Source organism: Amphibalanus amphitrite, unplaced genomic scaffold, assembly GCF_019059575.1.
Source record: "Amphibalanus amphitrite isolate SeventyFive unplaced genomic scaffold, NRLGWU_Aamphi_draft 000989F_arrow, whole genome shotgun sequence".
In the NCBI taxonomy this organism is placed as follows: domain Eukaryota; kingdom Metazoa; phylum Arthropoda; class Thecostraca; order Balanomorpha; family Balanidae; genus Amphibalanus; species Amphibalanus amphitrite.
Genome location: NW_024882483.1, coordinates 96726 through 167828, shown reverse-complemented (window position 1 = coordinate 167828; position 71103 = coordinate 96726). Strand labels below are relative to the sequence as shown.

Genomic DNA, 71103 nt, shown 5'->3' with positions numbered 1-71103 from the left:
CACCCCTGGTCGGATTGCGCCCAAATTTTCTACATACGATCGTTCGATTTGACCAGGCTTGGTGCCTGCCAAATTTCACGCCCTTACACATGGCGCCGTTCCGGCGCAAGACACCCAGATGTGGATGACACTTTGCGTTTGTTACAGACAGACGTACAGACCGACAACTTCTCTTTTATAATATTTACTTATTTCTTTATAATATTTACTTATTATTTACTTAATATTTAATTATAATATTTACTTGCCATTCGTCTGCTTCTCTGCAGTACCAATTGAAACATAAAGTTTCGTGTCTTGCTGGAAGAAACACTCCGGCTCCAGCCCAGTCCTCTTTCCAGAATTGATCTGTTGGAGCAGAGGCTACAACACACCATATTCCTCCCGGCTGAATTTGAGGCAACCCACCCTCGTAACAAAAAAAAAACTCCAGTTAGTGATGTGCTCGTTGTTGCAGCTCTTACCGAAACCATCGGACCTCGTCCAGCCAACTATTCACTCGGTAAACAGTTCAGCACAACACCCGGCGCCAACAGCCAGCGTGCTTCACTGGACCTTCACCCTATTAGGGACATCTGGTGGCCGGGAGCTGAACCGTGTGCTTCTCCTAGCGCCGGAACAGAGGGCGCACATGATGCACCTGAAGCACGTACGATGAGTATAACGGATTGGAAGACCAATTTTCCACCGGATTCAATATACTTCAGAGCTCAGACTATCCTGATGTTTGGGAGGGTCTGAGCCACTGAGGTTTGAGGCCCCATATCCCACAAGAAAATACCGCACAGGTGAAAGAGCCTACACCGATCTTGTCTTAGAAAAGAGAACCCAGAGCTGGCTTCATACATCCAAACTGCTCTGAGAGGACCTCATGAGAGAATCAGTAGCGGCCCCCTTGAGACCTGCAACAGAGTGCTGAGACTTTGATAGCTTTTGGCTTCTTGAGACTGCAGTCTCAAGAAGCCAAATCCGATCCGTCAGGGTGCCACCCGATCGTCGCATGCGACGATCGGGTGGCACCCTGACGGCTGACAGGTTCCAGAGGGCACCCTCCTTGCGTAGGTGTGGGGCTGTGAGGCAGTCTCAGGAAGGAGATGAAGACAGTATCATCGAGACTGAACGGTAGTGATGGACGATGTTTAAATAAAAGACGCTTCGGCTTTCAGCCAGTGCATTGGATCATGATTCTGACCCATCACGCGTCATCTGTTCCGGTGATGGTATCAGCTGAGGTTCAGGGTCCAGCCGCCAGATGCCACTAATAGCCCGGTCCACTGGAGAGGCGCCGCTGCTGCCGGCTCGGTGGCGTCATCAGAGCTTACCACTTTGAGCTCTGTCAACTTGGTGAGCTGAGAGCTTCGATGGTGACATCACGCCCTTCAGCGGGGCGGATAGGCATCTTTGCTCCGTCCCGGGTGAAGCGTCCTGATATACCATCAACAACTTATTTTGTTTGTGAGACTTATTACGTCGGCGGTCGATTGACCGACTTGACCCGCGCCCCAGTGGCGGTCTCAGCCACAGTTGGTGATGTAATGGTCAATGGACAAAGATCGACAATGCTATTCCCGCTCAATTTTATCCTAAAGCGGAAAAGAGTCTTTGAGCGGAATCCAGCTTGGTGCTATCCTAGCTGCTATGCATACGTCGATGGTTCTTTCTTATTTCCAATAATCCTTCCTGAAGCACGTTTATTCAGAAGCACGGGAGCCTTGCCATTCAGAGTATAGGTATCGAGTGCCGATTGTAACCTGCTGCGTCAGCGTTCAACACAGTCCCAGCATGACGCCAGCCTCAGTAAGACAGCAGTTTCTCTGTCACAGTCACTGTCAGCTAACAGTCAGGTCACGCGCTGTCACCGCCGTGCGTGTGAGGGTGTCAAAGCTGTGTCCCTCAGTTGACCCCCGTCCCAGGATATCTGACTCTGATGACCTGGGTGCCGGAATGTTCAGGGTCACGGCCACCCCTGGGCCCTGGCGGCCGGCCGAGCTCGTCCGGCAAAAAGAGGTAACATTCCACATGCTGCCGCTGCATCCCGAGCTCGAACAGCGGTCAAACCAGCGCGCTGAATGCCAAGTGGTGGTGCCCGGTCAGCGAAAAACACCTCAGCTCATCTCTAGCTCAGCCCAGGTCTGAAGCTAAGCTGAAGCTCAGCTCTGTCTCAGCTTATCTCTAGTTAGAGTTCCATTGTGGAACAGTGTCAGACCTCGTCATTCTCGAGCCTACTACGGCCCTGTGCCGTGCCTACGCCCCCTCGACCGTGCTCCGCCGCGCTGACAGCACCTGGGTCTCATCGAGAGCGCTGGAAGTGCTCGCATTATTCTGTTTTTACGGCCGAGTGTATTTAATTTCTCTGCTGGAGTGATGCGCTGAAGGCTGTTGATGCTCGCCGCTAACTAATTACCTGCACACAAAAAGCAGATTTGCATACAGATTACATCCTAATGCGTGTTGTCGACACATTTGAATTCGCCAGGTGATGTGTGGCCTCTCGACGCTGCGATACGGCGGCGGGATGCGCCGTTAGGACCTCTTCCCGAGCTGGCCAAAGATGTTTTCGTGAGGCGGCCGAGTCAGTCAGCGCATAACATTGCGGTTTTCTTTTGACGTTAGTCGGCACCGCTCCTGTGATCTCACGGCACGCAACGACCGAGAGTGTGGAGAATAGAGAGTACTTCTCATGCATACTCGACTGGTGTATTATATATTTATGTAACATAATGCCTGTGAGGATTTCATCTATCGCTCGACTCATAATAGTCATGTGACTCTAACGCATTTACCATCTCATATGTCATTCTCAGCTTGCCGCAGAGGAAGGAGGAGACGATCCTTATGATTTGAATGGATACAAATATGATCCTTTCGTTGGCATTTATATGTGCTGATCAAATACATCACACCGACTACGACACACCGAAGAAAACATCGTCTCCCCCGGCCATCACACATCGAGCTCCGGCTTATGCCGGGTTCCAGAGCAGCTCCGGCGCTGGCCGGGCAGAGGTTTGTGCTGGCCGCTGGGCGCGGACTGCGGACGCTGCTGATTGCTGGCCGCTGGCTGCTGGGCGTGCCTTCAGCTGCACGCCGGCCAGCTGGTCAGACCGGTCGTGGAATGTCAAGTTCAAGAGCGTCGGTGCCGTGCACGAGCGGTGGGTGCCCCATTCGCCGGCTTCTGGCGGTAGAGCAGCAGTGGAAACTGCGGACGGCTATTTTTATGTATAGGTGCCGTCCTAAGATGGGAAGCGACACATAGGTTTCGTTTGAATTAATTGCTGAATTGTCATTGGTTCATGTATTTGCTCCCATCTGCCAACTTTTACTTCTTCAATGAGGGTGGGATGCTAGCGTTTCCATCACGACTAAAATGCATTGATATAAGTTAAATGGGATAGCTATATTTCACCACCTTCTCGTAGTCCCATGTTTTTCTTTGCACCTATACTCTATAGCATCTGCGTGATGCATATATGTATAGGTATCGGCGGCGCCTGAAATTGTGACCAATGCACACATGCGTTTCAACAAAAAATTTTGCTCGGAACAACATTCAACTACCAGCACGAGCAACTGTAATGTGTTGTGAAACTTCATTTGTGAGTTTCAGCACGTAGGAATTTTAAAAGCCTGTGGTACAGTTTACGATCCAAATCACTCCCGGGGAGGGCCACGCCGGAACACGCCGAATGGAGCGCCGTCAAGGCCAATCCTTCTATAATCGGCCTCGTTTATACGCCTAAATGACAGGGTTTCTGTGCCCTTCATTGTCAATCGCATCAATTTCAAGTGTTTACTGGACGGCTAAATGCAGTTTATAAGATAAGCCGGGACCACCACGACTTACAATTAAAGAAACCCTTCTTTATCTCAGCGACAATCACAAACAGCCGACCAACAAACAATTAGTCGGACCTTGGCCTCTCTAATCACAGCGATTCCGGCTAAGTGTCCATAATCATACATGGAACGAGAGATAAAAGCACTATTTCTGTCCCTCTTTTTGATCGCTTGTATATAATGAAATACACCCGTCTAGGGTTTCCGTAGCTATAGTTCGTTTTTCTTAAAGGAAATAGTTCACTTTCACGAAATTATTTTTTTGCAATGGATTTGTGATTTTTTATGTTCAAAATGATCAGCAAAGAAAATAAAACCTTTTTACAACAAAAGATTATTTTCTATATTTTTGATATAGGAAGAACTTTTCAGTTTCTGTAAGGCACACGCGATCCAGTATGAAAAGAGCATGGGTCCCGAAAATTCTTCAGAAACTAGAGAAATTATCGCGGCCACCGGCATTTGGGCGATCTGCTCGTGCTTTTGTTACTGGAGCGCCTCACTGGAGCGAATTTCTCTAGAGTTCTCGTAGATAATTTCTCTAGTTTCTGAAGAATTTTCGGGACCTATGCTCGTTTCATACTGGATGCGAATATATGCAAGGCACACATCCTCAACGCAAGACACATTTTTCGGGACGAGAAATAGAATATCTTTGCCTAGGGTGATCGTTGGGCTGTAAAAGCTCCTGATTTATGCTCGTCTCAGCCCAAGCTACGGAACTGCTATTCCAGTTCAAAACCCATGTTAAAAAGTGAACTATTTCCTTTAAGTTTGCCCCTCACTGTAAACGTCTTTTTGAACACAGCACGAGAATTGCTAGCTTAATTACTGAGAAAACTGGTTGGCGCACATTGATTTCACCAGATTTCACAGACGATCAATTTTATCAAATTTGTTTACTATTTCACAGACTCATAGCTCGTATTTACCCATACCTACAGCGCCACAGTGATAGACAACTTCTCAGGAATTATGTCAGAACTAATTAATAAATTGCACGGCGTTTAACATTAACGTTACATCGTCTGTGTTCAAAACTTATTTTGAAAATATTATTCATATCTCCAATACAATGTGCGCCAACCAGTTTTCTCAGTAATTCAGCTAGCAATTCTCGTGCTGTGTTCAAAAAGGCGTTTACAGTGAGGGGCAAACTTAAGAAAAACGAACTATAGTAAAGCTTTTCAGATGAATGGATCCATCGAAGATGAATGGTCTGTCCATGAGCCCATGGTTCGATTTATACCGAAGGCATCAAAAGCAGTCTTATGTGGTCGGCAACATTTGATTTTTTCCTTTTTCAAAAGCTACCGTTTTTCGCAGATCAAAGAAACAATGATCACTGGATTAATATAAAAAACTATATCCGAAAATTGCATTGAAGTAGAGAAACGTGTTTTTTTCATACATTATCTTTGGCATTTCAGCACCCACTACGCCCGCCTCATCGCATCCCTGTGGTCATCTGGCTTTTCATGGGCTGCCAAGGAATGAACGTTCATTCTCATTTCTTCTGTCTCTTCACAAGGACTGTGAATGGAAGTTGTCAAATGTTCTGAAATCTGAATGCTTCGATTAGTAAAGTTGTATGACTGGACTGAGTAGTGAGCAGTCCTCAGTGCAGTCTAGCCGTAGCCCTGTATAAGTTCCCTCAAAGTAAGGAGTTCGTCCCAGTTCGGCTTCTCTCGATAAAGATCCGGTGTGACACTGCCGTCGGTGCTGCTCTGCCGGGGGAGGTCGCCTGAGCAGCAGATGTGTTTATTGCGGCCATCCCTCCCAGGGAGGCGGCCAGAGTCGGCGAGCGGCGCGGCGGCACCCGTCCGTCCGAGCGGTACCGTTCACACGCCGAGCCCACCCCGACCCTGCGCAAACAAACAGCCCCACACACAGAGACACACACAAAGCCGACCAGGCGAGGCCGGGGACCACTCCGCTGGAACACCACAACCCAATCCGTCTCACTGGGACAGAGATAAAACGATGGAGTCTAAATGGAACGCGTGGTCCTTCACTTTCGGACGCGATCGTGCGTGTTTCGTGAGACACCACCGGCCCTCGCACAGCTTTAGAATAGGTTTTATGGCAACTAAACTTGTCGACAATCAGCCTCGGATTGCTCTAGTGTTTCACACAGGTGGAAACGAGGCCGCAGAGATCAGTCAGCGGTTTGCTGGCCCATGGAGACCCGACCCTGCTTCACTCAGTAACGGTTTTAGACGGCGATCGTTCCCAAATAATTGGATACCTATCTCTCGATAGTCGGTGCCAATCCAACGTTTGACTATTCTTTTCGCGTCTTGTATTTTATTTTCCTCTTCGCTGCTATTATTGGCCACTTCCTCCACAATACTGATGCCATGGTTATTGGTTGTAATAATAGAAAAGGGTAAGTTCAAAATACAGAAATTCAAATATCATGAATATAATGACTACCATGTCTCATACCAATCAATTGTATATGTCTGTACCTACATGCGAATTATCCATTGAAGAAGCCCATTCATACATTGCATGCCGACTATTTCTGTCTTTTCGTTCATCCAATAGGTATGTAATTCAACGTTAGGCAGCATTCAATGAAAGACTGCAAACATGCGGTGGTGGACGATGGTCAAGATCAGTTCAAGGTTGAAGTGAGTGGTTTTAGAGAAGCAGCTCTTTTTCTCCGACGTTCGCGGGCGCGGTGAGCAATGCAAGGTATTTCCGGTTACCTCAGTGGTCACCACTGCGACCGGTCAGACCGGTGAGAGCCGGCCGGCTGTGACCGCTGTGAGTGTTGTGTCTGCTGTGAATGTTGTGACCGCTGTGACTGTTGTGTCTGCTGTGAATGTTGTGTCTGCTGTAAATGTTGTCCGCTGTGAGTGTTGTGTCTGCTGTGACCACTGTGTGTGCTGTGATTGTGTCTACTTTTACCACTGTGAATGAGCTGCGACTGTTGTGTCTGCTGTGACTGTTGTGTCTATACTGTGACCACTGTGTCACGTGTGTGCTGTGTCTCTGCTCACTGATGTGGCCACTGTGACCGCTGTGAATGTTGTGTGTGCTGTGGCTGTTGTGTCTCTTGTGGTTGTTGTGTCTGTTGTGTCTGTTGTGACTGTTGTGAAGGATGTGACCGCTGTGACTGTTGTGTCTGCATGTGACTGTTGTGTCAGCTGTAAATGTTGTCTGCTGTGGCTTCTGTGACCGCTGTGTGTGCTGTGGCTGTTGTGTCTGCTGTGACCACTGTGACCGCTGTGAATGTTGTTTCTCAACTCTGCCGTGACTGTTGTGCCTGTGGTTACCCCTTGACTGCTGTGACTGTTGTCTGACTGCCATAATTGTTGTGACCTTTGCGACCGTTGTGTCTTGTTGTGACCTGTGTCTTATGTGACTCTCTTGACTGTTCCTGTGACTGTAATTGCTGTTGGCCGTGTCTGGTGTGACTGTTTTCATCTGCTTATGATTGTGACCGGTGTGACTGTTGTGTCTGTTATGAATGCAGCGACAGTTATGGCCGATGATTTCTTACGCTTATGTTCACTTCTGTTACTTTTACGGACTCTGTTAGGGTGGGTGGAAGGTCGCTAATTGTTGGCACAGCCATATGACAGCTACGGCAGATATTTATCCATCAATTTTAGAAGAACAATTATGTCATGGTATGCCAGATCCTACGCAATTATCTATTTCAAATGCGTAAAAAACAACTCACAGGGTGGGCCAACCTCTACCGATGAATTGTCTTCGGACTGTCCCCGTATTATAGCGGCGAACCGGCAGACAGTTCCGTCTGCCGGTCGGTCGGCAGTCGTTCGGTCGGTCTGTCATTCGGTCGGGCGGATCGTGACGGTTCACTGGTCTCACGGCTGGCATTCTCCAAAACCTGCTGTGGAATGCGATGATAGCTCAAGACGACAACATAACATGTCGTTCTCACCAACATTTCATGTTGTTCTTGCAACACCTCCTTCTCAATAGCTTGCCGCCGAACATAAAAAAGAAAACTGAATGTGTGATAGAAAATCTGAAGCGAATAATATTGTTTTTTTTTTACTTCTTAGCTCATTTATGCCACTAAACACTAAGATACTTGTCCAACATCTCTGTTTATTTAATTGCCGTTTCATGAATCGCTATCGTACAAAAATGCTTAAACATGAACACAAACTGTTCATATACAATCCTCTGTATCTGCGGATGTGAGCATATTTTTATGTCCTAATTCTTTTTCACCGTTCTCACGTAGTAAAGTGCGAATACACGTGCTTGTGCCCAGCAAATCGAGCGCTGAATTTATGTTTTGTTTCATTTTGTAGCTGTTATCCTTTTGTCGCTACCTCGTCGCAGACACCCGCTCAACCCCTCGGATGGGCGGCAAATGTAGCTTGGCATGTTTTTGTCCGATGATAATGTTGGCGTCAACGTTGTCGACTTCTCAACCGCCAGTAAGGGGGTAAAAACCGACCGGCTCTGCTCGGGTCAGACTGGCGCGTGCAAAAAACACCGCCAACTAAGTAGATATCAGTGTCGGGGAGACTGAATTATGCATCAAACACTCGGCTGGAATGCAGGTTCCGCTGCAAAAAGCCGCATCTGCTGGAGATATCTATCAAAATGAATTGGTTGTCACAGGTAGTTGAGGTCGCTGAGGTGGTCACACGGTTGGGCTTTAGCGAGCATTCGTCGCTTTTGTTTTCGTTGGGTGATGCTGAATCTAAAGGAAGGTCGAACCAGACCACACAATGAGCGTCATTGACAATGGCCGTGCACCGTGACACCGTTACAAGATGTATCAGTGACTGTCTATCAGGTTAGAAACAATACGCTCTGCAGTTGCTGGCATGTTTGTTGCCTAACGATTCTATTCAGTCAGTGCCGACACGGGTTTCGTTAGAATGAAAAAAATGAGTTGACCGATCCCTATGGTTTGCAGTGGCACACCATGACTCCAGTACTTCCCCTGCTTCCATCTACCTCCCCATTGGTATGTCACACAGTCACTGGTATGAATAATCAGCTCCCGTGTCGATGCCACATCGCGCTACCCGGCGAGTAGCGAATCGGATGTCAAATCACCCGAGCAGGCTGCCACCTCACAGTTCTGTGTAAGATGACGTGGACCAAATGACCTGAGACTGACCGGAGGTGGGCGGTAGGGCCGTGATCCTGCTGAAATCTAGCTGTCTATAATAGCTGACGTCCGGCGAGCCACTTGACTGCCACTATGAGCTCCTAGGAGCCACTTAGAGGTACTAAGAGTCAATGGGAACTGCTAGGAACCACTCTGAACCACTAGGAGCCACTATAGGAACCACAAGGAATACCAGCGTGCCACGAGCCACTGGTGACTACATATAGGATCCGATAAAGAATGCCAAAATCACATCCAGCCCTTTGTCGGCCGCCAGGACGCAATAGGTGCACTAGGAACGACTAGGAGCCCCGAGCCACATATGGGAGCAACTATGAAGCGAACGACAATGCTGAAAGCCGTACCGGAGTCTCAACAGGTCGGCTCCGTCGTCTGGAGGCAGCGTGGTCACCGATCAAGCGTCGGTGACCTCGCCAGAAGGCCAGAGCCGAGAACAAGTGTCGGCCGGCTGCTGTGTTTCCCGGTAGGTCCGATACCATGGAACAAGCAGTCACATGGCTTTTCAAAGAGTTGCAATGCTCATCTCGGCTTTGTAGCTAGACGATACTCCATTAGTCTCAAATCTGACTGGTGTTTCACTCACTCAAATCTTATCAATGAACTGATTTCTGGCGGAGGGTTTCATTCATTTCCACGGAGCTCCAGAAACTGAATGTTTTGTATTCCACCAAGGAGATAAGGTACGTTTATTTACAGCACAACGACCCCTGCACTATCCCCTCCAAGAAGTCCTCTTCCCGGCCGTCGGCTCTTCTATCAAGAACGCCATCATCATATCCGGCTGGCCGTCTCGGGCCGTCTCCCTGCTCCTCCGCCGCAGAACTGGGGGAGGGGGCTGCGGGGAGCAGCGCAGCGGGAGGTGCCGCAGAGAAGCCGAGGTGTTGATGGTGATTGGTGACCGCTCCGCTCTGATCCGCCGGCGCCAGCGGCACATTCCACCACGCTCGGCGGACGTCCCGGCGCCGGTGGCCGCTCGTTGGGCCGGCCGACAGTCGCCCCCGGCAGAGGGGTGCCGCGTGCAGGGCGCAGACGACCCGCGCCCGCCACTCAGCCGCGGCATCATGGCTGGGAGCGGCGGTACTGCAGACCGCACCAAGCAACGGCAGCGGCTGGAGATCGGGCCTTCAAACTTCAAAGGCCACTCGTCAAGATATATCTGCAGATTTAAATTTTTCCTACGTTGACTATCGGTGATATTTAATTTGATTTTATGTTGATTAGGAATTTATAATAGCGCTTTCATAAAGGTGATAGCGAACTTGCCGCTTCCTGATTGGACTCAGGAGGAAAAGGGTTGCAGGTGACGCAGCCAGCGCAAGATGGAGCCGAACAATAAAAGTACCGCATTTCAGGCTAGTCAGCTGCTGGCAACTGCCGAACAACAGGCGACAAAAGCTCCGAACAAGCCTGTTCAGTGTTCAATGCCGGCGGTGTATGCATTCAATCGGCGCCAGGGGACCTGTGGCCGCCTGCATTGTTCGCGTTGCGCTGTTTTTACCGGTGCCGATTTGCGTGCAATCACTGTGCGCTCTGTTTGTGCGCCCGGTCACACGACTGTTGTCCGGCTGCGCTGTTGGCTTGGGATATACAACAGACCCAACGGGGCAGTGAAAGGAGGACTAACATGTCCCGAGGACCGTGACCGTGGAGGACCGCGAGTTTTGGTTCCTTTAGCGCCGACAGACTACACATCTGTTACATTTCTCGTCCTGCAGAAAAAGTCACGCCCACGTAGCTGAGAGCAGTATAGCTATCGTGAAATTCGTGACGGGAGCATGTGTGAACCAAGCACCTGCACAGCGGATATGATGGGCGTGGGCGAGAAGTAACTTCAGTTTAGAGGAAACGACTGTTCCAGTTATTACAAAAAAAAACACCAATGACCGACGACTTCCTTCTGCATCACCATGGAGCTGCTGCCACGTATCGGAGTGGTGCTCTGTGTTCTCCAACTGCTGATATGCGCAGTTGGCTCTGCCTCTAACCTGACCTCAGAGCTGACCTCGGTCACTAACAGCACCTCACAGCATGTACATACCTACAATGCCGTACATTATATACGCGACTGCATTGACCTTTATACCAGTCGGTTCTTACACCGGCATCTACACAATTATGGAGGACCTCAAAACTCCCACCTCGGCCTATTGTGACATGGAAGACAGCAAGGGATGGGCGATCTTCCAGAGAAGAGCCAATTACCTCCCTCGGCGGGATTTCTTCCAGGACTGGGAGGCCTACAAGCGGGGCTTTGGAATCTTCGCTGGAGAGTGGAGAGTTTTGGTGCAGACTGGACTACCTTTGGCAGCTGACCTTACAGCAGGACCGGGAATTATACGAGCTGGGGTTCGGCATGTGGGACTGGGATGGGCAGACGCAGCACGCAACACACCCAATTTAGATGCCTACCTGCCTACCGTGACCAGTGAACACTGTATCATAATGACCAGCATCTGGTGTACCGTATCAACAGCCAGCTCTTTAGGACCGATGGGGAACCGTAGCGTCATGCCTTACTGATTGCCCGACCACGCGGTAGTGGCGGCACGTGGCTCTCGGCTCTGCCATGGGAACTCCGCCTGTCTCGTGTGCTAGACGCCCTCCTATCGTAGACACTAGACGGTAGACAGCTGATGGCCCCGGGCAATGACCCGGAGGGCGGGGGGGGGGGGGGGCAATCATCAGCTGGTCCCTGAAGTGCACAGAGCCGTGCAACGAAGATGAGAGCGGCGGCGGCTGTGACGCTATCGGGACCGGACGAGTTTTTACCGGAACATGGTGAAAGAAGTCTCACCGTCAATGTTCGATCGCTGTTGAGAAGTTGTCATGACCTTTGATGGTCTTTTTAAGGGCATTTAATCGCAGAGAAGTTGATGCTACTTGCCATTGGTGAATGCTTAGCTGCAAAGATGCTTTGATGACCCAGGGTGTATGCTTATGTGTATTTCCAAATTTGCGTGCAAGGTTTACTCGACGCCAGAGTAGATGATGAAACCCGCTTCTCATGCGCCAGTTAACTGGTCTCGGCTTTTTCAAATGCATATTCTCGTTGAACCTTTCATCACAGCGATGAGTACCTATCAAAGTTGCAGATCGGGACACCAATAGCCGTGTCTTCAAATAAAATCATCGATTGAATTATAAGTGGAAAACAATGGGAACGTTTTTGGTTATATTACTTTAAGTTGGCTACACATGTGTTTCGATTTTCAAGCCATAAAGACAAAATAAAATGTAAATAATTCGCCTAAACATCATTACATCAAACATCAAACATCATTACAACATCAAACATCAAACATCATCATCAAACATCATTACATTACATTTTATTTTGTCTTTATGGCTTGAAAAAGATTTATATCGAAACACATGTGTAGCCAACTTAAAGTAATATAACCAAAAACGTTCCCATTGTTTTCCACTTATAATTCAATTTGTCTATCTATATCAAAATCATCGATTATACGCTCGGTAATTGATAGCAACTCATTACTTATAAACATACCTATAATAGGCATATAAATTATTCATATCCGAGTGGATTTTTTTAGGTCTAGTTTTTATTTCTTTCATCATGAGAGCATGCGGCGTAGGCGGAAGAGGGTGATGCGGCGTCATGCGGGTACTTGACGAATCCATTCGTACCAACCATATCAGCTTCTATCGAGATAGATGTCATTCGAGGTCACACATGACTTATTATTTCTTTTTATTAATTCTGTCTCCAGATCAGAATACTCTATGTCACAGTCAAAGTCATATTTCTTTCAGGCAATATATCCCTAATATTTTGAGCCTTGTATGAAGAGATAAAATTTGAAGAAAAAAATTGTTGATGAATACGTGAGGGAGGTGTTCGAGTTTCGACTCACGAACGACCTGATCGGCTGCGATCTTTCGACCGGTTTCGGTCACTGAGCACCAAACCACGCCCCCCCCCCTCAGCCCCGCCCCTTCCCCAGGGGCACGTGGGCGGGGTGGGGGTGGGGGTGAGCAGCAGTGCACAGCCATCGCTTCATCAGCACCTAACGTGATAATTTTCATCTAAAGCCAACTGCCGATTAACGATAGCGCAAGCGGAAAGATGGCCTTGCAGAAATTTAGCGAAGCGTAACCAATAGCAGGTGGATGGAGTCAAATTGACGATGGTCATAACATCACAGCATGCGCTATGACCAGGTGAGGCCGCTTTGATGTCAGGCGTAACAAATGAACCTGGCACAGGAACTATAGAATCTTCACTCACCGGCTTCCAAAGGAATTTCAAGATAAAAACACTTATACCTCCGGTCACGTGGGTCACACTTGCCTGTCTAAATCAAACGCGGATTGGACGTTTTCCATTTTCATCATACCCATTTATGTACTTGTAAGTACACATAAAATCTTGCTTTTACGAGTCTAAACGTTTCGACATGATATTTTAGTTACTGGTGTAAAAAGGATTGGCGTTAATTTTTAGTTGAATTTTGCCATAGGTTGAATTAATGGAATAAAGGTAATAGAAAGAAATGAAAAAAAAAATAGAAAAGAAACGGCGTCCGGCACATTTTTTCCAAAAAGATGTGGGATAGCGAACAAAACCAAGGGCACTCTCATAGCCCACAGAAAATTGGGTTTAAGGGTTTTTGCAAATTGCATGCCACCAGCCACTGTTTGGTAGGTATAAGCGCCTGGAAAGAGGACATCTAATTCATTAGTGCGCCATTTTGAACGCATACATAACTAGCTGGGATGAAATCATTTTGTGGAACAATGCATAAGTACATTTTATTTTGGCAAGTAGGTTAACACCCTAAATTTGAGCGAAATTCACTGGTAAAGTTACGAAAGTAATGCAGTTGATTGCCCGTTTCAAAGGACGTTAACTTTTATTACAATTCAAGCTATTGCATGGCCAGAAATGAGCCATTTTGCTAGCTTCCTCCCAATGTGTCTAACTGAGCTCGCCACTGAGCCGTTGGCCTTCAGGACTGGCAGCGCACTTGGTGGCCTGCTAGCTGGCGACTATCGCCGCCGCCGCCGCCCCCGCCCCCGCCCCGGTGAGATCAGCTGGTCGGTTTGTTGACAGGCGGTATAGGAGGGGGGGGGGGGGCGGCGCCGGCGTGGCGGCCCGACCCGACCCGACTGTCACTGACGGCTCACTGCGACCGGGCTGTACGGACGGTACACCCGGTCAGGTCGCAGAACGGTCTCAGAGACCTCAGACTGACCTGACGTCAGCGATGATGACGCCGCGTCTGTCCATGGGCTAAACAACAATAGCAGTGATCAGTGATCACTGAGACTTTTGTAGACCTTGTGACCCTACACCCATGCAGTAGCGGCGGAACACCTTCAGTAAGGGGGGGGGGCACTGCCGACTTCTGGTCCCATTCTTTCCATGCAACGCCCATAGGGCTAATGTTAACCCTCGCATGTGTAGGGGGGTCGGATGGACCCCCCCATGGTTTTTCGCGAATAACTAGCGTAAAAAGCGGCTGATCGCAACGAAACTTTCAGTACCCTCGTATTGATCAATTTTACATCTACCCTGAAAATTTCATGAACCTGACCCAAATGACCTTTGACCTGTGACCTCTGATCCGAGACCATGTTTGGCCGGAATCGCGATTCGGCGTATGTCGGCTCGCAATAGCCGCGCGTTGGCAAGCTTTTCGTGGTTTCAAACGTTCAAACATGTGATTTGATGTTGCTCCCATGCATAAGGGTGGGTGTCAAGGTCACCTGAAGGTCAGGTCAGGTCATTGACCTTTGGTGACCTTTGGTGACCTCGGTTCACTTTTTCGAGTTTTACATGTTTCTAGGCTAGTTTTTGGAGCTAAATTCGAATTAAGCAGCCATTTGAACATTTACGAAGTAGTTTTGGTGACTTCGTAACATGTTACGAAGCTGTCAGAGGCGGTTGACACCTACTACGAATACTCGGCAAAACCCTTACTGGTTGACCTGACCTGACCTGACCCGACCTGGTCTAAATGCTTAAAGACATCATCTGTGATAAAAACTAACACGATATTCGTGATCAGCACCCCGAAAACCCCTTAGCAGCCACACTTTACGATTTTCTAACAGGTCCCGATTTTCCCGACTTTGGGTCATTGACCTGACCTGGAAGGTCAACCAATGACCTAGGACCTTGAAATTGGGTATCATCGGCTTCCTCTCGTCACGGGCAACACGCTCGTTTTTTTTCCCGCGAAGCTGTAGCTCGATCAGGGGCCAAACGGCAAGGGGGGGTTCCAACCGACCCCCCCCCCCCCTACACATTAGAAGCTGGCAAACGCCGCACACATGCGAGGGTTAAAATGCCAAAATCAAAAGGGGGCAAGGTGTCCCGGTGCCCTCCCCGTTCCGCCGCCTATGCCAGCAGATCAGTTGGATGAAGGCGATGAATCGTTGAACAGTGGTGGATTCAGCACTCCGAAGGACCAGCGTGTACCTGATGTTTAGCCTGGGTCACATCCTACGGTCCCCTCCAGTATAAGTAGTTACGATAGAAGAAGTGCCAGATTTTTCGAAATTTCCCATTTTGTATTGAAGTGAAAACTGGCACAAGCGTACTTGCGATTGGTGCTGAGTATACATACTAATGCGTTTTAAGGTAGGTACGTTTTTCGGCTACTAGTCGTTTATTGTTTTCGTTTCGAATTTTCGACCTTCGCATCGAGGTCGTTGTCAAGAAACATATAACAATGACAATGACATGCATCGTGAACACTGAACACGTTTGAAAAATAGTACGGTCATCATATCTAAAAACGTGCAAGTAATCCCTCCAGCTAACCTGAAAATCCGTACCCAAAATTAATGAGGAAAAAAGTGTAACGAAATTCGAAACGAAAACAATAAACGACTAGTAGCCGAAAAACGTACCTACCTTGAATTAAGATGTCTAGTCGTAAAAGCTTGAAATCATATAATGCGTTTTAGTTTTTTTTTTTGGCATTGCCTTATGAAAGGAGGCTTTTGTTATGACACACTCACCAAAATGTCCTGACGATTAGCCAGATAATTAGATGCATAGGTAATAATTTCTTGTCAAAACGAACATCAGAGTAATTGTCTTTCTATATGTAGGTATATAAAGAAATGAAGGCTGTAAGTGCAGAGCAGACAGTAAAGAAGGAATATATGTACGCACGAGAGGCCACTTTTAATCAAACGAATAATAAGTCTTTTGAAATTTAATGTGCGTCAGTCTCGGTGCCCATTGTGTAAGTGGACTGCGCGGTGCTAGATGTGGACTGTGGATATGGACGTAGACTGTGAATATGGGCGTGAACTGTGGATATGGGCGTAGACTGTGGATGTGGGCGTAGACTGTGGATGTGGGCGTGGACTGTGGATGTGGGCGTAGACTGTGGATATGGGCGTACACGGTGGGTGTGGTTAGAGTATAAGGTGGTTGAACTCGGTAGCCTGCTGGGGGAGTGTCACCTCACAGCTGATAGTACATCCAGCATACAGCGCTGCCGGGCCGCTGCCACCACCAACCCACCACGCCTTATCAACACCTATCACAGCGGAACATAAAGTGACGGCATTGAAGCTGACGATATGTGGAGCGCGCCGAGGCGCCAGCCTGTCGCCGGAATATCTGCCGGAAACGGGCCGTGTGCACAGCGTATCGGCATGCATGAGGGGCGTGACATTTATTGTGGAAATAATGCAAAAAGCCAGAGGCATATATAAATCTATGTAAATATGAGGTGAAACAGATAAAAGTTATGTTTTTATGTGAGTAAGGCCCTACTTTTATCTTACCCGAAGAAATATTGTTTTTAATTAAAGTATTGAAACTTTTTTTTTTGCCGTATCGCGTACACGTTTGCAGTTTCATCATTCTGAACATACTGATGCAGTTTTAACTTCAGTATCGGGTTGATAGCTCAGCGAATCACAGCTACCGGTAACTGAAAGCTTCCCATTCAGCTTTTTATGATACCGTAAGGACGAGCCTTTAAAAGTTTGTGGAATCATTGTCGGCATTTCTTTCATTTTAGCTATCCTGACACTGCGTCGAGCTCACTACTCCGCACAACTAAAATTGGTCACTGGCATGGACGTTGCCGGGGGGGGGGGGGGGGGGGGGGGGGGCAGAGCGCCGCCGAGAGATGCTTATAGCTAAGTAGCTAAGAGGCACTAAACATAGTAATCCTGCACCGTAGACAGTGTATACAATTGCTTCACTGCAAAGAGAAAAACTTATCAGAGGCATGTTTCACAAACAAATAAAGTTTGTACCTAATTACAAAGAAAAGAAAAAAAAACGAAATAATTACCTAGTAACACTTGAAATTTGGATTTCACGAAACCTCCGAGCATTAATTTTGAGATTACAATTTACCAACTTTTTTACCAGAAAAAAAAATTGTAAGGAACATCGGAATCGCAAACTTTCTGTTTCACGAAGACCAAAAACTTGAAAGAAAACGTTGTACTTACAAACCCGAAATTCCAGTGGCCCTGACGTTTGGAATTTTGTTACTTTTCGTGCAATAATGCAAAACAATTAATTATTTGAAACAAATATGATATGCTGAGTCATATATCTTCTTTTTTACATAGCACAATCCCTATGAACCAGCTACGAGCATATTTTTTTTTGTTTTTGCAATTGCAAGTTTTTAGTGAAACAGGCCTCAGATGTCGTGTAACTGATTTGCTAAACGTCTAGACGATTAATAAACTGGTAAACATCTAGTAGACATTTCGTCTAGTCTGAAATATGTCGTACTTTTTATATTAAATGTATTAACACCTTTAAGTGCCTGAAAGATATCGGCGGTACGGGATATAGAGGATTCTTCATGGCTCCGAGTGGAAGATATAGAGGATTCTTCATGGCTCCGAGTGGAAGATAAGGATATCTTTTCCAAGCGGGTTACCTACTGAAAAACCGAGCGACGAAGGAGCGAGGTTTTTCTGTAACACGCGAGGAAAAGATATCCGATCTTCCACGAGTGAGCCATGAGGAATCCTATATCTTTCTATGTTGAGGTTTATTCCTAATCAATTAAATATTATATTAAAATGCATTCATCGATGTAAAATAGATTCAGAGTAGTTTGTTCTTATTTCATAAGTTTCATCCATAAACAACCATTAAAAATGTCGTTCGGTTATTGACCCATCATCACATGAACTCTTGATTTTTCGCTATGAACCCTCGAGACCTTATCTTTGCATCTCAGAGGGATGCAGATATAACAAATTCTTATCTTTGCATCTCAGAGGAGTGCGAGATAGAAATATCCCTGCACTGTAGACCCAATGGCAAATAAACCTCAACTAGAAAGATAAGGATATCTTTTCCAAGCGGGTTACTGAAAAACCGAGCGACGAAGGAGCGAGGTTTTTCTGTAACACGCGAGGAAAAGATATCCGATCTTCCACGAGTGAGCCATGAGGAATCCTATATCTTTCTATGTTGAGGTTTATTCTTAATTTATTAAATATTATATTTAAATGTATTCATCTATGTAAAAAAGATTTAGAGTAGTTTGTTTTTATTTCATAAGTTTCATACATAAACAGCCATTAAAAATGCCGTTCGGTTATTGACCTATCATCAGTTGAACTCTTGATTTTTGGCTATGAACCCTCGAGACCTTATCTTTGCATCTCAGAGAGATGCAGAGATAACAAATTCTTATCTTTGCATCTCAGAGGAGTGCGAGATAGAAATATCCCTGCACTGTAGACCCAAGGGTAAATAAACCTCAACTAGAAAGATAAAATTATTACGTAAACCGCTCGTCGGTAGAAAAATCTTTTGAACGTCTCGCCTATCGGCTCGACGTTTAAATGATGTGCTCAACCTACTCGCGGTTTAATGTATAATGCATAGGCGTCGCCAGAGATTTTCGGTTGGGGGGGGGGGCAAAATCAACTTTTGTGTTAAATCTTGCCTTCCTCCAGTCGTTACTCATTCATTTTACATATCATTCAACGCGCAATGGTGCGAGGAATACGATGGTGACAAGGTTTTCCTTGTAGCTATGACTTGCCATTTTTTTTACAGAAAATTTAATTTTTTTAAATTTTTGAACAAAAAACGACCGGTAGAATCACAATGGCTGCGCTTGCCGACGCACTCTGGAGAGCCCCTGTGCAGACGCTCGTCGCTCATGATCATAAAAAGGTTAAACGCTCAGCTTAAGCGAATCACCTTGCTGAAACTTTCATTCACGCATGCATGCAGAGGTTCTACGTAAAATGCATAGGGCTTATCCCAGCCGCCGATTGAAGCTAAGTAGGGCTTTCAGCGGAGAGTGAATGTCGGAAGTGTGAATCGGAAGTAATTCATCTTTGCTCCAGTGAGAGGAGGTGTATTGTGAACAAAAAGTTTCTCGCTTTTCGTGTGTAGGGAAGCGCTGCAAACGCGAAGAAAAGACGTTTAACGGAACCAAAATTTCGCACGGCATAGCGGCAAGGGATCCTTTAGCGATAGGCTTGGGACTTCCAGGCCATTTTAGGCCACTCAAGGTCAGTGTGGGCTCTCAGAAGCCTGCTTAGGATCCTGAAAATCGGCGCTGGTCACCCCAAATAGTTACGTGTACATATGTGGTGCTTTAGGGCTTTCCGAGCCCAAGGTGGGACCCTCAGAAGCCAGTGTGGGCGGCGCCGGCGGCGGGCGCTAAGAGACCAGGCCCAGGGTGAGCAGGGAGCCCTCAGATAGCAGTGTGAACCCTGGAGGTCTGTGTCGAATCCCTAAGGACCCTACATAGGGACATAAGAAACATGTGCTGGGACCCTCAGAGGCACACCCGAGTCGTGACCCCTAAACTGCAGGCTTAGGCTCAGCAAAATCTGTCGCCTCAAAAGCTCGGCTGAGCTATCAGAGGCCTAAGGTTCTCAGAACTATTTGAAAGTATCCTCAAAGATCCGTGTGGCACTTCAGAGGTCTACGCATGTGTAAGGTCCTCAAAGATTCCTGTATGGGCCCTCAGAGAATATGAACACCAGTGGGACTCTCAGAGGCCGGTTTGGGCCCTCTGAAGGCTTCTTAGAGCTCAGTGGAGCTCCTTCGGAGCCTGTGTGAAAAGCAAGCAGTCATGAGCCCTGTGGCACTTGAACGGTACTTGAGTCTGTCGCAGACATTTGACGAGAGTTGAGAAAGGCCCGAAGATTCAGTGTCACGCTTTGAACGCAAATTTTGTATCAGCACTTCAAAACTTATGAAAATCAGCTATAAAATGTAATAAAAAACCAACGAGGAACATGAAATGAATCACAGTATTGACACTTCCGAATCTGGAGTCGGTGTTTTGACGATGTTGGCGACTGCGACTCCGACTCTGGCTTGAACGAGTCTGACCTCACAGGCATTCTCAGAAAGGTACCCCCATTTTTTCCCGACTCCAAAATCTCATCGGATCTGTATCGATCTCAGGGGATGCCCGGTCCGAGGTTGGGGGGGGGGCAAGCTGCCCCGCTTGCCCCCCCCCGTGGCGACGCTAATGGTATAATGAATGATAAACTGTTAGATATGCCGACTTAAGCAGGCACTTATAGAAATTAAATAGAATGAAATATAGATTGAGCCCAAACATGCACTTTTGTTTTTTATAACTCATTAATCGTCTAGAGGTCTTTATCATACGTGTAGCGTGCGAAATTAAAGTGACTGAATTAATTGTGTTAAATAAAAATGTTAAAGGTTGTTCTTAGAGTGCCAAGATTGATAAACTGAGCGTTTCCTTCCTTTTTGTACAATTTGCATGACGATATAGATTTTGCATATCAATCTGTATGAGTCTTCGTGGCAATGCAGCCATACATAGGGCTATACCTATCTAATTTTACTTTTTGCACCCTCTAAAAACTGGAGAAATTGAGAAAATAAAGATATTAAAGGAAAGGAACCATCCTCCTTAGCTTGAAAAAAGAAACTACACAATACTAAGAATATACTTCTTAAGTCTTACGTTTTCATCTCATGGCAAAAAAAATCATTGATCACTTTCTGATCCAATTCCTGGACGATGGCTCACGTCGTCGGTGAGCAGCCCTTGGGAAACTTGCTCTAGCCGACCATCTCCCATTCAGACCACTTGTTTTCGTCAGTTCATATGAGCCATCAGCTGCCCCCCCCCCTCCCCCCAAAAGCATGAAAACGCTATCTCAGACCTCAGACTGACCTGACGACAGGTTTAGTGCGTCGGCTGGTTGCATTACAAATTAAGCGCTCGCTGTTTTGAAAACGTTGCTCTTTTCCAGATGCCGCTGAGGCAGGACTTCGCCATTACCAAACAAGTGAACGTTTAAAGTTTACAATGCAATTATTTTTGGTCTTTAGGCACAAATTTGAGATTAGGGATATGGAGCAGCTCCGGATATCATCAGGACAGTCATCGTTGTCAAAGTTCATTGAAGCGTCAGCTGGGCTGGGTGAGGCTGATATTCTATATTAAACCGCAAGTAGGTAGAACAAATCTTTTAAACGTCGCGCCGATAGGCGAAACGTTTAAAAGATTTTTCTACCTACGAGCGGTTTAATAATATAATCCCGTACCGCCGATATCTTTCGGGAGCTTAAAGGTAAGAAATACATTTTATATATAAATACGACATATTTCAGACTAGACGAAATGTCTACTAGACGTTTTAACAGTTTGTGAATCGTCTAGACGTTTAAAAAATCAGTTAAACGACATCTGATAATTTTTTCTCTTTGCACGTGAAGCAATGGTAAGTATTGTCTACGGTGCGGGATAAAATACGGTATTCAGAGTTATGGTTTGTATTTATAGTCGCCGTGATGGTTTGTTTCTCATTCCAATAATAATGATGAAATAGGCATTTGATAGTCTTCCCGTTCAGGCCCAAGATAACGATCACCGGGAACAAATTCACAATCGGAATCTAATCTGATTTTATCATTTAATGCAAAGCATACCTAAATAGTAAATACATTCTGATAATTGAACCGGGCATGACATAGTTATGTTTAAACGACCGAAATGCCATAAACTTTACCGGAACAATCGAAAGAGAAACGGGAACAGAAACGTCAAGTTTTGAGTCTGACCACACTTTGCGAAACACCCCTTTCGAGGTCAGTACAGATTCAAACACCACTTCCGAGGTCAATATAGATTGGAGCCTGTTCCGGCCTCCACCCAGTGCCCCTGCCGTTTTTTTTTTTCAGGTCGATTGACTGATGCATCGATTTGTCATTCGCTGCACGGCCGCTTTGTGGGAACCGTCTTTCGGCCTTTTTCACTTCTTCGTAAACCCTTTTCATACAGAAGTGTTTGGCAGGTGGCAGACCACATCCCGCCGTGAGCTGAGCCTCGGCCACCCAACATATGCTAGCATTCACCTGTTTGCCACGTCATATAAGCCGCCCGTTGGCGGAAAAAAGTCGTTCTCATCCATGCCCTCATGCAGGGTTCCCGCGACGATCAGCTGACAACACGGCGGCGAATCAGCTGATTGCCTGGCGGCGAGGGCCCCGGATCAGCTGTGGACGCGCCAGTCGGCGGCGGCATTCGGCTCCCAGCAGTCGGGGGGAGGGTGTCGCCTGTCGGCTAAACGCGGAATTCTAGTAAAGCCGAATTGCACACCAGCTCTGGATTAGTTTTAATCAAACTTTATTTGTAACATTGAAAGGTATGACGAGTGACTTTGGCGAAAGTTTCTACTGCTGCGAGACTGGTGTGTTTGAAGCGGAACAGGGCTGCAAGGCCATTCAAGATCCGGTTCTCCTCAACGATCGTCGAGTCCTGACGAACCTGCTGGATACTGAAAACGTCTACCTTCCTTCTAATTCGTATTTCAAGTGTGTACAAAACGAAATAACTCCTCGAATGCGACAAATATTGGCCTATTGGATGGTCGAGGTAAGTGGAAGTACCTAGCTTGCAAACTATGAAAGTGTGAATCCTATCCTTATTCGCTTGCTATTGTGAAATAGCCATGCTAGTTAATCTCATTGTAGTTGCAATTATTTTTGTGTTGATTCCTTCTAATGCGGTTTCGTCTGCATAAGTTTACGTGTGCTATAACTGATAAACTACCTGTGATTAACGAATGTCCCCCTCTCCCCTTTTCGCAGGTATGCGAGGAGCAACAATGCCAAAGTGACGTGCTCCCACTGGCAATCAACTTACTGGACAGATTTCTCAGTGTGACGAGCGTGAAAAAGGACCACTTGCAACTGTTGGGAGCCGTATGCTTGTTTATCAGCTCCAAGCTAAAAGAGACTCGCTGTTTGACGGCGGACTTTCTGGTGCAGTGTGCAGACAACAGCATCACGACCGGAATCATTATTGTAAGTATCCATCCATTTTCCTATTTTATACTCTTCACTTACTAACGTATTCAAGAAGCATGATCATTAGGTCGACTCTTAATGTGAGCATAATGACTAAACTACTATAATACGCTTACATTTCGTCCCAAAAATCACAGTAGACATTTTATCGTATGTTATCTTTCATGTCGCTCTCTGTCGCATGTGTGCTGATTTTGCAATATTTGCCTACCACGGTCCACGGTTATGTATGTCAGCCTTTCGACTCGCGTGTCCAGCCGCCTTGTGCTGCTGCGCGACTCGCCTCGTGTTGCCAGGCGGCTCATGAAAGCCGTACCCCGGGCAGTCGAAACCATGGGCGCGTGCATTGCAACAATGGATCAGCTGATGGTGGTTGACCTCCAGTCTAGGTAGCGGTCAGACCTGTACTGGGGCTGAGCGTTTCACCTGCGCAAAACCGTCAAGGTCAGCTCAACATGCTCCTTTCGGCGCTGGCAGATTCACTCTGTCGAGTGTAAACGTATTGTTCAGTTGCGCGTTCAGTTGCGCGAAGGTGCAGCCGGGAGGGGCAATCGAAATGTCCGTTAGGCCATTTCCCGGAACAAAGTTCGTACTTTGCTAACATATGCTAGTAGGGGAGAGTGGGGTAATTTGGCCGCTTTTTTTAGAAAACGATGTAACTAAAAATCGACAACACATTTCTGCATTTTCTCAACGCTGACAGGTGTGGCATACATTTTACTTTCCTGGACAGTAAACTTGAAATGATAGGGTAACTACTTATATTGAAATTGTGACGCATTACAAAGGTCTGCAAAGCGGCCAAATTGCCCCACTAGCAGGGTTATTTGGCCGGGGGTGTGGGGCAATTTGGCCGGTGTTAGTTTGAGGCCATGATTTTTGTTATCGGCGAGTCAGCTTCACATTCAGCAATGACGCGTGTCCTACGACGCATTTGAAGCATTTTGGAGGTTGACTCAGCCGTCACAGGGGTCGAAAATAGTCAAAATAGCGGCTCTATATGCGATGACAGTTTTTTTACGAATAGCTTTTAAAGTAATCAAGCCAGGCCAAAACTAAAAGTACCATCGTAATTCTCTCGTCATTCCGCATCGAAACATGTATGTGTTGACCTCGAGAGGTCAAGGTCAAAGGTTGGCTTCAGGTCACGTTACCTCAGGTCGCTTGACCTCAAGGTTACGTGAGTTCAAGGTCATCATGTATACCATTCGATGCGCCTTGACGAGCTGAACACAATGAGGCCATTTGCGCGGCTGTATCTTTTTCTGTAAGTATTTATTAGCAAAAGACCGTTAGGTAACCGTTGATGACGTCACATGCCCTTACAGCTGTCCAATAGGAAATATGGCATCGAGGTAGTCAAAGTTGGTCATGAATTATGTCTTTTATGGTATAATTGACCGTGACAACTCGGCCGTCCCAGCATGGTGACTCTAAGCGCACCGGCCAAGTTGCCTCGCTAGTCCCGGCCAAATAACCCCACATTGCCATTCTGAAAATTTTTGTCTATAAAGTCGTCATGGCTGTACAGAACTAGATGAAATTGCTCTTGGAACCGCTGAACACCCTCAAGAATGGCGCTATAATGTTGGAATTTGTTTACAGCCCAAATACTACATGTTATACAAATTTTTAAACGGAAGTAAAAGTTACCATTTTCTAACGAAATTCACGTTTTATTAATTTTGAATAAAACTAAGCGGGGGAAAGTTTTGACATTTGTTCTCGAGTTAGTTCTGCCGATGACAAATGAATAGAGACTAAAGTTATTTCATTCACTTTTATCAGCTTTCGTACAGGTGGGGGCGGCCAATTTACACCACCGGCCAAATTACCCCACTCTCCCCTAATTGAAAACCTCACCTTCTAAATGAACTATTATCATTTATTTGATGTTTGCTATGACTATACGTTCCCGTCTTCGAAGACGGTGCCTTGAAATTCTTTACCGTTCTTCTGGTATAACTGCTTCAAGTGCAGAAAGGTTTCCACTTTCCAGTCCCCATGTGGTGCAGGGCGCTTCCACTCATCTCTAGGTTAAATATAATTTGGCATTCGTTGAAAGATCAGAGAGAACTTCTATCGCTTGGATAAAAGTTCTCTAAATGCTTGGTAGGTAGAAAGCAATGATCCGTTGCATCATCTGGTAACTTAACTTGCATTCTGAAGCTACGTGTAGATATGTGCCATTCTTTTGCACGACTAAATTTTGACTGTCAAAATATGTCACCACTTTAAGAAATCAAGACACAACTTCGATTAGGCTATAGGTGGGCTTTTGGATAAAAAATGACGCCTGCATCTTATTTCAATAAGTTATTTGACGATTGCTAGGCTCTTACTCAGAGTTGTAAGTCTCCTTAGCGGTGCTCAATATTGCTCTGCTTCTTTGGCGTATCCATTATGTTTGAAAAAAGTTACGAATTTCTCCGGCCGGGAGCTGCGACCCCAGTGACCCTCAAAGCACGGGAAGTCACCGACCACATGCCCCCTGAAGTAGCCCTAATCTTACGATTGACACATCCCTCGGAGGTGGGGGGGGGGGGGGGGCTTTGGGCGCTGTTTGCTGTCGGCGCCGCCCCCCGCCCGGCGGCCCGGCACCGGACTCTGGCCGCCTTATCACATGTTCGCCGGAGGAAGTGGCACTCCCGCCTGACCGCGGTTTGAGCTGCGCTTGCAAGCTCGCCACAGGACGCAACGGTGACTTTCACCGTATTGTTACTGGAACACTAAACCCTCATCAACGGGTGCCTTCACTTGACATTCGCCTTTGGCCGCCCGACCCATGCAGTGTTGCGAGTGAGAGATGGAGTCAGGAGTGGACCTTCCCTAAAATTTCTCGGATTGGTCTCCCTACCATACAGACGAAATATGGCAGTGCTCGCCGCTCGAATGGCCATCCTCTGACGCTCCGTGTCGTCGAGTGTCTCCTTCTGACCTCCCGGGGGCTGGGGCAGAGTCAGACACTAGCCAGCCGTGTCGGTGCACAGCTGACAGGGTCAGTGAACTCTGTCTGGCACGCCCAGCCCGGCGACACTGACACCCACGGCGCGTGACATGGCTTGATCGGGGGCAGGGCACACGGGCCGACTCTATTTGATGTGACGTTTATATAATTTACTGTAGGGTCCAACTAAAAGGTCAGTTGCGCTGGATGGTTGGAGGTAAACATATGGTCGGAAAGAACCCAGTTTTCGTTTACATATAATTTGATTTACATAGTTAGTGACTTTGGACGCACTAGGTAATTTCGATGTTGAGTTTTTTTTTTTCCTGCCGGTTATCCATTTCAAAAAATGTCTCGTGCAGGGCTCGACCAGTGATCCCGCTCGCCTCAGCCGCTCCTCTCTCTCCGGCACGTTGTCTCCGATGAGCCCGTGTCGGGCTCGGCTGCAGCAGTCCGCCTGCCCATGACAGACGCTGACGTCAGCCTCGGCGACTCACAGCGCCCTCTGCAAGGTCACCTCCCCGGGCGAGCAGATAAACAGGGACCCGTCTGGCTCCGGCGAATGAATGGCCGGCCGCGGCTCGGCTGTGGCCGGGCCGCGCCGGGACGGAGCCGCCGGCCGGCCTGCCGGATGTCTGTCTCACGGTATATGTCTGTCTGAGGGGGTCCGTCGCACCCGGCGCCCGCGCTCAGTGCTGGTCCGTGCCGGCCGCCGCGGGAGGCAGACACTTGCACTGTGTGCACTGTGCACCTGTTGGATCGGTGCAGCAAGTGCATGGCGGGCTGGTGCATGGCTCGGGATGACGAGCATCCTTCTCCCTGCCTCTGCGGCTAAATGAGCGAGGTATGCCGTGACGCCATCGCTGAGTCTCAGAACGGTGAGCACCCAGCTAGCTCAAACGAATGCCTGAAGAAGAAGAAGAAGATCAATTGGAACTAGTAGATGCTTTGCTTAGTCTTGCTTTAATGTTGGAGGTGCATAGTGTGGTCAGTGATCACCCTCTGAAATAACAGGAGTGGGAACCGCTTGAGGAGTGGGAACCGCTTGAGGTGGTTGGAGATATAAAAAAATGAATAAGTAACACGGTGCGAAAACATCAGCTGACAAAACATGATGCCGCTTTTTTGTGGGAACTGGGAGGCCAAAAACAGCTGATCGTTTGGTTCCCCTACAGGAAACACAGTTGTGGGTTAGTGACAGCGCTCATTTCTGTTGCTACCCCGGTGAACTGATGTGTTTGTGCCGCAGCTGTTGTGTAGGCTGGCGGCGGGGGAAGTGAGAGGTGGGCTGTCACTGCGAACAGGGCCGCTGAGGTCCCCCGGACGGGTCTCCCAGATCGCCGGACCGCTGCAGACACACGCGACGTGTCTGGATGTCGAGACTCGAGGTCGCCATGACTTTGGCACTCCGCCCTTTGCTTTGCCCTGTAGGCAGCCTCAACTAACGACTTCGCCCTTTTCGATGACATTCGACGCTAGGTATAGGCTTGTCAACCTCAGCTAATGACAATCTCCCTTGGTGATGTAATTTGACGCTAATGAAGGCTAAACCGCCGGCTTTTAGCAATTTATAGTCAAGCCCTTCGCCCGGCCTGTTCACCAGTTCTTTAGGTCTGGAACTATCCAGCCGTGGTTACGAAGCTTTGGGAGCTTTCAACTCTGCTCGCTGTCGCACTGGGTGGAACGGCACCGACCTAGTTGCTGTGGCTGGTGCACATGAACACGGAAGCTTTGTCATTGATGTCATATCCTGTCTCTATCGATCTCCACCGGACTTGTATTTCGGAAGTACCGGCACCACACATTTTGAGTTATATGTAGGGACCGCTTGTTGATACTGCCTTGGCACTGGGATGTTCTGAGGACTAGTAAACATCCAGTCACTGTCTTCGAAGGTGTAGATCTGCTTGCAGCATAATAAACTCATGATTGATCTATGGCTTCATTATGAGTGAGACGTGCCTGGGACTCCCCATGATGGCACGAAATTGATTCCCTTTGTTCAGGCTGCCCAACCTGGGCGGCTCTGGCCTTTGTGGTGTGCCTTCTGCCTGACGTCTATCTGATGCTGTGATATCTACATTCTGCAGCCCCCTCTGTTATTGCCCGTCTGATATAGGAATGAGTGGCCCGTCAGCTGGATAACCTCAGGCTTCGAGTGAGGGCTGGTATTTCCGTTGACCGTTTAACCCGGCAGACATACATTGGCAGACATACATTGTATGTCATTGTGTCAGCCCCCTCTTTGGACCCTTGTTGGCGGGCGCTGTCCACCTTGACTCAAATATTGTTGGCCTGACTCGGGTACTTAACGCACTACCAGCGTATTTCGTTGCAATACCTATCATTCACCCCTTTTCAATGATTTTAAAGTAAAGTCCACATGTTTGGGCTAAAGAAGCAAAGGTGGTAACTCGGTACCCGGTGCGAAGCGAGCGGTGTCTCTGTCTGACCGGTCGCCGTCCTCTCGCGGTCCAGAAGAGCCCGACCTTCAGCCAGTCACGAGCACGACTCTTCCCCTGCCGCCTCTATTATCATTTCCAACCCTACCGCCGCGCCAAGAGTTCAGCGTCATTTCCAAGGTTCTCTGTAATTGTCTCTGAAGTCGTCAACCGCTCGACTGTTTATGTTTATGACTCCTTGGAGTCGACTGTTTAGCCGGGCGTCTTCCTTAGCCCGCCGTGTGAAGTTGTTGTTTGATAAATAGACAGTTGCCTGTCCACACCGCGATTCGATCGTTGGCCGGTGGTGCTGTCTGGTTAGTGGTTACTCCCAAGTTACTCCTGCTGGTCACTAGACGCGTTTACATAGGGTTTGTTGCAAGCTTATATCTCCGTCCGTGATGTTGCAAAAGATGCCAATGGTGCTTAACAATTTACAAAATGGTCCCCTCTAAATATTTGAAGACCACTGCATCGAAATTATCGCCAAATTAACGAGCTAGAGCCTCGTCAAAAATGCTATGTAAACCGGGTTACTGTCTCCTACCGAAGGCCTCCCGGAAACCTCCGTCCACTGACAGAGAACGAGAAGACCCTCTGCGTTCGCCCCCGAAGACGGGCGGAAATGGGCCATCGGATCCCTCGAAAAGGGGGAGCCGGCCTCCTCTTCGGCGTCTGGCTGACCGAACCATTTGTCTCTGGGGAAGGGAGGCTTATTTTTCTTGGGGTAGTTCATCTGCCGTAATTATGAAGCTGATTGGTACTTTGGGCATCGTTTCTGGAGTCGCTTTCAGTTAAAGGGATGCCGACAGGGTTTTAATGCTGGAAAAACGTGTAGCTAATGATGCTTTGACACCTAGAACCAATGCGTCTCATTCACTAAACAGAATGGCCAGATCTTCCCGTGCAGTAAAGAATACGAGTGGCTGCGCCTGTCGAGTTGTGTCCGTTTTTTTGTGATCATTGTTTGGAGTTCGTCCGCTGGCATCCGCCATCCAAGGCTGCTCTGACGAAGCACAATTAATGTCGTCACGGCCTTCGTGAGAACGCCGCATACCGGTGATACGGGATGGGATTAATAGCTCGGGCACCCGTTTATTGGAGGCGGCTCGGACAGGCTCGGACTTTGCCTGATCTATGGCGCCCCGATAGCGGAGAGGCAGCCGATCCAATCCGATCGGCTGACCGTCCTGCCGGTAGTACCCCTGTCGGCGCGGCGGGGTGTCGGTGGCCGGCGGCAGCGCACCTTTGGCGCGCGAATGTCCGTCGCTGACGGCCGGAGTGGTGTCGCCGGGCCGGGCCGGGGCGCCGGTCGCCGTCGGCCACCGCCGCACTGCGGGCCCGGTCCGGGCGGGCCGCGGCGCTCAAACGAGCCGGTCCAGCCGGATTCCAGCGCCGCTGCACAGGCTGGCACGCCGCCGCCGCCGGCTCCCATGCCGAGCAATGCAGCTGACGACCACCGGCCGGCCGCGAGCGGGGTGCCGAAAATCCAGCGTGGCTCAGCGATGCTTTAAAGTTTAAACCAAACGCTGCCGTTCTAGCGTAGTGCCTATTTTGCTGAACGATTCTGAAGAAACTAAAAGTAAAACGGAAGGGGCTGATGATACCGAAGCTGATCCAAACTGCGATAGAGTTGAGCCTCGGGCTCGAGTCTTCCTTTTTGTACAGTTTCAATCTGTTTCTACTGTTACTGTTTCATTTCTATGTACTGTTTCAACCGTTCTCAATTCAGCACTGATAGAGACGTCAGTGTGACTTTACCGTCATTGTCTACCGTTTGCCTCCCACCGCCCACCGCCCACCTCCCACCGCCCACCGCCGGCATGGTGAACTGACGGGTGTGTCGCGGTGCGCCGGCCGCCGGGCTCTGGCCTTGGCGGAGTGGCGCGTATAGCAGACGGGCCCGGTTCCCACACGGAGATGCTGAGCTGTGCTGACCCACCAGGACAACCAGTGCATCTCAGAAAGGCGGAACTACGAGCTACAATGAATGGAACATATCATCACGATCAAAAGGACTGCAAAAGTGGTCAGATGTTCTTCGATCGTCGCTGTTGCGATGTGTTTTGAGTAGCTGTTCGATGTCGATGGCCTCGGGCAGGCTCCGCTGAGTCACCCGACCTCGGCCCCAGGCGTCACTGACCAACTAGAGATGCAAAATCGCACCGTGGTCCTCCCGACCCGAGGGATGTAGGACCACTAAGCCCCACCCTGTTCCGTACCGTCACCTCAGTGACGTGAGGTCACACGTGAAGTGTATGAAGTCGGTTGGTTAGGTGACCTGTCTGGGTCGCCGGGTGGGTTCTCCTGTCGGTCGACGGGCTGGGGCTGGGTGGTGTTCAGACCAAGGTTAGTGAGTCGTCCGGCTGCTACGCTGAGGCAGTCTGATGTGGCCTCCCGCGACGGCGCCGCCTCAAAAGGACCCGGACGAAGCCGGCAGAGGATTCGACACGGCTGTGATGCGAATTGAGCGAAACTGAAGCAGAGCTGATTTTATTTCAAAACCGTACTCTGTATCACGGTGCATGAGAAAGATAGTAACTATTATTCATGTCTTTCCTTGACCTTACATGCCCCACACTTCCACACAATTCTGAAAGGTCTTGTCTATCCACCACAACGTTTTCTTACATGTTCGATTGACCACATTCTTTTCTTTTTCTTTCTCAGGACTGGGAGCTGCTGGTGCTGCACCGGCTACGGTGGGAGATCAACGCCGTCACGTCACACGACTTCCTGGACCCGCTGTTGCACCGCCTGTCGTTGGAGCGGTACCTGTCGTCCTCGCGAGTGCCGGACGTGCGGCGGCAGGCCCAGACCTTCATCGTCATGTGCAGTACAGGTTGGTTCAGCTGCATCTCATTTCGTTCCCCTGTCCTCATGCATGGGCTCAGTGGGTAGGGCCTCTTCCCCACAGAAGGCCGGACCCAATCTGAGGCACCTCGCCGCTGCGCTATGCGAAGTTAAGTATGTGAAGCATGTAACAAGGTGAAGCAAGGCATTTGTAATTCCATATTCATAAAGTCTTGTTTTTCTTTACGCGCCCATAACAGTCTGTTATTATCTACCCTGTCTATTCCTGGAGACCCTTCTCGCTCACCTCACGTAGTCTTCGTATTTACCGGGCATCACCGTGTCCAATCGGTTATTTTCGCCTTAAATTGGATCGAGGTAAGGGCGGCTAATGTGTAGCACGAGGCCGGGACGCTTCACCCAAAATATAAATTATAGCGCTGGCCCCGACCTCGCCCCCGCTGCTCGCTCTATACTCGGATGGACCACTAATTGCGATGTTTTTCCTGGGTGCAGTATTTCGGCTGACTTGACCAGCTGGTTGTCAGCAGCCCCTCCTCACCAGACCTCACCGATCAGCCGCTCCCCTGAGCGGTGCCGACTGCTCATTAATCATGAGGAGGCGCCTCGGCTCGTTCAGGCCGCGATCGGGTCGCGATCCGTCTGGTAGGGTGGCGGGGTGGTGTTTATCTATCTGGGGAAGTCCTGTGAGTGCTGCGGGGTGCACACCAGCCCCTTCCATGGGCCGTGCCGTGCTATTGGGTTGATGACGCCAAGGCTGGTTCAGTTGCGCCCAACTACAGACTCTGCTGAGCTGACAATGTCCCAGTGGCGCCCTGCTGATGCTGAGCTGTGCCAGTCAGCGGCGCTGAGCTGACGTTGATGACAAGGGGAGGCTACTGCTGACTCAGTGATGTCGGTGACTGATACTGACGTCGGTGTCAGTACAGGTGGCGGCAGACAGTGCTTATTGCGGCACTGTGATGTCTCAAAAGGAGCAATGTTGTGCGCAACTTGGGCCAAACTTGTGCGGCACTATTGGGCCCGTCGATTACCATCCAATTAACGTTTCGAAATGAAACTTCCTAAAATCTCTGATATACCTACGGATGCCGGCTGCGGCTACAGCTTATGTATGGACACACGCACAGGCATTCCCCCCTCAACACACACACACACATACACGTCACCCGCAGACGTGCAAAAACGGCGACACCTGTTACCAACGCTAACTGCCGTCGAGGTGGCAACTGTTATTTGTCGGGGCGGTGCCGCACTCCCAGCGCACTAATACAGACGTTCATGTGATCGTTTGGAGTGGTATGCGAGCCGGTAGGAATTACTGCCCTCGAGTTCGGCCGCCCTCTCCCCTGGCCAGTGCCGACTCAGTCGACGGTATTCTCCTATGTCAATGTCACCGGCCGCAGTCCACCGCCCTTGAACTTCAGTTCGGCGCTGTGTAAAAAGGCCGGGCGCTGGCGCCGCCCGGCCGGCCGCCCGTCTGCGTGGGGTGTCCCCGGCTGGAATGTGGCCGCAGTGGAGCCATTCTCGACGGACTAAGGACCGGTGACAATTGTCGTACCGGTGACTAACTAAGGACCGGTGACAATGGGGCTCACAGAGGGTGCCGGCCAATTACCGGGGCGGGCCCTTTCCCGGCCGGTCCATGGGTGACCGGGCGGGCGGCGGCCGCTCGGGGTGGAAATTCACGGTCGTCTGAACCCAAGGGTCAAGTTCCGTGCCTGTGCGCCGCTGTGCAGTGACGGTCGGCGGCCAGGCCCAGCCGTCGGCTCGGTCCTGCTCACTTCATGTCCTCGGCTGCGCTCCTGTGACCCTGTCGGCGTGCCGTGTCTGTCGACCCTTCTCCAGACCGGCGCTTTTGTCCCGGTCGTGTCGTCCTTTGTGTGAGCAGAGGTGCGCGGTGTCCGAGCCAGACGGGTTGTCTTCTCCGTGAGCCCCGCCCCGCCCACCGCCAGTCCCGGAACGCCTACCGGGTGACCGCGACCCTGCCCTCCGTGTGTAACCGAAGGTCAATGCTCCACCAATTTCACAGGATATTGACTGTGAAAAGGAAAGGACATGGTGACTGACCATGGTTATAATCAATTAATCAGTCACTTCGGTCAGGCTAGTAAAGCCCTTTCGGTACTCCTAACTTCAGTTCTGGTAGTAAATGCAGGTACTTTTTCACCTAAGGGATTTCCACGGTGAGTTGGTATGGGCAATGGGCAAATTTTGCGACTCGCGGCCCATGCTCGGTGGAGCCCGCCTCGCATCCAGAGCTCGTTTAATTGTATCCCGAGCTGGACCTTCGGGTCGATCAGGGGTATTCCCTGCCAGAGGTCGCAGGGGCGCTCTGGGCAGCGACTGGCCTATCGAGGACCAAATCCAACTATACTCGAGACCTCATGGAGAATATGCATGCATCTACCTCCTCGGTACCTCGCAGGGCTGGCCGCGTGATCATACATACGGTACCCTTGACCGAGTTGTCGCCTGGCGGGCCTCGGCTGCCTGCAAGGTTCGGTTGTCGGTCCCCCGGGGGTTCCCACATGCGCCGAGTTTAGATTGCGTCTATCAGCCGTGTGAAGCAGTGAGGACGCCGCGCTCAAACCGTGCTCCCCTGGGAGCTGAGTGACGTCCCCCGCTGCCGGCGGCCAGTGGCGCCCTTCCGCGGCTGATGGATCGCCCCGCGTCACAGATGGGTGGACAGTGGACAGCCTGGGAGCGGCCGGCCGGCTGAGGAGGGGTCACGGGCCGACCCTCCGCGGTGTTTTCGTGTGTCATATAAGATAACCTCTTCCTGGAACTGTATCAGGGAGGGAGTCAAACCCCTCTACTGAGACTGGGATCGCGCCTGGTCGGCTGGTGTCGTGTGTCCTTCTGATGCCACTTCGGGTTGACCCAGAGCGCCCCTTGCCACAGACAGCTGGTGCTGCCGCCTCATCCGTCTGACCCTTTCTCAGATCCCCGAAAGAGGGCTGACCGTCCCCCAGACACCCCCAACAGAGGGCCGAGGGCTGACCCTTCCCGGAATGGCCATCCACCCGATATCCGGTCAGCCGGTCCCTCCGTGCCCGCGGGTGGGCCACCTTCCTCCCTCCCCGGCTACCCGCCCGGGGTCGGTCTGTTTTTGTTTGGGTGACTGAGGTATTTTTCCGGCCGAGAGGTGGCGTGTCCCAGGTTATTATTGGGTGTTTCGGTTAGGGAGTGGTGCGAAAGGTTCGGACCCACCGCTGATACAGGTGGTGGCGGGTGACGCAGGGGAAATAAACGGGGCCAATTGGAGCCGGCAGATAGAGGGATTAGGAATAGGTACCGTGATAACTACATGATGCTGTCTTCCTGTTCCTGTGAATTGAATCGAAAGTCGAATGCATTTGTTTACACCACCACAGTAATAACCGTTCTGGCTTAAACTCCCGAGTGTCTGACCCACGTAGTCGAGCTATTAGTCGAGCTTGTCGTGTAATAATTGTTTCGTGTCCTGTTTCAGAGTTCAAGTTTGTCTTCTACTCCGCGAGCACGGTGGCGGCTGCAAGCCTGGCGGCGGCCGTCCAGGGCCTGCTGCCGGCCAGCCGGGAAGGCGCCATGAACGGCATCTTCAGCCAACTACACCGCATCACCGCCGTCGAAACGGTAAGTTTTTTTTTTTGCGAATTCCGGGCGCATCCAGCCACCCAGCTGTTAACCGCCCCAGCATTTACAGTCCCCTCCCCCAAGCTTGTTCGGTCCCCCGGCCAGTTGTGTGCCCCCCGGGCAGTCAGCTGTTTGACAGACTCCCCCGTCATCCCCTCCCCCTCCCCTGTCCCCTGCCGCCGCGGGCTCCCTCTCGACGGGAGCGTTTCCCATGTCGGCCGGTCGTCGGGGTTCTGTTGACTCTGCCATCGTCGCCGCCGATGTTGGCGTATGTCGCCGCCGACGCCGTCAGCTGATCCGTCTGACTGAGCTGTCGGCGGTCTAGACGGGCGGCCGCAGACGCGACAGGAGGTATCGATCGGTCGGCTCGGCAGAGGGCAGCGACCGCCCACACTCTACCTGCCCGCTACCTGTGCAGGAAATGTAGGCGTGACTGTCTGGGTCGCGACAGAGCTGCCAGTTTACGGGTCCGATTACATCCGGTGGTATCGGCAACAGGTGCTGTATAGAGTGGCCAGTTTAGTGTGGCCCAGACGGCGAAGAATGCGGTACTATCAGATATGACGGGCTCAGCGGGTGTTTTCATGGAAGTTCGACGGCTTTATCTGTATGCTTGGTATAACAGCAGCTGATAAATGAAGTGGTGGCCTTTCATATTGCAAACGTTGTTCACTGATACCTGCCTCCAGGTATTTATTTAGGCCTATGTATCACAATTTATTTTTACTTAGGTTTTTTGTCTCCGCTGAGAGTTGTAGCGTTCTGCCGAGCGGCGCGTGGCTCGGTGACCTGCAGGGGTGCTGCCCGCCCCGGTACCGTGGACCGTGGTGTCGGTGGTGCTGTTGGTGCTGTCGACACGGCCATCTGGTGTCGCCGAGGTCACCAGACAGGGGGCTGCAGCGCGGCACTTGTGAAAGGCCGCCTGTCGGTCGGGCGGCAGCCGTGCGCTGCCGGAGCCGCGACTGTCGCACCCGGCGACTCGGTCTGTCGTACTCGACGACTGGGGGCTGCAACTCGTTCAGCAGTCTGAGTGCTGCCACTGCGGCTGATTCAGCACGTGGCAGCGAGTGGTTCGGCTGAACTGCTGGCTTTCGCTCGACAGACCTGTCATTCGCTCAGCAGACCTGCCATTCGTTCAGCAGAACTGTCATTCGTTCAGCAGAACTGTCATTTTATCGAGAGACCTGACACCCCCTCAGCAGACCTGCCATTCGTTCAGCAGTACTGCCATCCGCTCAGCAGAACTGTCATTCGCTCAGAAAACCTGTCCTTTGCTGAGCAGAACTGCTGACAGGCTCTCGGCACTCAGCAGTCAGCAGTGGGACCACTGTTTTGCTCAGCAGCCACCATGGTGACTCATTAGTTGGACTGCAATCGCTCAATAAGTGACCTCACCTCATCAGAACAGTTCCACTCGCCCACGTGTACCTTGTCACAGATCGTCTCATTGGGGGAGGGGAGGTGTCATTCCTCAGCCATGTCGTTCACCAGCCGCCTGTCATGTCCTGGCCAACGTGACACCGGCCGCGTGCTAGTGGCGAGAAAGGCTAACCTCCAGTCGACTCTGATATATGTGTTACGGGCCAAGTGCGAAGGCTAGTCCGTTTGCGAACGGACTAGTCCATTCGCGAATGGACTAGGCCGTTTGCGAATGGCGGTCCGTTTGCAAACGGACTAGTCCGTTTGCGAATGGCCGGCCATTCGCGAATGGCCTAGGCCGTTTGCGAACGGACGGGTTTGTGGCGTTGCACTTAGCCGCCGGAAGCATGGATCCTCGGATTGGGGTACGATTCCGAATGAATGGGGGACCGCTGGTCGATGCAGGGGCGTCGCCGACGGGGGGGGGGGGTCGGAGGGGTCCGGACCCCCCCAGGTCGGAGGGGTCCGGACCCCCCACACACATTCTTGAAAATATGCCGGTCCGACGCCCCCCCCCCCCCTCCCCCCACACACACACTTTTGGCCACGAAAATCGATCAAGAATAAAATAAAATATTTTAAAAACGATTTTGGTGCATTCTCAAAATAAGATTGTCTAAATCCGAGGAGTTTTCAGTATTTGGTGGGGATTACTTTGACTGACCGTCCGACCAGATCCCCTAGTCGAAAATCCGTGGCGACGCCACTGCGTCTATATGTTTAGTTTGTTCTCCGGAGCAGATCTGCGAGCTGGCGCAACTCTGGGTTAAGGTCTCACTCTCCACACACCTGGTCCATTCGGGATGCGACTTTCCGCTGAACCCTGCACAAGCGGAAATTATAGCAACGTGTTGCCGCTGGCCAGGCTTCGGCCACCGATCTGGATCTGGGGGAGGTCAAATATCCCCGTGACCTTCGAACAGCGGAGAGTCGCGTGGTGTGCGGAGACCATTAGTACCGTGCTCCGGGCTCCCCGCTGATGACCCGACCTGACCTTGGTCGAGTTTGTGGCGCTCGATTCATTCTGCTCTGGTGTGGTGTACCGGGACGGTGCGGCTTGTGTGTGGTGAGTGCGGTGCGGTGAGTGTTCGAAGAACTGTTGTGTTGCATTGCATTTAACCCGCGCCCCGTTGGGCTCTGCCGAGCAACGCGCCCTGTTGGGGGGGGGGGGGGCATTTTGCCCCCCCCTAAGATCTCGAGAACCACGCAACCTAGCAACAAGCGGCAAACGGTGTTGGATAGCCCTATCAGGGAACTACCTTGTGATCCAATTTTATCGACCTAGGTCAAACCGATGACGTCACAGGTCAGGTCAAAGGTCCAATTTTCAACGTTTACAGGCATTTCAAGAAATGCGTTGTAAAATCGAGTAAAATGCATTTCATTGAAAATCATCGGTGTAGAAATGTTCTTCAAACACATATTTTGCTATTTGAGGTCACTGATACCAGGTCAGGTCACAGAGGTCAGGTCACGGAGGGGCCACAATATGAAAGTGTCGTGTGATACATGTTTTATGGTCCATTTTACATGACAAATGCGATTATGTGGGTCAGGCAGCCTTTGGGGCCAGCTTAGGTCACGTTTTGGTCAAGGTCAGGTCAAGGTCAGGTCAAGGTCAGGTCAAATTAGGTCAAATTTCAAAGTTAATATTTTTGCACAAAATTGAAATGGGTATCGAATCGATGCAGCTCGTCACGGGGAGTTCAATGTTGGTCTTTGTTTTGCCGTACGTGGTCTAGAATCGCTAACAATTGAGTTCAAAAATTTGACGTCATCATTTTTGAACAGTTTTTTCGCTATAACTTGGCCAAAAAACGAGATATCGATCTGAAATTTGGTATGTATATAGAAGAGCGCAGGGACTATCACATATATTCCGTTTTTTTCGAAATTCGGAAAAAGTTTTGATTTTTTATAGTTTTTCTAAAAAAATCAATTTTTTGAATTTTTTGGGGTCAAAAACCCAAAATTTTGAAAATCCTAGACAGCAGTTTTGTAGCACCGCTTTGTGTCTACTAGACCAAATAAAGAACTTTGAAATTGCTTGATAACTGTAGATTTGGTGAGCGTTTCAAGATTGCATGTTTTTTGCTCATTTTTGCTCGAACATGACCTCAGTTTGACCTCAATAACTCCTGACCTAAGGTGACCTAAGACTTGAAATTTGGTGTGAAGGTGTCAAATTGATGCCCGGGAAGGTACTAAAAAGTTGGCGGCGCTGCGCGCCGCCGTTTTCTTGCTATTCAGGAAAAATCACAGGGGGGCCAAAATGCCCCCCCCCCAACGGGGCGAGGGTTAACAATACGCGCACTGCAGGGGGGGGGGGAGGTTGCTTTCAACCTCCCTGTGGTTTTTCACAGATCACGAGAAAACGGCGGCGCGCAGCAAAGCCAATTTTTGTATACCTTTTATCCCATATTCTGCACACATTGTGTGAAAATGCTGACTCCAGATGACCTCTTGCTGGATATTTCGCACTTGGCCTGACTTCGCACATGGACTGGGAGCATAAACGCCCGTCCATTCGCAAACGGCCTAGGCCAACTGCAATAACGCACATGGACTAGTCCATTCGCGAATGGCCTAGTCCAAGTGCGATAACGCACTTGGACTAGTCCATTCGCGAATGGACTAGCCTTCGCACTTGGCCCGCAACATATGTATCAGCACCGGATGTCGCCTTATTAAACAATCGACCAATATGCAAACATGCTGCTCTGGTTGCGTCAGGGAACATCTGGCTGGCTGCGGTGCGGCATGTGGCATACAGAAGTGTGGGCAGCTTGAGGGCTGAGGCATGATGACACTGTCTGTGAGACTATCGGCTCCCGGAGTCAGTCTTGAGGCATCAATCCAATGACTAACCTATTGACGGGTCGGGAGTCTGCCCCATCTCTCCGCCCGTCAGTCTGTGGGAGCCCCCACCCGCGCGGTCTGTATGGGGTTGATCTCCATCCTTGCTGCTGCGCTGGCGAGCCGCCCGCCGGCGACCCTGGACCGCCGCCGAGAAGGAGGTAGTCGGCGGGCGGGCGCTGCGACGACGACCTTCAGTTGAGCGTTCACCCTGGCTGGCGGGCAGACGGCGGTCGGGCCGGCCCGTGCCTCTCTGCTGCCCCTCCCCGGCGTTCCCACGGTCGGCCCAGAGCGGACCGGCGCCCGCAGTAAATTGATAATGGTGTCGCTTTTATATCGCTGTCGGTCTTATTTTTAGCAGTGGGTAGTAGGACAGGTCCCGGGATTCGTCAGGATGGGGAACACAAAGTGTATCTCTGGCCCGCCGAGAGATAGGGCCTTGGCCGAGAGTACAACATGAAGAAGGTACACATTCTGTTCCTCTGGACGGGCCTGCGAATCCTCCTTGCTCCCGAGCCATGGTCCATGTATCCGATCGGGACAGTTGTACCCCTCAGGTCAGCAGTCGGCACCTCAGACCAGGCCTGATGCACCCTTTGTACCCCTTTGAACGGTCTGACTACTTGTTATGCACTCTACACTTATACATTCAGAACATGTTACACAGTTTGGGCCTCTAGCCGCGTCTGAGGACTCCCTTTGCACCCGATTCACCGCCTGGATCTTTAGCTCGGGCCGGTCCGTCTGAGCGTACCCATCTCGGTCGCCATCACACCCTTCTGACCAGCCATGAAGGTCACATCCCTCCCCGCCCCCGCCCCCGCCCCTGCCCCTCCGTCGCAGCAGCGGTCCGCCAGCTCCGGTCGCTGTGGAGGCTTTGATCTCGAGTCGATGCTGAGTCTGACTATCAGCAGCTGACTCCATCGATTCAGGGTCACTGAGTCATCGGTGCTGGCGCAGGAACTGGGCTGGTCCTCGGACGGGTACACAGAGACATCTAGTGACGGTGGGGTAAACTACTGGCCAGGCGCGCGGTCAAGGTCTGGGATGGGTAATGGAAGGGGTTGGGCTGGTCAGAACGGCTGTTGATAGGTTATTTGCGTCCATCAATTGTTGTTTGGCGTGGGGTGCTGCTATTGCGACTGGCGTTTGTAGCACTAATGACTGCCTTTTATGAACCTAATGCTCAGTCGTCATTTGTTGTAACCATATGTAGAGTGTAGACCTCTGTAGACCTCGGCATACAGAGGTCTGTGTTGTTAAGTTCACTCGGCTTCCCTAAACCCTCCACTCCACTGACGATATCTCCCGCCTTCTCTCCCAGGAGCTGATACGGAACTGCACCTACCAGATCGAGGAGATGTGCCGACTGTTCGCTGAGGAGCAGGCTAACCGTGATGCCCTCGCGGCCTCCGGCGCCACAGCCACCGACGAGACCAAGTCCAGCAAAGCCGAGACGCCGACAGACGTGCGCGAGGTGCACTTCTGACGGCCGCCGTCACCGGCGGGGCGGCGTCGGGCCCGACGACCCGCCGCTCCCGCCCCCTCCTTCGTCGAATAGTCATCTCTTGCAAAGCGGTGTAGATACGTTGTTTTTCTGAACGTTGTTTGGTGGCTCCGATATCGGGGTTTGCTGGTAAGGACCAGTCCGCATTAAATGGAATTAGATGATAGACGCCCAATCCCTCGTCGGCGACCGAATCCCCGCATGCCGAAGGCGCCGCAATACACGCCTCAGTGAGTTGAAAAAGGGCTCAGGAACCGTGGAGCGCACTGCTGGGATTGCGGCTCCTCAGCCAAGAGTCAACTGGTCACCGGCGCTAGAGTGTCCTGCCGAAGCCACGGGCGCTGGTCGGCCCCTCATATCAAGCGTCGGGTCAATGCTGCAATACCGGGTTGTCTTCGAAGTGCCTTCCAGCCAGGTGGCCCGTTGAGGGTCTGTGTGCCATACTGGAGACGTAGGGGAGTGAGTGAGTGAGATGAGTGACTGAGAGAGCCGATGAGTGAGTGAGTCAGCGTGTGGGTTAGTAACTGGGAAAGCAAGCGACTGGGTGAATGAGTGAGTGAGTGAGTGAGTCAATGAGTAAGTTAATGAGTGAGCGAGGCCCGTACTGGACGGTGAGTCGGACCCGGGACCACTGCCAGCTGCCACTGCCGAGGTCCGGCCAGCTCACTCGGCTGAGCCCACCAACTTCTGTGAGCTGAGCCAGGGAGACAGACCTTCAAACCTGCTCCCAACACTACAATGCATATAGCTGAGAATTCGGCGCGTGTGGCGTGTGCTTAGTTTTGAATGCCGAAAACTTTGTGATACGATTTGTGTGCCATTCTGTTTGAGGCGCTACTTGAGTAGTGAGGACAATGATTTTAGAAGTGGTTTGTCAGGCGGACGCGCTGCGTCCCAATCGCTATGAAATACAACTGCGAACGTGTGCGTTTGAACCGTTTTGTTTGGTCGAACCAGTGGTTTGATTTGTTTCGCAAGGGCCAATTAATTTTATAGTGAGTGTGTTTACTGTCGTTCATATGTTCCTTCTCTTTGTTTTATTCCTTGAATGAATGACATTTTACGCTTTATATACGCACCTCACAGTTTGTTCAATATATAATTGTTTGTACACGCTGCCTTTATGAGTCTGTGGAAGAATGTGGCGCTTTGGGTACCTCAAACACCGCTCGCTTTTGCATACACCGGACATACCTCTGGGGCCCGATATTGACTTGGATCATCCCGGGCGCTGTGTGCCGCGGGTTCAGCCACGGTTGGGTCCGTGATAGCCATGTTTAATTACACCCGGCTGTTGAGTGCGCCCGATAAATACATTAAGGACTTGGGAGGCTCCGACGCTTAGATCATCAGCTAGGAAGTGGGGCTCTGTCGATAACAGCTTATACAACTTGTAAGGAGTTCGAAAGTTTCACGTCGCCTTCCACTGCTGGCACTACCTTCTTGGTAAACATTCTCTCACCAAAATAAAGCTCCACGCCTCTCTGCATACATATATTGATAAAAGATCAGGACGTATGCTCACACCTCACACGCTGGTGACGAATCTGAACTTTATCTGAGATTCTGATATCGATCGTCACACCGACAGGCTCTGACCCTCCACCCGTAACACACAAACCGCCACGGTGAGCCGAAGGATACCGGCGTATCCAGCTCGAAACCTCATCACGCCCGACCAGACGGATTCTACATAGTCCTCGATCTAGTTCTAGATTGTCGATCTAACTACATAGTATTTACAGGTCGCTGCACCAGGCAGCAGCGACTCAGATCTTTAAGATTCCACACCACTGGCTTTTTACACCTGCCGCTGGACCCTTCGGGGTTCATGGCATGCTACATACAATACCTCCTTCAAGCTGGACCCTAGGCGAGTCCCCAACACCACCCTCCTCTGGTCACTCACAGACCCTCTACACCAGTCGCTGCTAGACCCTCCGGGGTGTTCCCGACAGACCCCCACACCACTGGTGTCGGTCCTTCACGGGGCATCCTGTACCACAGGCAGTTGGCTGAGGAAGGTGGTAATGAAGGGAATGAACTCCTCGCTGCGAATCAGGCTCTTCAGCAGCGGGGCGGCGTCACTGACATCCGTGCCGGCCTTCTTGAGCAGGTTGACGGCGCTCTCGATCTCGGTAAAGACCAGCTCCAGGGTCACCGGGCCGTGCGAGTCGTGTAGAGGCACCTGGGCAAAGCAGGGAGTCAGAAATCACGGGTATTAGAGTCATACAAGGACACTTGGGCTGAATCGGGAATAACGCTATGCTAAGAAGCGAACAGGGGCACATAAAACTCTACAGCTATCACAATCACATGTGAAATCACAACTAGGTTGTGTTCAACTGAAATACATGAAGACTGGACAGCTTTATCATACTGACACGATTTCATACTTGCGAGACTTTTGAGTTTGGTGTTGTACGACTACGGTTTGTTACGTTGTGAGGTATTTATCAATCCATAGATGTTGAATGCGCAGCTGACTCGCGGATCGTAGCGCCCCCTCACAGCCCCACGAACCCCGGATGGTGCCGCCCCATAGCGCCACCTCGCCCACTGGCACAGGAAAGGAATTCGAGTGACTTCCCTTATCTCATCGTCCACAAACATGAGTATGGCGCGCTGCACCCAGTGGCGCTCCCCCCACCCAGTCACGCCCCCTCACCCGGTGTCGGCACCACTGCCACAGCTGCGAGCGCGATATCTCGGCGGTCGCCGAATCCTCCATCCTGCCGCGATGAACGAACTGCCCTTGGCCGTCCAGCCAGGCGTGGATGAACATCAGGCTGACGCAGACGTTCTCGTGGATGCCGCCAGTGGTGATGTGGCCTTTCGGCACGGCCAGCAGTTGTGACAGGTCCGGCGCTACCTCAGGGCCCGGGTGTACCACCTCCCACAGCTGGGGGCGGGAGAGGGCGGCGTCAGGCGAGAGTGTGAAACAACGAACATATAATCTGATAGAAATCTGGCATTAGCTTATCACGTGATCGGACTCAAAACCAGTTATCAGTGTTAATACTGCAGTTGTATGTCAGTAGGCAGTACCTAACAACCACGAATTACCAGCTTTGAAACAACCATAATGAAATCAATAAAATTCAACGTGATAAAATTCAACACAGACGGCTATTCAAGCGGATGGCTGAAGTAGGCTACAACTCGAAAGTGAACCACAGGCGATCCGTTACCGCAGTTGAACACGAGTCTGACCTGATGTAGCGCAGGGATCATTTTGGGGTCATGGGCCAGGAATCCATCCACTCCCTCCTCGATTTCGGCTCTTTTCGCCAGCACCACTGACGTGATTATGGAGTTTCTGGGGACACGAACCGGGCGAGTGTGAGCCGATCGGCGCCGAAACCGAGACGGCATAAAGTCATGTATACGACGATTGCTTAGGGTATCTGGGGTATTCCATCAAAAAGGTATTCCACTTTGTTAGACTCTTGGTCATTGGTCGATAATTACTAGTCTAGTCAGCGTTCGATGACTGATCAGTAGTTGAGAGTCTCGCTGGCCAGTGCATTGTCTTCAGTCCCCATCGCCCGCCACCACTCTAACCTGAGCTCGATGTCCTCTGGCAGCACCTGGGGCGCCATGCCGGCCGTCACGAGCGCCTTCCTGCGCCGGCCCACGGACAGCGCGTGCCGCAGGTAGGCGGTCAGGAACGGCGCAGCCATGGTGATGTTGGTCCCCCGGTCAGGCAGGACAAACTCCGGTCGGCGCGCTGCAGAACGAAAACAGATCAAAGAGTGATGGGAGCCGCACGGTTTGTTTGTTTTGCAAGCTTGGGTCCTCCCGGTCTAATGAGGCCGTTTCGGAGCTAGGAGGATAATTGGCATTAAGCGGAAACATTTGGTTAAGGCAACCACCCTGGTGCGTCGCCAGGGCTGAGCCCGTCACGAAAGGCATGTCACCCAGCCCCGCTAACAGTCACCGCACGCGAGCATGCTCAAGAGGAGCTACTCACGTTGGATAAAGGTGACCGGCTAGCACAGTTAATGGGTTTAGAGGTGTAGGGGAGGGGAGGGGAGGCCGAAGGGGTGAGGATTTGACTGTTCTGAGAGTGGAACAGAGGGATCGAAGGCAGCACGGTGTCCCCAAATAAGACGACCTGATTTACTTGCTAGATTTGTAGTGCAAGGTCCATTAAATTAGTCAGTGCTAAAACTGAGTGCATAAATTACGTACCCATCTCATGCTTGGCAGCTTGATGCCTCAGTAGTTATTCATACACCATACATGAACCAATATTGACCGCTCACTTATATCAATCAAAAACACTCAGTGACGAAGATAAATAGCCTCCTGCCTTGCCCAGATATTGACGTGCAGTCATACGTACAGAATTTGCTGATGAACGATGCGGCGTAGTCCCACATGCCACAGTTGAGGCCCAGCGAGTGTTCCCGCAGTTCGTACAGCATGTCCTCGATCTCACACGCCGCCAGGACGTTCTCAATCATCAGAACGGCGCGGATCGTCCCTGGAAGTCAGACGTAGTTCGGGCTGACGACATGCGAAACCAATCGCAAGAAGCTTCAACATCAGTGGTTTCTGAGGCAAGCACAGACTAAAGGGTCAACAGTACTTCTGAAGCCTGCTAATGGTACGCTTTTTGAGTGATTGATCGATGTTAACTGATCCAGTTTCTATACTTCCTTTAATTTCAAGAACGATGTTTTTCGGGCAAAACGTTTCATTGCATTTTTACTGGCATGAAAACGAGCCTGAAAGGGTTGAAGAATATTCCAAACTTCCTTCTCCGACTTCACTCCCGTACCTCTGTCCATCTGCAGCCTGTCCTCGGTCCAGCAGAAGATGCTGTTCCACAGTCGTGCCTCCAGCACCGCCTCCAGTTTGGGCAGGTAGAGGGCGGGTCCGCGTCCGGCCGCCGCCAGCTTTCGGCCGCAGTGGAACAGCAGCAGGCTGCCGGGACGGGGAGGGAGACGGGGTCATGACCAGGGCGGGGAACAGGCTGGATAAGCACACAGACGGTCACATGAAGTTCCGACCGTTGGGTGTGGGCTCGAGGCGCACACAGGTCGACAATATCTCGGTCTCGCCTCATATGCCTTTCCAGCAGGCCTCGGAAAGCCAGAAGTCGTTTACCGCAACAGACCAGTTATTTGTTTGACAGACCTCGACAGACCAGACGCCGTCTGTCTCAGCTCACTAGTGACCGCCTACATCGGCAGCCCGCCTCTCTGACATCCAGCGCACACGACTCTACCTCACTTACCAGCAGACTGTCAGCTCACCAGCCATTATCGGCTACCAGTGGCTGTTCGACCGCCGGTGGCCCGCACCACTCACCAATAGTCAGTCAGCGCTCCGGGCATCGGCCGGCCGCCGATCAGCACGTTATACTCGGTCATATTCCAGGCCCGTGGCCGCAGCATCAGCACGGGCGCCTGCTCCAGCGGAGGCATCTCCATGTCTCCAGTGGATGCCAGCATCACGTGGTGCCAGCCGAGCAGCTGGTTCCGCCACGTGGGGCAGTGGCCGTCATCAAAGTCTACCTGACGGGTTATAAGGTTTGACGTCATCGATCCAGTTCGTTTTATGTACATGTGATGAAAATATATCTGGAAGGGCTTTGGCCTGGGACATTCTGCAGATAAGCATGCATCCCTCTTTTCGTAACAGGCAATGCCTGATGAAACATGAACCCTGTATGTACGTTATATGTGGTAAGTGATGACCCTGCACGCCATTAAAACCGACAATCAGGCACAAGCAACGTTCGCGATGCAGCCCGAGACACATTTTAACCCCTTAGCCCTCGTCGATTTGTGACGCATCATCATCACCTGAACTCCTGAGGCGGTCGAGTTGAGCGCGGCAGTCAGCTGAGTCATATCGGACGGAGTGACATCACCGAGGTCGATCCGCCTGTCTTTCAGCCCGTCCGGTAGAGGCGCCACCGTCCAGTCGCCGTCCGTCCGGGCCGATTGAGAGGACACCATGGGCAGTTCGCCACTGGTGTTGAGCGCCAGCTGGCGCCGACATCGCTCGTCGTACAGCTGCCCGACACGACCGGTGTTGATACATTCAGTAACACAGAGGCATAGGTGGAGAGATGGACGGGATACAGCTTGAAGAGAGACAGGGACACGGTCGGATGATGTTAGAACGCCTGTATCCACAATGGTACGATGGTGCTTCTGCTTATGAACAACACCGAAAATCCAGTGACCTGGTAGCTGCCAAGCTCTCACTTCCTGATTGCTAACACACATAACAAGCTGTCTCGTATCTACTGTCTACACTTATCCATCACTTACACAGTGACCCCAAAGTAACCATTGATCTTATGATCAGACGCCGTCAGGGAGGTTAACATATGGGACAAGACAAGTTACGAGAGGCTGGGTGCAGCGTGCGATAAGAGCTCCCGTAGGTCGCTCACCGTCTGAATATCATTTCTGAACCGCGTGTAGCAGTCCAAGAGGAAGGCAATGGCGTCCGCGGTGAACACCGCCGCGTGCTGCTCCTCCAGTCCGCTAGGCGGCGCTGCGATCTCGACTTCACTCGCGGCGGGCATTGCGCAGTGTGAAGGGGCTGCACGGACGGAAACGGTTAATAAGGGTGCAGTTCAACAGGTCAACTCTACACTGCAGTTACAAACAGTGCAAACAACACGTTTAAAGCATGCAATCTTACATTGAAATGAATGGACTTGGACTAAAATTTCACCGCCAGCCTAAGGCATGCCGTTTTATTCCAAAACTGATTGACGACTGACGTCGTGTTTACCTATAATGCCCTGTTCCAGAGTGTAATTGTGTGTGAATACTGAGTACCGAGTAATAATCCCGTTAATCAGCATGCTCGTATCGTCATCAACTGGGCTGTTGTTGAGCGCTCAATGCGGATATCTTCTCTTGTTGCGATGGGTCACCAACAGTTTTTCGGCAATAACAGAAATTCGAAACGATCGCGCTACGGCAGGGACTGTGAAGAAGCGTACCTTGAATGGGGACATGCATATAGGCAAACTATAAGCAAGATGAAGAAGCATCGTCATACTTTACACTTTTGTCCTCTGAAGGAGACTTCAGAAAAGATCACTGACCCTATGTCAAATCTGACGAAAAGTTCGAAAGGTACTTATCGATTGAGTGCAGAGGAGTTATCGATTTTTTTTTCTCACGATATTGCAGCCATAAGAATTACTTAACGCGCTAAGGACCCCTTTATTAACCACGTCAAATATAAAAAAGATACCAGTTGGTGACTTCAATTATGACACGGCTTTTGATCTGACAAAAGAAAGACCTTAATACTCCCCATCGAATTTGACATTAAAAGCCCGTTCATCCCATGTCGCGGCGCGGCTTAGGAGCCGAGTGAGCATTGGTATAAAGTAAACATCTCCAGTCACTTGTCCTTCGAGTGTCACTGCCACGGCTTTAAACAGTTGTCATTATTCAAGCTTAACATCTTTTATCCAACACTAATCCAATCCATGACAAGTACTCGCCTTCTCAGGACGGTGTTAGTTCTCTCCTCCCAGCTCTCCACTCGTCTCGTCCAACAGTGCACAACCACGGTCGGAACGGCACTGAGCGCTGAGCCTGGCCCCTCGGTCGGCCCCTCGTCGGCCGGCCGCTGGCGGCGCTGGCTCCGGTGCGATGGTGAGCGCTGATACACAGTGCCGGCCCGATGTCCGCCCGACAGCTCCGGAGACGGCCCAGCTCCATCGCTCTCCGGGACGCATGCAGATGACCGCTGCTGCGTCCGATGGGATGCGCACAGTGCCTGTGACCTGCGCAGGAGCCGTCCGAAACCGTCGAGGCTGCGCGGTGACATCTCCTACCGGCAAGGACAGGCCCTCGACGCACAGCAGTAAACACTATAAATCAGGCGGTCGGTTAGTCGTCCGGTCACCACTGTCTGCAAAGCAAGGACCCTAACTACGAGCTGCTCAGCGCTCATACTCAGCCATTCAAAAGAGCGAATTTAGATGAAACGTGCAGATTCCGACCCAAGCCATTAGGGGTAAGTTTACCGACAGCATGTCTAATTAGAAAGGGATATTTAACTACTGGATGGGAACTCACCAAGCCAATGTTGTTTTATACCTTAGCTCGCATTTTAAGTACTAGAGCATACGGCCGTTTATTCAAAATCCCGTTTAAATAAGAAATCCGATTAAATCTAAATTCATGTTTGGATGAAGCTTCCTTGAGTTCGGATATAAAACTTAACGACTTTACAAGACATGGAAAATATGTAGCTCAGAGGCATCGATTCCTGCACCGAAAACATTTTTACGAAACTATTCATCGTATCAAATGCCAACTTCCACTGAGTTTCTAACACGAGAAAGAGCTGATGTTCAGGACTTCAAATTCCAGAATCTTCTCTCAGGGAGGGTGAACGGTGGAATCTTCACTGCATCAAAACTGAGCCGTCAGCGCAGCTCAGAGCCTGCAACTTCCTAACCCATGACAGGAATACCACAACGACCATGAGCATATCCTGGGAGTGACCGGACCACCTGTGATATCCTCACCTGTCTTCAGCCCCAACAGGTGGTCACTACTGAGGATAAAGTCAGCTCCGCGGCCACCGCCCGCTCAAAGGCGCTCCGGTCTCGCACGTGGCACATGCCTGAAATCCATCATGTTATGAAACGATAATAGATCACCCACTGTGCACTGAATCAACTACATCCTGTGATAGGGCGAGCCTGACTGCCAGAGATAGGAAGGCGGTCGAGAGTGATCAAATGCGGCGGCTTCCGAGTGACGGGACGGGATCAGAATCGAGCATTTATTTTCATTCCTTTTTGAGGATAGCCAGTGAATGCACATCTGAAAGTATCTAACATGTGATCTTGATATGTTGCATTGCTGAGTGAAAAACGTAAGCTTTGTTTTTCGCCAGCCTTTCGGAAAACATTGACCACTGCAGCTCTGCTGAGGACACCGTGCGTTGTGCGAATTTCGGCCGGATGACCTTTGCTGACCCCTGGGTCATACGGTCAAAGGTGTCGCCGCAACACGCGACTCCACTTTCGGTTTGCCATTGCCGTCCAGCGCCGGCGGTCGGATATTCCCCAGTCGCGCTGTGCTCCGTTTGTTGACAGTCACCCGGCGCTGGTTGCCCATCACGTGCCTGGACTCGAGCGCCTGTCACGTGCGGGAGTCTGTAACGGCGCCAGTCGCCGCCAGGGACCGACCGATGCGCCGACCGGCCGACAGCATACATACATACAACAGCCGGCGAGCCCTGCCCGCAGAACAGGGCCGGCCGACAGCCCCATCCCGAAGACAAGGCATCGGGGCTGATATCGTGGGCAGGCGCCTTATGTAACCCTTCACAGGCCGGCCATCGTATGAAGTCAGGTACGCAATCAGTTATCCAACGCAGGGGCTAGCAGGGCCCATACACGCCTTCCGAACATGCGGTAAAGTCACCGCTTCAGCTCGTCTCGTCACCGCTCGGGCTGATTGAATTGAGACACGTACTGAGACATTCCGTGAGACAAACCCAATCTCCATACTCTGACAGCTGCCACGAGACGCTCGGCCACAAATCTCCAGACGGATCCCCAGCCAGCCGCTCAAAAAGGCACGAGCCTAATCCACGGCACTGGCAGCCACCCACAATGTAGCCAAACCGGACTGGTCGGCGGACGAAGGAGAGAGAACGGGGAACACGCCACTGCGGCCGAGTCTCCGCCACATCCGCCACTCTGCGCCGCCGTCTGACATTTGGATAAAAAACCTACACGCGCCAGCTTACATAAATCACCAGACGTCTCGCTAATGCTGGCTGAACGCGACGCCGTTGACGGGTTTTACTTCCAGGCGCGAGGCGGATTTAAACACCAACCAAGATATAAGACGGTATATTTTCCGCAGACGACCAATCAGTCATCTGACACATTCAGCCGGTGTAAACGAGCCACCTGAATGGCAGTTCACTGGCCCTCAGCGATAAGCTTTTGATTTTGACATTCGATGCCGATGGTTCATCATTGGGCTAGAAGCTTCCGCTACCAACCAGAGGACGAGTTTTAGCATATTGGTGACGTCACATTATCTAGCTAGGACCAGTGGTTGACTATTCTGCCAGACAGCCGAGCGGGTATCCTTCAAGGATCCTGCACTTTCTCTCAGCCAGCGCGCACACATCTGTGTAGCGACCGTTACATAAGAGTCCTCCCTAGTTCTGGCAAACGCTTGGCATACACGATAAACAGATGCAACATTGATCAACGACAATACGTATCAAACTTGACCAGCGCGGGGTAAGATAACACAAACAGTCAACGATCAGACATCGTCACACAGACAGCTGATGACCCCCAGAGGTGAACACGATACCTTACGCTACTGCGACACAAGTGACAGTGATAGACCGTCCCTGGTACACCCTCTTCGCAATCGGGTCATGTTACGATTCCTGGTCATTGAACAGCGCTCAGCCTCTAGTTCACAGGCGACTAGCCAGACATTCACAATAAGATACGGGGTAACACGAGTGCGACATACCGATGAACACGAAGAATACTGTCTTTGCGAAAATGTATCCCAGAGGCCACTTATCCAAACATATAGTCATTGTCGTTTTTGGAGGCCAGCCTCAGTCATCACCCAATTATACGCACCGAAAACACAAACAAGTTGATTGTAAATACATACACACCAATGGGTAGCATGGAAATGCATACATTTCGGACACAAAAAGGTCACACTTAAAGAAAGGTCACACTTAAAGTCAGTGTTAAAATGGTTCACACTACGAAAATCACCAAAGATATTCATACAACATTCATGTCAATTAGCTGGCTGTGCGTACCTTTATCTTAATTATGTTCTGATCAATAGCGAATATAAATGGTCACATGTTTTCCACCACAGAGAAACATAACATCACACGTTGTGACACCGGCGGACCCATTCCGAAGGGCATAATGCTCCAGAGTTCAGCCAATCTTCAGTTCCATCACTTTCACCGGCTTGTTATGCGTTAGTACCTGAGAGCTGAGGCAAGCGAGGCTACAGACCTCGGCAGAGGCTACGGACCCCGCCAGCGGCAGAGGCTATGGACCACGGTAGCGGCTGAGACTATGGGCGCGTTCGCAGCCTCCCCGGACGAAGAACATTCTACGTCGTCCGGCCAATCCCGTTCGATAACCGAAGCCAAGCCCCTGCTGACCTCGAACGCCACTGGCCGGACGACGTAGAATCTTCGTCGTCCGGTAGACTCCGAATTCGGGGTATGGACCACGGCAGCGGCAGAGGCTAAGGACCACGGCAGAGGCTACGGACCCTGACAACGGCTAACTGTTGAGCGGGCTAGACATTGGCTCAGCGACTTACTACCTGTTGTGAGCGACACTTCATCGATCAGCACACGCGCGCCGACGGAACCCGAGCCAGACAGTCGTGCGGCAATTAAGTGGGGTAATATCGATATTGACCAGTCGAACCTAGATGAAAACTAACTAAATCTACGGTCGAACAATAATATCCTGCAATCCACGATAAGATGATGGTTTCTTGCAATGCAACCGGGGGTCGCTAACAGGACTTTCATCATTCAGACGGAAAGGTAGCCTGCTACTAATATTCGGCCAAAAAATGCTTAAGTATCTCTACATGACTTAGTAAAATATGGTTGATCAAACAATGCGGAAGTTAAACCATAAAGCAATGCAAAGTTGACATGACACTCCAAACACGAGATCTGCTTTGCTGCCGCCTAGCTTTTCGCAGTGAAGCACTACCTACCCTAAGTTTGATGCACCTAAGTATTTATGCCAAATAAAACAAATATCGCACAGATGGGAAACAAACTAAGCACACGCAAACGTGAAAGAGATGTAACTGTCGAGAGTGAATCGTTTAGCGTAAAAAGAACGTGGATGAGAATAAAGACGAAATCCAAAAGTACATGAGATGATTCGAAGGAAGTAGAAAATTGAAGGTATTGCGAAACTGATGGACGGATGATGATGCCTGTTTGAGTCGACTTTTCTATGTGCGTCACTGGTTTCACTATAGCGATACAGATGAGAGCACTGTTTCACGGTTCATCAGGAGCTAGTCGGTACGATAGAGGTCCAGTGTGCCGGTGGAGGATGGCCGGGGCAGCTGGGTAGGCCTGTCACATCAACCGGGCATCGCTGGTGGCTGGACCACACCACACCACAGCGGCCCATCCCGATCACCGGCGGTCGCCTCTCTTCACAACGCCCCCTCCCCTCTCAGCCATCGAATTCACCACCGGCACTACTCTCCCATCCCCTCCCCACCCTCCACGGCAGCACGACCCCGCACTGGACACTCAGCTGGACGACGACAGACGAGAGACAGTCGAATCTTCCACCACCTCTCAGATGGGCCGTGGACTGTGCAGCCCGGCCACGTCCGAGCCGATGGGTGGCTGATGAGCGGCGCCGGCCGGCCCCCAGTCGGCCAGGCCGCCCGAGAAAGAGACGCGGTGCGTGAGACGATGCGTGATGGAGAAGCCGCCACTGCCCTCTAGCTGCGTCAGAACTATGATCACCTGTCTGGAATGACAGGAGACGGGGCACAGGTCAGTAAATTGCGTGGAATTGAGCGTCACAAACCATTATACATCGCACGGAACACTGCGTCAAAATGCAGGGTATCGCATGGGTTACATTGTCATTGTAGAAAGAGAAACTGATGTAAGGATGGTTTCAACACTGCTAGCAAGCGATGTCAGGCAACGTTTATCGACTGTCTGGCCCAGAGGCGTCCCATGGCTCACCGGTGCAGTGGCGGCACGGCGTCGGCAGTGCGCAGCTGGGCCCGCGTGCTGACCACGTTGTAGCTCTCGCTGCAGTCGCACGCCACCTGAATGTAGCGGTCCGAGTGGCGGTTCTCCACTACCACCACCAGGCCGGCCCAGCCCTTGGTGAGGTAGTAGGCCGTCATCCCCTCGCGGCCCTGTCGGGACACATACAGTCAGCTCATCGCAGACGAACACAGCTCAGCTATTGGTAATACAGCCGCAGCGTGGATAAATGCAGCTACGCGCAGACTGTTGCCAACAGCACACACATACCGAAATACTCATGATTGATAACAGACCACACTATTTCTACACAGTTAGAAAGATGACGACCAAATCGCGTATCGACAGACAACGTAATCCGTCAAAATACGACACAATTTATAGCATCATTTTACAAACAATTGGACCATCACTCGCTCAACCGACACCATTCAATCACGACGACCAATGTAGGTAACAACCGTCGACGTCACCCACCTCGTGTCGCTGTCCCCGCGTCAGTGTCAGCTGTATAATGGTGTCCGCCAGCAGGTGGTTCTCTGGCGGCGCAAGCTGCACGCTGAGGTGGCGACCCGAGTGGAGAGACAGTACGTGCCCGGGGTAGCGCTGCTCGGCTCCGGCCGCCACCGCCGTCTGCCAGTGGTTGAACGCCACACAGACCACCAGGTAGTTACCGGGCTCCAGCATGGCGTGACAGCCGACGAAGCCGCGCACCTGGGGAGAGGGATGGATGTTAGCGACAGGCCTGACAGGGATGACAGACGGCCGACGTAGAGGCAGATTATATACAGGGGGCGGGCAGGGGCGAGACAGGGGAGGCCAACAACAGAATGAGAGAGGCGACCAGGATACAAACCGGATCAGCGACCACCTGATAGACGCTCAGACTATGATCATGAGCGACCGAGTTTCACACAAAACATGAATAGTCCACGACCACTGCTCGGCCAACCATCCCAATCTCACCATCCCACGACAGAGCACCCAGCGCCCTCTCCATTTTCTCACCTGTCGCCGCGAGTGCTGCACCAGTTTCCCTGGACAGAAAGGCGGCCGGTCGGGAGCGTTAAACACCGCCACACACAGGTCCAACTGAAGTCGCACAGCCTTCTCCGAGTTTCTCTGGCCCTGCTGGAACAGTGTGAGCTCCAGCTCCGTGGGTTCGGTAACGGTGAGAAGGTAAGCGCCCAGGTGGCGTGGTGAGCTGAGAGGAGGCAGCAGGCCTGTGAGGCGAACCTCGTGCCAGTCGCGGCGCACCTTACAGATGTCGATACAGTCGAAATAGCTGCCGGACAGACGGGTGGGGACAGGGAAGGGACAGGTCAGACGCGAGAACCGGCTAATAACTCAGCGGCAATCAGATTGGGCGACTGAGAGCACGTATTTATTCAAACATGAAGTGCTGAATGTGCACTGCGTGCAATGAGCAAATTTTAGTGAGCACGTTGACGTTGACAAAATATCCAACGATTTTCCGTGACCTACCCTTAGGAAAAGGCTGGAGTGAATAGTAATACATAAGTTCACTCGTGCAACGCATCATCAATTCCGACTAGTCCAACTTTGGCAAGACTCACGTCAGGAGGTCGTCGTAGCTGATCCAGAACACCCCACCACCATCCCCGCCTCCGCCTGCCGACAGCTGCGCGCGCAGCTCGGGCGTCCAGGCGTCTGAGCCTTCACTCCACTGTCCGCGCCACGAGTAGTGTCCCCAGGGGTTCCGTAATCGCAGCAGTCGGTACCCAGCCGCCTCCCGCACGTCCAGCACGGAGTAGGCATGTCTGTGGACGTAATGGCATCAATCTGAGCCGGAGCTGATTTGGAGGTAAGACTAGGCAGCCAAGCTCGAGAAGATCAGATATTATTTGCAATGGTGAAGAGAAGTTGAGCAATTAACGGTCATTTTGTATGTTTGCAATAGGATGAGACATGCATTAATAGGAGGCACTCAAAACGTGAACATAATTATTCTGCTATCAGAAAGCTATGAGTCCCTACTCCCTAGATTATCGCTGAGCCAAAAGTTAGCAATCCAGGCCACCCCTCTCCAGCCAGCTTCACTCGCCACTCACCGTGGCCGCAGCCCCATCTTCTTAAACTCGGCATCGACCACCTTCATATTGCCGCCGCCACAGGACGCACCCATCAGAAAGCCGGCGGCACGAGAGCTGAGCAGCTGCGCCCAGATGAGCTCCCGGTCCAGCTCCTCCGCTTCACTGGGTACAGAGGATACCTGCGGCACGGACGGGGCAAGGGCGGGTTACGGCTCACCGGTTGGGTATAAACCGGGACACACGACTCACAGGCCGTACACTGACGGTAACTGGTACAGTTGCAAGTTGCACGCATGTATATTTATAAGCTTCGCCTCCAATCAGCTCTAATTTAGAGAAAGCTTGACTTCAACTGAGACTGCTGACTGGAACAAGATAACAAATACCTATTCAAAGATAATACCACGTAAGATCTCGATAAGAGAGGATTTACGACGTCAGAGCGCTTTCGATCCACACAATGCAATAAAAAAAAAACTTACAGACCACTCGTCTCACCTGAAGAGGGATGCTGTCGCAGGGCGCTCCGGTGAGAGTGGCCAGTCCCTCGATGGCCCGGCCTGAGACTAACGCCTCGTAGCAGCCGTGTACCTTGGCAACAGCCTTCTCAATGAGCGGCACCCACAGCTGGCGGTGCTTCGTCTGTGGAAGGCGGGAGGGAGCCGTGCGTGTTGCATAAGGCACGCGGTATCACGGGTGGAGACACAAGTTTCAGGGATGCGGGAAGGTACTAGGTATACTATGTTTCCCGTTGAGTGTTCGAAGCCTAACAGCGCTACGTTCCGTCGTCTTATTTTTTATAAACATACGACAATTAGCAGCCAAATAATTTTTCCCTTTTAGCTCTTGAGGATAATAAAACGACCACACCATTTACAGCATAACACACTATCCAGCCGTGGACGGTAAATATGGCACTGGGGCTCGATATCAGCGAGCTATTTAGTCCCCCCATCCCCAGTCCCCACCCTCGCAGTCCCCACCCCTGGCAGTATCCATCGTCGGTGTCAGGTCAACGGCCACCGCACCTGAATAATCCAGGTGAGCCGCGCAAAACACCGTCCCACGGCACCCAGGCGACAGGGGGACCCGGGGACCGGCCGCGGTTAATTATTCAGGGCCACGCTCCAGCGGGTACATCGTGAGGCTGACGGTGTCACAGATGGACCGGCCCGGGGCCACAGAGGGCTCCGGTGGCGGACACAGCCCACAGGGTGATAGAGAGCTGCTGTGGCAGTCCTGAGCCCATGGGTGGCATTACAGGCCTGAGGTTATCCGAGTCTACATGGTAACAGAGGCAAATGCAAGCCTTCGGTGATGGGGGCCGCCATGCAAGAAAGGGTATCGTTCGGTGTAAATAGGAAACCACCTTGGAAGTCAGAGTATCGTTTGGTGCAAGCTGGCCGTATTGTGAACCGTATCTAAAGCCGCATGGCTTTAGAAATTGCTACGCGCACGGAATGCGACGAACAATTATGGTGCCTACACAGTACACGGCGACCATTAGTAAAACCGATGGTTCGAGAATCGAGAACCACCGAAAGCCGGCTATATCTATGTAGAGGGTACCTACCTGTGAGTAGACCAGTCGTCCTTTGGCATCACAGGGCAGCAGATCGTCGATCAGCACCGTTTGCCACTGGCCGTCCTTACAAAGTCGCACCTGCCATAGGCGACAATAGTGTGAGTCAGTGGGTCAAACACACGTGGTTGCTGGGTCATAGGAGACAAATTTAGTGAGCAAAGGTCGGGTACACGTGACAATCCTCAACTCTTGCATAAGCGTCTGTACGGAGCGTGCATTCAATGCACGGAATGCATATAAGAACATCAAAAAGAATTAAATATCAGTCTGAATAGCAAGAAGGAAACACACACATGTTACAGCAGCCGCTGTATGCAACACCAACAAAGCGACCATAAAGATCAGTTTGTCACAAAAGTGCATGGTTGGCCTACCAAATAATCATAACCCGGGCGTTGGGCGTGACGGCGACAGCCCGCCTTCATTGTCCAGACGGCCGTGACGCATCGATCGAATGATGACGTCATTTCACAACAATCAAAGGGCGTTCATGAAACGCTAATCAGTACCGGGAACTAACTATGACGTAACTATGTGTCACATAGTGCCAATCCTGCGGAACAGAGGGACGGGGACACAGGATAGGATGCAGCAGGGTGGTTCGGTTAGGATGTTAGTAAGCTGATGCGACGTAGTACAGTCGGGTGCTGCTGATAGGGAGGGGAGCTGACACGACGACATCTTCAACCACGAGTGTGGTGTCGGCTATGGCATTGGGAATACCCGGGAATACCCGGGTCCCGGACTATGTTGTTTATCAAGGCACCTTCCCGTTCAACTCAGCAGTGAGGCCACACAGGGGGCCGTAGCTGTCCACCACTTCAGCCGACATAGGTATTAGGTAGTATGCCAACAATGTTAGAGGTTTTAAGACCTCAATATTATCAAATCAGCGCACTAACCTGATAGACACCCTGCTCGCAGAACTCCTTGGTAACCATCACGTTCTGTACGAGCTCCTCCCGCTCTGCAAGCACCGCCAGCGCGCTGAGCAGCCAGCAGTTGCCCAGGATACCTGGCGGTGGCGGTAAATCGTTATCGTCTGGACACGGTGGCAGGCTGACGGTGGGGATTTACCAGACAGTCTGGTGAATACCGGCTGCGTTCAGTCGGGATAGTTTACATAATTCAGCCGAGTCGAGATCGGTGTTAGGACGACTTGGGTGCACAGCCACGGTGAATCCCCACGACACAGAATTTTAGGAGTCGATACAGGGTTTGCACATGTAGATTTCCTACAGAAATGAGCCGTGTGTGACGCATTCAGGGGCCAGGGTACACACAAATTGCTTTATCAACGCCAACGAGAGAAGAAGCAAAGCAATAACGATTCACGGGCATGTGGCGTTTGCGCGTACCACACAGTACGATATTCTTACAAAATATGCAAGTAGTTATTGGTACCTACTACCTACTGTACAACTGACCAGTGACCCTGTTGTATGTGTGAAGGCCGCAGTAGGTAATGGATACTCACCCTGTTGTATGTGAGACGGCTGCGGTACTCACCCTGTTGTATGTGAGACGGCTGCGGTACTCACCCTGTTGTATGTGAGACGGCTGCGGTAAGTACTGGATACTCGCCCTGTTGTATGTGAGACGGCTGCGATACTCACCCTGTTGTATGTGAGACGGCTGTGGTACTCACCCTGTTGTATGTGAGACGGCTGTGGTACTCACCCTGTTGTATGTGAGACGGCTGTGGTACTCACCCTGTTGTATGTGAGACGGCTGTGGTACTCACCCTGTTGTATGTGAGACGGCTGTGGTACTCACCCTGTTGTATGTGAGACGGCTGCGGTACTCACCCTGTTGTATGTGAGATGGCTGCGGTAAGTACTGGATACTCACCCTGTTGTATGTGAGACGGCTGCGGTAAGTACTGGATACTCACCCTGTTGTGTGTGAGACGGCTGCCAAGTGCCAGCTGCGGTACTCACCCTGTTGTATGTGAGGCGGCTGCGGTACTCACCCTGTTGTATGTGAGGCGGCTGCGGTACTCACCCTGTTGTATGTGAGACGGCTGCGGTCGCCGGAACACAGTCCAGCGCGAGGTAGAGCTGTCGGCCTGGATCTGCCGCGGGCGCAGCCACTGGACGGTGGGACGCTGCTCGGCCGGCGCCGCGCCGCTGTAGTAGAGGCTGCGCGCCGCCGGAGGGAACGAGTCGTCCACGAACGGCTCACCGTCCTGTCGGAGGTCACAGCGGGTCAAAAAGATGGAAATAGGCCGGGTCACGGCAGGCCACTTCGGTGGATACAATGGGTCACCGAAGGCAGGAGATCAAGGATTAGAAGTCATTCGTGACTGACTGGTGGACACCGAGCGGTCACTAGCGATCAGATGAACACGTGCAGGATGGCAGGTTATCCGTATTCAAACAGAGTACAAAGAAACATTGATAGGTCCGGTATAACAAGCCACTTCTGGAGCTCATACGAGGCTAAACAATGCATAAGAGGTTTGGGAGATAGAGCACAAGAGGCGCGGCATTCCGTGGCCAGTAGGATAAAGTGGGTAATCGCCTAGCCCATGGCCTACGTAAGTCGTCGTGAGCGTTGAAGTGCCGGTCATTGCTACCAAGTACCAACACCGCTTCAATTAGATAGTCTGCTTTCAGTGTAGCGAATGCCCACTTAGTTCATGCATGCATCTGATTAGTCACTGCCAAGTAGAGCCCTGACTTGTCGCATTCGGATTATTAGACGCTATAAAGCTGGTACCTACGAATTTTAACGAATCCTTCATGATTGGCATCTAAAAAATAAAAATAAAGAAAAAACAGCTAATATAAAGCACAGCAGTGCGGCCAACACACCAGTCAATCAGAGGACTGTTAATCAACAAGACTATATTCATATGAACGCTTCACTCACCTGAACACAGAAGTCGACGATCCGTTTCCACGTCTGCCGAGCGCCCTGCTCCTCCCATATACGGAGGTCGGACTCCAGCTCGCTCTCACTCCGGTTGGCCAGGACGGCAGCACCGCCATCCGATCTGGTACCTCCCACCCGCGGCGCACCACACATGCCGCAGCGGCTGTCATCCGCCGCGTTCCCGTAGGTGCACGTCGGGCACGCCCAGCTGGCTGATGATGAGGGCACGAGGGGAGGTCCGGTGGCCGGCGGGGGACGGGTGCTGGAGGCTGAGGAGGCGGCGGTCGCGGCAGGGGCGGTGGCAGGAGCAGTGGCAGCGGGGGCGGCTGGGGCGGCGGCTGGCGCGGAGGATGGTCGACTGCGGCAGGCTGCGCACCGTTTCGCTGTGGGTGTGTTCACTAGAGTACACCGCAAACATGTCCAGTCAGCTGGCGGGGGCCGCTCCACCACCGCCGCCGCCGCCGCGCACAGAGCACAGCGCAGCGAGCCGGGAGCGTTGATGTAGGTGCAGCGGGCGCAGCGCCACGAGGCCGGCACCGAGGTAGACTCCGCTGACGGCATCGGCTGGCCGGGCAGGTACTGGAAGTCGGCATCGAGCGTCTGTCTCCCAACAACGGTGTCGGAGCGGCCGCCGGCCAGGTGGCTGGAGAAGCGGTTCAGACCGTCGGAGCCCGAGCCGCCGACGGCCCGCGAGGCCACGAACCGAGCCAGCGCGGCCTGCACGGAGAGCGGCGTCACGTCCGAGACGGGCCGTCGCGCCGCGGGACGGGTCGCTCTGCACGCCTCACACGACTCGGACGATCTGGGATTGTGGAGGGTGCACTGCGCGCACACCCAAACCCGAGTAGGAGATTTGCTGCGGGCGTTTTCTGGTGAGGCAGCGGCAGCACTGCTGCTCAGTGAGCGGCTCAGCTTATTCCGGACTCGGTCGTACAGAGACGAGTTCTGGCGTTTGGGCGACTTTGTCAGGTCACCGGTTACCTCCCCCTCGCCAGCTGGTACCATCGGAGTCAGAAGCTAGCCGCCTCTGTGACAACAGAGGAGGACCCGTACCTCTGTAGTGACCTATTACCACTGACAAAAGGTGAATGATTGATATGCACACAGGCAGGAGACTAAGAGGTTCACTGCTTGGGAGTTTGCACTGTCCAATGTAGAGTTTTCTTTGACTTGTGGCAGCCTATTCAGACAGCAAGCTGCTTGTGTCAATTGCATCTGGGTTCAGTCACAGATTTCAGTGATGGACGATGGTTGGGGAGCAGCCGTCTGCACCTGACTGAGGTGATGCAGGCTTCTGGAGGACTTGGCTGTCGCTACTGCCTGTCACCCTTACACTGATAGAAGATGATACTACAGCTGCTGCGGCAAGCCTCCACAAGACTTTACTGGATAGACTAGAAGCTGTACTGGTCTTCTCCTGTCAATATTGGGCAAGCTTGGATGCCCAAATCAGCTGATCTTGACTTTATTTTCTGTGGACAAATGGATCTATGACACTCATCATGCAGTGTTACAATCAAAGGGTAGTAGGTAACTCAAACTATTGTACCAGTATAACTGGAATCACTACCAAGTACCAATGCATATTTTATGGTAGTTGAGAAACCTACCTACCCCTAGGTATGGTAGGTTAGGTTGGGTTAGGTTAGTTATGGTTGGCTACATTGCAGTTTCAATTGCCTACTATAAAATATAGGTTGAAGGCGATCCCAGCTTTACTGATAAAGAAACTACTCCAGTCTCCAGGGGTTCAAAAGAGTAATTTATTTCGAGAACAAGAGAGAACAGAAAAAATAGCATAAGAGAGATCTGCAAAGCATCCCTGTAGCTCTCATAATGATCCAAATAACTGAAATTCGCAGAAAACCGAATGGTGGCTAATCGCACACTTGCACTCCTCACCTACCTAGCCTTAGCCTATATCCTGGCACTGTAAAGGTGAGGGAAAATATGAGTACCTACCACAGAACCCGGCCAATAGATATGTAAAATTTAGGCTGTACAACTCTGGTAAAATTAGAAAAGGGATAGGCCCGGGCAGCGCTTATCGAACAGCACTGCGGATCCGAAGGTTGGGACTTTAATTGTGAAAAACCGCCCGCCCGCCGCAAAACGCAAACACCGCAAAACGCGCAAAACGCACGCCGAAAGCGCCAACGCAAACTTCGCAAAAAAACAATCGCACGCCCGCCGAAAACCGCAGAAAAAACGCACAAAATGCCGCAAAAAAAACGCGCGTCCGCCGCAAAACACAAACACCGCAAAAACGCAAACACCGCCGCCGCAAAAAAACGCCCGCATCGCCCGCCGCCGACCGCGAAACGCCGCAAAAAACGGCCGCACGCCGCGAACCGCAAAACGCCGCAAAAACGGCCGCCCGCCGCAAACCACTAAACGCCGCAAAAAACGACCGCCCGCCGCTAACCGCAAATAACGGCCGGCCGCCGGCAACCGCAAAACGCCGTGAAAAACGGCCGCCCACCGCAAACCACAAAACGCCGCAAAAAACGGCCGCCCGCCGCAAACCGCAAAACGCCGCAAAAAACGGTCGCCCGCCGCAAACCGCCGCTAAAACGGCCGCCCGCCGCCAAACGCAAACAGCAAAAACACCCGCATCGCCCGCCCGCCCGCCGCCAAACACAAAAACCACAAAAAACGCAAACACTGCCGCAAAAAACGCCCGCAACGCACGCACGCCCGCCGCCAACCGCAAAACGCCGCAAAAAACGACCTCCCGCCGCCAAACGCAACCACCGCCAAAAACGCAAAAACGGCCGCCCGCCGTCAAACGCAAACACCGAAAAAAACGCAAACACCGCCGCAAAAAAACGCCCGCCGTAGGCAAAACGCAAACACTGACGCATTAAGACAAATATGGCGCCATGCGGCAAATGTGGTGCATTCATATCTGCCGTTTAAGCAGCCATCCCTTAATTACAGCGCATCATAATCGTCCAATGTTCGACAAGGTTACGCACATTCTGCGCTTTGCGGCAAAAATGGCGCTTTGAGACAAACGTGGCGCACTGCAACAAACATGGCGCATTCGTTCATGTCGCTTAACAATTCATCCACCCACCAAATTCTAGCCCAATCGGACTTCAACTTACAAAGTTATGTACATTTGAACATTTCACTATAAAATATCTCCGCAACGGAGGTGCCCAGATTTGCACGTGTGCCACGTGACCACTGGTGGTGCAAGCAGGACTTGTCCCCTCACTGATTGCACCATTTCAGTGTTCCTGGCTTGTGCTGTTTTCGTGCTATAAGGCCACAAGTCGGCAAACACACGATAATCTGGGAGGTACGCGACTCAAACACGTGGCCACGTGGCACGTGCCGGACCTTTGATAGCTTCACCGTTCACACCACGTGATGACCCATCGACGTGGCCATCAGCATATAAAAGATGACCCCGGCCGGTGTCACCGTCCCTGAACAGTGGACGGCTGAAGTCGAAAAATGGGAAAATTTAGGGAAATTTCACCTTTCGAATATATAATTTCCCCAGAATTTCGAATTTTTCATTTTACAAAAAATCCGAGATAGCAGTTTTTTAGCCCCCTTCATTCTGTGCCTATACCCGTTTTCAGATCGACCCTATCATAAAAACAGACGGCCTGACGGCTATTTCCCCCATTCCTTGCATTTCACAATGCTAATATATTTAAGCACCAAAATTGATCCCGTGCCACGGCACGTGCAATAGCACGTGCGCCACGTTACCACTAGTGCGACAAGCTGGACTCATCTGCTCACCGGCTGCGTTGATTTGGTGTCGGTAGGTGGAGTGGTTTCCACGCCATAGGACCCCAAGTTGGCCAATGTCGGATTTTCCCGGAGGTTACCCCATCAAACACGTTTGCACGTGGCACGTGCTTTTCAATCGCCCCATATCTGACCCATACCATGTGGTAGCCGACACCCCGGTGCACAACATATTGAAACTTTTTCAAAATCTAACGTGGAAATTTTTTGCAAAATCGATTTGAAAATAATTTTTCGAATTCGCCATAGGCTCAACATGGGGTAACTGTTTGTGACGATTACCCGAAATTTTGTCAATTATATTTTAAATAATTACCACCGTCAGTTGGGGTGCCAGCCCGAGATCCGACCCTAAAAATATCAGCAAATATAATTGACGAAATTTTTCGCAAATCAAATTTCCAATTTTCCCCCATGTTAACCCTATGGGAAAATGCACGTGCCGATTACCCCAAAACGGGTTAATTATATTTCAAGCGACCGATGCCAGCCGGTAGCTCCCCGATACGGGACCAAACGCTGAAAATGGCAAGCAATTCTACCGTGCCGTTTTCGCGGGGATCAAAATGTCCCAATTTCCGGCAGAAACGCAAATGTCCCCCTAGAGAGGTAGCTCAGGTTGGGATTTTCAATAGAAAATCACAATTCTAAAGAATAGTGATTGTTCTTAATTGAAAAGTCCCAACCTTCGGATACCATCAAGGACAGAAACAGTACCTGCAGCACTGAGCGCTGCTTTGAATCGTCTTGACTGTTTCACTTTCTTTAACAAGCTTTCTGGTGGCTATTTAATGTTTCCAATGGTTAAACGATTCTAAATGATGTCAAAATAGAAGAACCACCATGTTGAACACAGAAATATTTCTCAAAACATCACATACACATACGAGATAAATAACAAAGGTGAATCAGCTGCAGCGAGCTTCTGTTCACTAATTTTGTCTACAACTGAAAGTAAGAAAGAAATCACCAATTGATTTGTCTATATTACTCAAAATTCTGGTTGTCATGGAAATAGTGCTTACATTGACAGGATAGATCCACGATGAACAGGTGGTTTTTGTTTCTCATAGATTTCTAGCATGCGTTCGGCACCCAGAAAATGAGGGATAATTATCCGGGGTTAGTGGTAATTATTTGGCTTGATCATTTGCTATTATTGCAGGGTCTATCAATGCAATAAGTAAAATTTTAAGATTGCTTTTGCCTCACTAATGGCTCTTTTACACGTTGTCTTGTCTGTTGTACACGGTGTCAGCCGTCAGGTCACCGAGGGGTCCGATGATCCCGGAAAGTTATCCCTGATTATCAAGATGTCGAACGCACCCGTAGGCATTTTTCAATGTACTTTCCATGTACTTTCCATGAATGAAAGGTGCTTTCACCTTTTAAAGGTGATTATTTTTTGTAAATCCTTTTTTATTAATTTCATTTAATATCCAGAGCTATGCATCACCGAACTATGCATTTGGTGCGTCCCGATTTATTTTCGGCTCTCAAATCTCAAACTTCATTGGGGAATTCAATGGGAATTCCCTATTTCACTGGGTCGATTCCAGGGGTGAGCCTTGGGGTGAGCTATTGTGCGGGGCCGCGGGCAGGGAGGAACCAGCCAGTAGCGGCGGAACATCTTCAATCAAGGGGGCACCACCGAATTTTGGTCTCATTCCTTCGATGCAACGCCTATAGGGCTAATGTTAAAATGGCGAAATCAAGGGGGCACGCCGCACGGTGCTCCCCCCCCCCCCGTGCCGCCGCTTATGGAACCAGCGGAAGTGTTCGGTGGGTTGAAGCGGACGAGCCCATGTCATGAACCCAGAACAAACCTGTCGATCTTTATATCAGGGGGTCGGGGGGGAGGTTGGCTGGTCCGCTCGCCGTTTCGCCCCTTTACCCTTAATTGTCTATTGAGTGACAGCCTCGCGGAGCAAACGATCAGGTGCAACGTCACGAGAAGACTCAGAGACTAGGACTTCAAAATAAAGTAGGTAACTACAATCGGTTTCCTCTCTTCACGGGGAGCATGCTCGTAGTTTTTTTTTCGCGAAACTCTAGCTCGATCAGGGGCCATACGGCAGGGATGGGGTCAGACCGATCCCCCCATGCGTAGGAATAGGTTTGTCACCAATAAACACATTTCAGCTCCTGCTCCTGCAGAATATCGGAACCATGCTTGACCTCAATACCAGTGCCCCATTGCCAAGGCCACAGCGTTAAACCGTGCTGCGACGTCGGGTCAATAGCCGAAGGCGATTTAGGTCACCGGGCGGGTGCGTCCGGCGACGATGTCCCACTTTCTGTTGTCCAGGCGGTCCACCCCAACGGTACGACTGCAGACACTAAGCACTAAAAGTAGGACGCACTTTATGAGACGTCAACACGCTAGCCTTGGTCCACAATCGTTACTTGTTGATTGAATATCCCTAAAGGTAATTAGTCCCCCAGGACGTGTTCTTTTGGTTTATAATGCCCGGCTGGGGCTCGAGGACTAATGCATACAAAATTCACGCTAGCCTAAATAGCACGATACTGCACAGCCCGTCCTTTCAGCAATAGCGTGAAAGGACGGGTCGTTTTTCGTTTTTTTTTTGTCGTTTTTTACCCAATCATGTTTTAGCCGTCTCGGCCACCGTCCGTCCAAGGAGCGGCCAACGCCCAACTGTTTTATATAGGATACCTATAAAGTTAATTCAGCCACTAAATGCGACATTCTCGAGCTGGTCGAACCGCTCTGGTAAGCTCTCCGACAGAGTTTATCGTGCAAAAAAGAGAGAACAATTTCATAGCAGCTTTTCGCTATTTAGTATTTACAACTTCAACGTGCTTCAACTTTTATTTTTTAAGGGCTTATCCCATATTAGACTGCGAAACGGTCAAAAGAACATTGTGCCGTAAGGTATTGTTTTACAATTTTTTATAAATAAATACGCGCACATAATGCAAAAGTATTAGAAGGTTAAAAGAAAACGGGTTTTGGATAGCAGCTGTTGGTCGGAGTGGAAACTACATAAGCTGTAACGTACCAACCACCATGGTGGTATGATAGTGCCATATAGTAAACCACCAATCACAATGGTGGTTACATTGCAATGTACCTAACGGAAGTTCCATGTTCGTTCGACTAGAGAGTCTGTTTTTCTGTTCCTAAAAATTGCAACGGCGTTCCGAACCGGAGCAACGAACCGTGCTACTGCAGTGGCAGTTGGCACACACATGATGCGTGTGGGAAATATGCTTATGTAAGAACAGGCACCAGACAAAGGCATGTTAGTTATTGGCTAGTCAGTGGTCACAAGGTTGGTCACTGACGAAGCGACAGATGGCTGAGGCAGACGGGAGCTTAGAGGGGAAAGTGGGGTAATTCCTCCCTGGCACGATATCCCAACAGTTAGGCTGGGGGGATCCAGAGCGTCGTAAGCCTCGTCGCAGCTGCGACGTGTCGCAAGTTGTGTAGTAAGTCGTTTTTGGAGGGATCAATTGATGAGTAGCGTTACTTAAGAAGTAAAGTCTATCGCAAAGTGCCTGATTTACGACACAACTTACGAATTTGAAATAGCAGTCGTAAGTTGTGTCGCAAGTTGATATGGCCTTGAGGGAGAGGTCACAGGTCACAGGTCATTGGGGTCATGGTCACGAAATTTGCATGGTACGTGGAAAATTGTTGAAACTTGAGATCCTGAAAATTTCGTTGCAATCCGTTGCCGCTAACGCGAGTTATAAAGCAAGAACCAACGGTTCGTCTATGAGGCCTCAATCCGCGCCAGCGAGAGTGTTGAACATGGTGCATAATATGTTATATTCACATTTATTGGGGTATTCATGGATATGAAGTAGCCTAACACCATTCCAGCAACTACTGGCGAATCCAGAAAGGCGGTCGTGGACGTTGCGAGGGGCATCCCCCAAAAGATTCTCCAAATTCTAAAAACGATGTGTCCCAGATGACCCCCATGACCTCGAATTGATCTCTGTGATGACCCCAAGTTGACCTCTGTGACCTGACGTGTCCCAGATGACCTCCAATTGAGCTTTGTGATGACCCCAAGTTGACCTCTGTAACCTGACGTGTCCCAGATGACCTCCATGACCTCCAATAGAGCTCTGTGATGACCCCAAGTTGACCTCTGTGACCTGACGTGTCCCTTGATGACCCCCATGACCTCCAATAGAGCTCTGTGATGACCCCAAGTTGACCTCTGTTACCTGAAGTGTCCCAGATGACCTCCGTGACCTCCAATTGAGCTCTCTGATGACTCCAAGCTGACCTCTGTGACCTGATGTGTCCCAGATGACCTCCAATTGAGCTCTGTGATGACCCCAAGTTGACCTCTGTAGCCTGACGTGTCACAGATGACCTGCGTGATCTCCAATAGAGCTCTGTGGTGACCCCAAGTTGACCTCTGTGACCTGACGTGTCCCAGATGACCTCCAATTGAGCTCTGTGATGACCCCAAGTTGACCTCTGTAACCTGACGTGTCCCAGATGACCTCCGTGACCTCCAATTGAGCTCTGTGATGATCTCAAGTTGACCTCTGCGACCTGACGTGTCCCATATGACCTCTGTAACCTCTAAGTGACCCCTCTGATGACTCCAAGCTGACCTATCTGACCTGATGTGCCCCAGATAACCGCCATGACCTTTAATTGAGCTCTGTGATGACCCCAAGTTGACCTCTGTGACTTGACGTGTCCCAGATGACCTCCGTGACCTCCAATTGAGCTCTTTGATGACCTCAAGCTGACCTCTGTGACCTGGCGTGTCCCAGATGACCCCCAATTGAGCTCTGTGATGACCCCGAGTTGACCTCTGTAACCTGACGAGCCCCCAAGTTGCCTTCTGTGACCTGACGTGTCTCAGATTACTTCCGTGGTCTCCAATTGAGCTCTGTGATGACCCCAAGTTGACCTACGTGACCTGAAGTGTCCCAGATGACCTCTGTAACTTCCAATTTTGACCTCAACCTCCAACTCTACTAACTCTCTGTGACCTCATACTCTCTTAGCTCATTTCTTCTAAAGCATCGCTTCTAGATGCCCTATAGCGCCACGAATCTCCTGTGATCGATCCCAAAATTCATGGCAACTCACGTGAGTGTTAGCAACCACAAGTCACCCAGTTGAGACAAAGCTTCAGAATCAGAGAACATGCTTGAACTGGCTGTCTCATAAGCTCGCAAACCAGAAGGGCGAATGTTCCTTTATGCTTGATAGAGTTTTCGACCTTACTGACGCTTACTACGGGATCAGCTGATCGTGTAGCCTTTTAAATTCTCGAGTAAAGCGGGTATTTAAACCTTGTCGCAGCTACGTTCTGTCGTATCCTCCGACAAACCCCTCTTTCCTCAACATCCCTCCTTTTTCGCTACGACACAACTTGCGACGGGACATGTGTCGTAACTTGCGACGTGTCGTAGATGGACTTGCGACGCCCTGGATCCCCCCGGCCTTATAGTCGGCAGTCGGCGGACGTATGTATACGTACTCGATCGTTACGCATGCTGAAGAAGGAAAATGCTTCTTCTTTGCTTATGCATCGATTATCGAATTTATGGTTAATTGTCATTTTATTAGATCGTCGTTTTTTCTCAGAACCTAAATGTTTTTTTTTTTCGTTTGCTTATCGTCGTAGCTCAGTGCTTTTGATGGATCAAACAGAAAGGTTTTATAGGTAACCGACACTGACAGGCTCGACTTCATTGCAATAGGTATACCTATCTTTTTAATCGACTATAATTAAATGGGTAACAGTAATACTGTCAAAATCGCCATGCTAATTCGAAAAGCACCAGGTACCTAAGCATTTGGCATCAACTTGCAATGTTATAAATTAAACGGACCTAGTAGTTTACTCTGGTTTTGCTTTTATTGATTGCCTATAACCTCAATCTCAACACCGGGACCTCATTTCATTGACAACTTTCACGGACATCTACCCGAATAGAAGGATATAACTCACTGACATCTGCGACTCACCTGTCACCGGACAATTTCCTCTGTCGCTCAGACCAGCACGTGTCACGTGTCTTCCCGTGGTGCTGCAGCTGCAGGCCTCACGTGCACACGGTAGCGGCCGTCCGGCGAGCGCTGGACCGCCTACCGCCTGCCACTGTGTCCGTCAGACTGTCACACGCCAGCGCCGATCAGCTGGGCCGCCGCCCCCCCCCCCCCCTCCCCGCCAGCTGGAACATTAACGACCGGTGGTCGATGCCGGGTCGCAGTCCGCCTGGTGGCCCACTTTGGTGAGTCACGGGGTCACCGCCAGATGGAACACAAGTCAACATATAATACCAGTATAGCGCCTTTTGGGGCGACTAACGGAGCGAGCGAGGGGGTGAGTCTTGCACGTGCGAAATTTCGAGGGGGTACCTCCAACTGACTTGTGCACGGCACCCTACTGACCGGTTTCTAGCGACGTGCCGAATTTGAGCACAATCGGCCCAGCCGTTCTCGTGATCTGGGAGCGGCACCCTGCACGTGCGCACGTGCAAAATGGGTCCCAACTGACTTGTGCACGGCACCCTACGAACTGGTCCCTAACCGTGTACCAAATTTGAGCGCCATCGGTCCAGCCGTTCTCGAGATCTGGAAACGACCCCTGCACGTGCGCACGTGCAGCAGCACCCCAACTCTGGCACATGGATATGCAGTGCCTAGTGGGTGCCTACCTACATGCCAACTTTCAGCGCAATCGGCCAAGTAGTTACCGAGATATTGCAACAATTACAAAACTGACATCTCTTCGTTTTGCACGTGGCACGTGCATAAGGGGTCACCCACATGCATCGGGAATAGTCCAATACTTGGTAGAAGGAATGAAGCTACCCTACAAAAATTACCGCGTGTAAATCGGTCAAGTGGTTGCTGAGATATAAGCCTCGCAAAAGCGTCCGCACGGCCGGCCGGCCGGCCGGCCGCTCATACTCAGAAATTTCCGTTAAAGGAAAGACTACGCTCGCTTCGCTCGCTCCGTAACCAGTATAGCGCCTTTTGGGGCGACTAACGGAGCGAGCGAGAGGGTGAGCCTTGCACGTGCGAAATGTCGAGGGGGTACCTCCAACTGACTTGTGCACGGCACCCTACTAACCGGTCTCTAGCGATGTGCCAAATTTGAGCACAATCGGCCCAGCCGTTCTCGAGATCTGGAAGCGGCACCCTGCACGTGCGCACGT

At 50.9% G+C, this 71103-nt stretch overlaps 3 protein-coding genes across 3 annotated transcripts; 1 reads left to right on the top strand and 2 right to left on the bottom strand.

Moving 5' to 3' along the window:
• Window positions 1–22377: 22377 nt before the first annotated feature.
• Window positions 22378–41971, top strand: LOC122368911 (G1/S-specific cyclin-D2-like). Its single transcript, XM_043343230.1, has 5 exons — window positions 22378–22824; window positions 23040–23255; window positions 31317–31488; window positions 34936–35078; window positions 40678–41971. Exons 1-5 carry the CDS (start codon window positions 22597–22599, stop codon window positions 40840–40842), a joined length of 924 nt encoding a protein of 307 aa, XP_043199165.1. The 5' UTR covers window positions 22378–22596; the 3' UTR covers window positions 40843–41971.
• Window positions 41972–42335: 364 nt separating this feature from the next.
• LOC122368910 (malate synthase-like) lies at window positions 42336–48849 on the bottom strand. The gene is made up of 10 exons (XM_043343229.1): window positions 48350–48849; window positions 47276–47427; window positions 46677–46889; window positions 46180–46385; window positions 45647–45792; window positions 45209–45349; window positions 44425–44590; window positions 44074–44179; window positions 43529–43762; window positions 42336–43048 (listed from the first exon to the last, which is right to left on the bottom strand). The coding sequence occupies exons 2-10, from the start codon at window positions 47408–47410 to the stop codon at window positions 42845–42847; spliced, it is 1551 nt and encodes a 516-aa protein (XP_043199164.1). The 5' UTR covers window positions 47411–47427; window positions 48350–48849; the 3' UTR covers window positions 42336–42844.
• Window positions 48850–50709: 1860 nt separating this feature from the next.
• LOC122368908 (calpain-D-like) lies at window positions 50710–61647 on the bottom strand. Its single transcript, XM_043343228.1, has 11 exons — window positions 60160–61647; window positions 59290–59473; window positions 58188–58300; window positions 57274–57363; window positions 56199–56342; window positions 55719–55879; window positions 55224–55427; window positions 54655–54931; window positions 54124–54360; window positions 53620–53798; window positions 50710–53395 (listed from the first exon to the last, which is right to left on the bottom strand). The coding sequence occupies exons 1-11, from the start codon at window positions 61165–61167 to the stop codon at window positions 53218–53220; spliced, it is 2775 nt and encodes a 924-aa protein (XP_043199163.1). The 5' UTR covers window positions 61168–61647; the 3' UTR covers window positions 50710–53217.
• Between the last annotated feature and the right edge of the window lie 9456 nt (window positions 61648–71103).

What these genes read in the sequence shown, in the direction of transcription:
- LOC122368911 (XM_043343230.1), top strand. Translation starts at nt 22,597, where the DNA reads ATGACGAGTGACTTTGGCGAAAGTTTCTACTGCTGCGAGACTGGTGTG. An exon ending in TCACGACCGGAATCATTATT is followed by an intron (nt 23,256 to 31,316) that starts GTAAGTATCCAT and finishes TTTCTTTCTCAG; the next exon opens with GACTGGGAGCTGCTGGTGCT. An exon ending in GCATCACCGCCGTCGAAACG is followed by an intron (nt 35,079 to 40,677) that starts GTAAGTTTTTTT and finishes CTTCTCTCCCAG; the next exon opens with GAGCTGATACGGAACTGCAC.
- LOC122368908 (XM_043343228.1), bottom strand. Translation starts at nt 61,167, where the DNA reads ATGGTACCAGCTGGCGAGGGGGAGGTAACCGGTGACCTGACAAAGTCG. An exon ending in GACGACTGGTCTACTCACAG is followed by an intron (nt 56,343 to 57,273) that starts GTAGGTACCCTC and finishes CGCCTTCCACAG; the next exon opens with ACGAAGCACCGCCAGCTGTG. An exon ending in TGCAGCACTCGCGGCGACAG is followed by an intron (nt 54,361 to 54,654) that starts GTGAGAAAATGG and finishes CCCTCTCCCCAG; the next exon opens with GTGCGCGGCTTCGTCGGCTG.
- LOC122368910 (XM_043343229.1), bottom strand. Translation starts at nt 47,410, where the DNA reads ATGCCCGCCGCGAGTGAAGTCGAGATCGCAGCGCCGCCTAGCGGACTG. An exon ending in GGAGCGCTGACTGACTATTG is followed by an intron (nt 45,793 to 46,179) that starts GTGAGTGGTGCG and finishes CCGTCCCGGCAG; the next exon opens with CCTGCTGCTGTTCCACTGCG. An exon ending in TGATCCCTGCGCTACATCAG is followed by an intron (nt 43,763 to 44,073) that starts GTCAGACTCGTG and finishes TCCCGCCCCCAG; the next exon opens with CTGTGGGAGGTGGTACACCC.